The sequence below is a fragment of the Engystomops pustulosus genome, chromosome 2, assembly GCF_040894005.1.
Source record: "Engystomops pustulosus chromosome 2, aEngPut4.maternal, whole genome shotgun sequence".
Taxonomy (NCBI): Eukaryota; Metazoa; Chordata; class Amphibia; order Anura; family Leptodactylidae; genus Engystomops; species Engystomops pustulosus.
In genome coordinates, this window is record NC_092412.1 from 81,773,499 (window position 1) to 81,845,587 (window position 72,089).

The following is a 72,089-nucleotide window of genomic DNA, read 5'->3' on the forward strand; positions in this document are numbered from 1 at the left end:
CATAGGAATTCACAGCGCATGGCACTGTATTCTGTCGAAAGATAGGACATGTCCTATCTTTCTATGGGCTACAGAGCGGTACGGTGCTGCAGGGCCGGGAACCCATAGAAGTGTATGGGGGACATATATACGTCGGCCATATATATGTCCCCCATACGTTCATGTGAAAGTAGCCTAAAGTGTTTAGGAAGGATTTTTTTTAACTTCATGGTAAGTTGGGTCTCTGTCAATAACTGTCACACCCTTCCTGTAGATCAACTTGGGTTCATGAGTAAAAACTGTGTATTGTTATGGTCTTTTAACTAATTATTGATTGAATTCTTCAATTCTAGGTTAATAAACAGCTATTGGGGCCTATTCATATCGGTACAGAGAAGGGGTTTTGATGCTAAGGTGAATGGGAGATGCTACATTTCAACCACTGGTGCATATGACCCATTGTGTAATGTAGATGTGATATTTAGACATGTTTCTTATTATTGTGCTATATAACAGGGCTCCTCAAGGTTGGACCCTTTAAATTAGAAAAAAAATCTACATTTATTTATTCTAAAACCATATATATAGTATTAAAATAGTAATATTTTCCAAACACAATCTAACTTATAGTCAATCAGAGGAGAAAATACGACTGGCACCACCTGGGACACAGTTTTGGGATCACAGTCCACGTCCGACAGACCCAGCCACACGTCGGGACCGGCAAAGAGAGTCCTGCTGCGGGGTGCACATCCAAGCTTCACAGAAGACACAGAATCAGTATCCACAGGAGGTAAAAAAGAGTGGCACTCACCGATCTCAAGCAGAGGAAACTTTATTTCAGGAAGAAATCAGGGCAGGGGTGATGCACGCCACGGCAGGCGACGGGCCGTTACGCGCTAGGAAGCGCTTTCTCAAGCCTCGGACATCGCAAGATCTCGGGGCGCAGGTAATATACCCGCCCCGAGCACGCGTAGTCCTGGCAACGAGACACACACAGGGAAGTGCACAGTATCATGCGTGCAGGTACAGGTAAAATGTAAATGCGTGGGAATACAAAATAGAAAACATGATACATTGTTAAAAACAGCGCCGCATAAGCAGCGACTTAAATTGTACAACGTTAATCAAAACAGATGCTCAGAGATGTAAACTAAAATTGGCTATCCACTCATAAAAAGATGAAAAAAGATATAAAAAGGGGAGGAGGTAGAATGGAAGTAAGCAAAGCATAATACACAGTATAAGACAGGGGGAAATAGCCCAATAAGTACAATGCGCAGCCAGAAATGTATGAAAGATGTAATACATCGAAGGTACATTATGGGTGTATATGGTATTAGTGAGGTACATAATTTATAGGAAGATACTCAGGTCGTTCCTATCGTTTAGACCCATTGGTCCTAACGCATTGTATTTTATTATGAGTCTGGCTTCTAAGCGGAGTAGAGCTTTAGGACGATCGCCCCCTTGGGGGTCTATGTCAACTTTCTCCAGACCTGCAAATTTTGGGGTCTCAAGATTCCCCCCATGACTGTCTTTTATGTGACTAATGAAACGGGGACATCCTTTACCTGTCTGGATGGAGTGACAATGTTCACGGAATCTGATAAACAGGTTCCGGATGGTCTTGCCAATATAAAAGAGGCCACAAGAACACAATACTACGTACACTACAAAGGTGGACCGACAATTAATAAAGGAATTGACAGTATGCAGCTTATCACCCAACCTCACCATCTTGGTTTGTAAGTTAAAGCGGCAGTAATTGCAGGACCCGCACTTGAAATTACTACTAGGGATGCAATTCGTTAACCAATTGGGGTTAGACGTGGAAAAGTAACTAGAGACCAAATGATTTCTAATGGACGGGCTGCGTCTAAACGTTACCAGAGGTTTTTTAGATGTGACCTCGGCTAATTGGTCATCTCTTTCTAGGATCTTCCAATTTTTATTAATGGCTGTGCGTATCGCCCGTTCATGTGGACTGTAGCTAAACGAGAAGGCCATGCGTCCCTTCCCCTTGTCCTTGTGTCTTGTGGTCTTATCCAGGGGGTGGGGGGGAATGTCACCATGGACATTACGTGCCTTAGCCAAGGCTTTATCCAGGATGGAAGTGGGGTACCCTCGCTCAATCAAACGTTGTCTTAACTCAAGGGCTTGTGCTTCAAAGCGATCAGGATCACTATTGAGCCTCTTATGTGTAACATCTCTACTTAGTATTCACGTTAGAGACAGCTGAAGTTAATCAGTAAAATGCATATTTAAAAGTCTTGATTTAATTTTCATTCTTGCAACTTCATTACTAAAGTCTTTGGCAAAGCAAATTCACAGGCATACAACAGCTGCATATAATAGAGTTCAGTCACTATGACAATATAAGACAAATTAGCTGGATTGTGCCTCAAAAGTAATAACACATTGAATCCAACAGGGCTTTTCAGGTGGTCATACATTGAATTGAAACAGCATGCAAGTTCACCACAAATAAAAGGATACATCATATTTCAGGCAAGTAATGATTTTTTCAAGCTAAAACGCACTCATCGATATTACATCCTGATGAGTATTTGTATTTTCTATAGAATAAAGTGTGTACTCATCTTGCAGAGTGAATTCATTTGTAAGAATTGATGGATTTTTATCAGTCTTTTAAAATAATACAATAATTTGACAAATAAAGTGAAATACACATTTTTATAATAAGTAAAGACTGGAAAATATGCTTGGATCGTACCCAAAAGGTAGTTTCGAGCAGGTTCGGTGCTTAAACAAAACTATTCTCAATGGACAGAAACAATTCAAAATCTTCAGGTTTATTATGGTTTAAAAAGCAACGCGTTTAGGCTCAGTACGTGAGCCTGCATCAGGCATAATAATACATGTATACAGCACATATAAATACACTGGACAATCAAGGAAAAGCCCGGAAATGATTGGGCTGTGTTTCGTCACAAGGAGAATGCTCACAGAATAAAATGCAGTGAAAAATATTAAAAACATCAATATACGTTAATAAAAATTGACTATTGGCTTATGAAGGATGTATGTGTTATTGATTAAAGGGGTATTCCAGAAATCAGCATAATTTATATACAAATGGGTCCTAAAAATATTAGCTAATATGTAATTAGTTGTTATTTAAAATTTTACTCCCGTTAGCAGAAAATTGCTGATGACATAGACTGTAATGAAGAATTAAAATGCTACTGGCCCTTTAATAAGTCCGTTAATTTCCTCTGCGCGGTCTTTTGCAGAGCATACACAGGACAGAAGATGGCCGCTGGTCACATGTCCACATCACATGTCCTACACCTGCCTGGGCAGGTCATGTGATCACCACTACATTTGGCTGTAGTCGGTTGGCTGCATCCAGTATGGCCAGTGTTGTGGTGATGGCAGTTATACATCATTACTATGGTAACAGAGCAAGAAAACCTGTTAGATCATCAGTGGGAGCAGAGCATAAGAGGTAGGAGGAGTTACTGAGAACTAAAGGATCTTGGGACTTGTAGTTTCTAATAGCGGCCTTCTTGGTGATAACTTTAGAGAGGCCAAAAAATTTTGTGAATCATAAAGTCATTTATTTACAGCATTATGGATCTTTGTATCAGACGTTCATATTCCCGGAATACCCCTTTAAATATAATTCTATGAATTGGTGCGTGGTAGCTAGGCAACCATAAGAAGAACGAGGCTCATTTTGTGCCGTGGTTCCGGTTCCTCGCAGTGTAACTATTTGGGAAGGGGGGCACGTCCAGCAGTGGAGTGGGCGCAGCTGGTGGGGTAGTAGGCCGTCTCAGGGTGTTCCTGTCACCTCACCGGCGCACTAGGTCTAGATGGCAACTTTTCATACAACTTTGGCTTTCTTTTGTATACTCCATTCATCTTTGTCTATAGATCAGATCCAAATCTGCAGCAGAAATAAAATATAAAGATATATTTTAAAGACTGAAAAAGTAGCAGTGGTTTAATATTGAATTAATAATATCAGACTATTAACTACCTTTCACTTACCCACAGTATATGCACAACCTTGTAGGTTATGTAGACATTTCAGCAGGGTCTATCCAGTACACTCAGCAATCCATCTGCTTTAGGCCTTTAAACTTTTAACTGCAATGTAGTCAGTAGTAGTATTTATGCATCGTGATCTATGCATAGTGATTATAGGTAGCCACTCGACTTACTGATGACGCCAAGTTACAAAAAGACTTCTCTGGATATAGGTAGTTTACTGAACCATAGTCCAATGCTCCAATGACCAACTGTAAAGTGGCTGCAATTAATCTTTATTGTTAATCCTTTTTCCCATGTCAACCAGAAAAAGTCCAAGTGTCACAAAGACCAAAAAATTATTTGTATGGAGTTACACTTACAAAATATACATGATCCAACTTGCATACATATTAAATAAAAGAACAAACCAATAGAACCTACACTGTATGTAACCTGGGGACAGCCAGTATATGAGAATTATTCCTTGGAATGTTGTGTCCCCATAAAAGCACAAAAACATCTCAGAAAATGAAACATAAATGTGACTTCTTTTATGAAACCAACCTGGTTGAGTAGGCTTCTTGGAGAAGTTATTTGGACTCCAGTAACTTATAGAAATTAAGTTTAACCCTTCAGGACCCGCCCTTTACAGTTTAAAATTTTTGTTTTTGTACTTCCTGTATTCCAAAAGCCATTTCATTTTTATTTTTACATTTAAATAGCCGTATGAGAGCTTGTTATCTGAAGGACACATTGTACCTCCTAGCTGCATCATTTCATATTCTGGGAAGCTGGAAAAAAATTCCTAATGTTGTGGAATTTACAAAAAAAATGTGCTAGCAATTTTTTTCTTTTATGTCTTTTGCTGTGCAGTCCATATGACACATCTTTATTCTTTAGGTCAGTTTGATTCTTATGCCCATCTCTTTTTTATACTTTGATTTGAAGAGCTGAAGCTTCTATTGATACCATTTTGAGAACTGTACAATCTTTTGATCACTAAAATGACATTTTTTGTGGGTGGTATAATTCTGGAAAAAGCTGCGATTTTATCCATTACTGATTTCCCATATGGGATACTAATTTTTATATTTTGATGGACAGGACATTTTAGAATGCAGAAATATCTAACATTTTAATTATTATGTTTATTTATTTGTTTATTTATAAATGCCTTTTAGTAAAAGGAGTAGAGTTTATAGTTTTTTCGAGTTTAACACTGTGTAATCTGTGTGTGGTTAATAAAAATGAGACTTATTATTAATTTATAATATATTATATATAAACTGCATTGCTAATGTAGTGTAAAGTGCCAAATGACAGCCATAGGACTCTCTGAAAGGGAACTGATTGAAAAACCTCTATGACGTCACAGTGGCAATATGGCATGTAGATGCCATGATCAGCTTTGACTGGGTACCTAAAAGGTTAGCTGCTGCAATCGGTGCTGGCAGTTACTGGCTTATCCTATTGGTGAGGTACAAGTACTATGTTCCTTGCCAAGAGGTTAAAAATACTGAAAACAAGACAACAGATCTAGAGGGGTTATGCTGCTCATGTTATGGGTCTGATACTTGAGGTGGACATCAAATATATTAATGGAACATCGTTAAGGTGTGAGGGTAAATAAAGCACATGCTTACCCCACTTCAGTTCCTGGTTACCATGTTACTAATGTAGTTCTGGTATCCGGCCAGAAACTTCTGGAGATCACTTGATTCAATGAGACTCTGCGGACATGGAAGTAACTTCTGTTCCACTTTTCAGGGGACTTCCCTTCTTGTGTTACCCTTGAGGTAGGCAGTCATTGGATGAAGCAGGTCCTGTGATCCCCCTTCTCCCCTGGAACTTCTGGATAGGCAGTGAACATCTGAGCAATGGGTCAGAGCAGGGTAACTATGTGTTTTGTTTTTTATAACTATGTCTGACCCCCTGGGAAAGCCCTTTTACATTGAGCCATGGTAATTCAACCATGTGCAGCATGGTCCTATTAGTTATAAGTAAAATGCAATAGTGTGCCATGTGGCAGTACTTATTTAGAAAATGAGGAAAATGGTCCATGCCAATGAAGAGGTATCCCAGGACACACTCAACTGCAGTAACAAGGAAATGCTGGCTTGAGGCCTCCTGAGCCTTACCATTCTTACCTGAATGGAGACCTGCATTTGCATTGGTAGACCATTTACTCAATATCTATGGGCTATTTTATCTGCATATGGTGGTACTTTCTTAGTTATTAGTTTGTATATAATATAATATGTTTAAGGAGAATCTGTCACTAGAAATGCTCCCACAAACAACAAACAGTAGCCTTTACATGTCTTTAAACATGATCTGCTAATGCCTTCATCCATAGGGCCATAACTCTATTAAAAAATACTTTTTATTGATGTCCTCTGTTCCAGTCAAGTCTGGGAGTTGCAGTATACAGTCAAGGTAACCCACCCTCCTCACTGACACTGATAACCAAGCTGAAGAGAATTACCACGAGAGGGGTTAAGGGAGGTGTTAAGGAGAGTAAGGGTTATTTCTCTTCACTCAGCCAGTGTCTCTCTCAATCCCCACCCTTTTTGAGTGAGTGGTTAATGATGTAGCAGAATTGAGTCACACTAAGTCACTCTTTCTCTCTCAAGTTTCCCACAAGGCATTATGTAGCATTTACTACCCCTGATAACCAGGGCCGGATTAAGGTTAGCGTACATACACATCCTCCTGCTTCCTTTACACTATCCCAGCAGTAACACAGCTACATACAGCCGCCTCATCCCCAGTAACACCGCTACATACAGCCGCCTCACCCCCAGTAACACAGCTACATACAGCCGCCTCACCCCCAGTAACACAGCTACATACAGCCGCCTCACCCCCAGTAACACAGCTACATACAGCCGCCTCATCCCCAGTAACACAGCTACATACAGCCGCCTCATCCCCAGTAACACAGCTACATACAGCCGCCTCATCCCCAGTAACACAGCTACCTACAGCGGCCACAGCATGACACAGTGAGTACTCGTGGTGCTCACAGTACCGAGCCTAGGCGCTATAGACACCTTTGAGTGAAGGGGCGGGGCGCGGTCGGCCGAGCGGGGGGCGCGGACGGATGGGAGTGGGCCGGCGCGGGGCGTTACTGCTGCCGGCGACTTTTCATACGTGAAAAGTCGTCGGCTGCGTTTTTTTCTACGCCAGGCCCTGCCAAGTGTAGGATAAACGCTGCACTACTGGCAGCCCGATACATCAAGAGGCAGACGATTTTTGCAGCGGCGGGGCGCCAGCATATGATAAATATCCCCCATTCAGTATATACAGCATTTACACACACACATACGGGAAATACACACACACATTCAGTATATAGAGCATATACATACATTCCATATACACAGTATATACAAAAACCACATCATTCATATATATATATATAAATGTACACACATATATGCTTATATAAATATATGCATGTATAAACACAGTATATGCATCTATACACAGTATATACATATATACACATATACACAGTATATACATATATACACATATACACAATATATACACATATAAACAGTAGATGAATATATATACAGTATATACACATATACACTGTATATACATATATACACATATACACTGTATATACATATATACACATATACACTGTATATACACATATACACATATACACTGTATATACATATATACACATATACACTGTATATACATATATACACATATACACTGTATATACATATATACACATATACACTGTATATACACATATACACTGTAAATACATATATACACACAGAAAAACACATATGTATATACTTACCTGTTAGGGTTGACCGGGTGCCTGTTCGGGCGGGTGGCGGGGTCTTGACGGTGCTTGTTCAGGGAGTGGGGGGGAGTCGGTCGGTTCCTTATTCGGCCGGGTAAGGTAGGGGCGGGGGGGGGGGGGGTTGAGCAGGGAGCGGGGGGAGCCGGAGGCGGTGTTGAGCGGCTAGCGGGGAGCGAGTGGAGCGGGGGGGGGGCTACGATTAGCCGGTGTTGAGCGGGGAGCGAGCGGAGCCTGGGGGGGTAGGGGCTTGGTGGGCAGCCCCGGGGGCGGGCAGCCAGTGTTGAGCACAGATCGGGGAGCGAGTGGAGCGTGGGGGGGGCTGCGGTTAGCCGATGTTGAGCGGGGAGCGAGCGGAGCCGGGGGGGGGGGGCGTGCAGCCAGTGTTGAGCGCAGATCGGGGAGCCAGTGGAGAGCGAGGAGCAAGTGGAGAGCGGGGAGCGAGTGGAGAGCGGGGAGCGTGTGGAGAGCGGGGGGTGGGGGGTGAATGCTCCGAGCCGGTGTTGAGCGGGGAGCGAGCGGAGTGGGGAGCCGGAGGGAGGGAAGGAGCGAGTGAGCGGAGCGGGGGGCGAGCGAGCGGAGCGGGGGGCGAGCGGGGTTGCTTGTTTAGGCGGACCTGGAAGCAGTCACCTGTGCCGGAGGGGGGGCGGAGTGACTCCCCATGCAGCAGGATGAGTGGGCGTGCAGTTTATGCAGGGGCTGGATCGTCGTGGAGGCGCTCACCAATGCCCGGAGGCGGCATTCAGCTCATGAGGGGGGGCACGGGAGGTGCGGTCTGGTGGGGGCCCCTAGGGGGGGCCAGATGGTGGGGGCCCCGCGGCTCGAGCCCTGGGAGCCCTGCCTATAATCCGGCCCTGCTGATAACAGCCCCTAGGAGAGTAATGGGAGCTGCATATGTCTTTAGTTGCATATTTGCCGAGGGTCCTTAGTTATTAGTTCCATAGCAGCAGCATGGTGGTAGCACTGAGACCTGTCAATCAGATATAGGGAGGCAATGTAGGGAATGAATATACAGAACTTTGTATTGATTTATATAAATTATCTATTAACCCCTTAACACTCTGCGCCGTAGCTCTACGGCGCAGAGCTATAAGGAGTGTATGAAGAGGGCTCACGGGCTGAGTCCTCTTCATACAAAGGTGGGGGTTTTTGCATTTTGCAGAAAACCCCCACCAATAATAACCGCGGTTGGTGCTTGCACCGATCGCGGCTATTAACCCTGTCATCGCCGCCGGCAAAGTCGCCGGCGGCATTTAAAAGACGGCGGCGTGCGGGCGCCGCCATCTTTTTTACGATCGCCACGCCCCCAAACATCATCGGGGGCGGCGATCGGTTGCCATGGTAGCCTCGGGTCTTCTTTTGACACGAGGCTACATGGCTTCTGGAGATTCGTTACAATGAGCCAGTGGCTCATTGTAATGAATGACCTGCAAAAATGCCATATATTGCAATATAGAAGTATTGCAGTATATGGTAGGAGCGATCTGACCATCTACAGTTAATGTACCCTAGATGGTCTAAGAAATAGTGGGAAAAAAAAGAAAAAAGTCTAAAAAATAAAAAAAATTAATAAAATATTAAAAATTCAAATCACCCCCCTTTCCCTAGAACTGATATAAACAGGGCCGGATTAAAGGAGGGGCTCCCAGGGCTCTAGCCCCGGGGCCCCCACCACTTTCACTTTTTTAAGGGGCCCCCACCAGTTTCCGACAGTCAGCAACTCAGCTTTTGTGGCCATTTTGTACAGGGGACTGGCAGCTAAATTCTACAAGGGCCTGGGGGCTGTATACTACAGAGGGCTGGTGGCTGTATTCCACAGGGGGCTGGTGGCTGTATACTACAGGGTGCTGCAGGCTATATACTACAGGGGCCTGGCAGGCTATATACCGCCAAAAACATTGTTGGAAGGGCCCCCACCAGTTTGCGCCCAGGGGCCCCCACCATCCTTAATCCAGCCCTGGATATAAAACATAATAAACAGTCAAAATCACAAACATATTAGGTATTGCCGCGTCCCAAAATGCCCAATCTATCAAAATATAAAAACAGTTACGGCCGGCGGTGACCTCCGAGGCGGGAAATGGCGCCCAAATGTCCGAAATGCGACTTTTACACCTTTTTACATCACATAAAAAATGAAATAAAAAATGATCAAAATGTCGCACAGACCTCAAAATGGTAGCAATTAGAGATGAGCGAGCACTAAAATGCTCGAGTGCTCGTTATTCGAGACGAACTTTTCCAGATGCTCGAGTGCTCATCTCGAATAACGAGCCCCATTGAAGTCAATGGGAGACTCGAGCATTTTTCAAAGGGACCATGGTTCGGGAATAAAATGTGTTAATTAATTGAAAAAGAATGTCTTCTGATAAGTTAGCAGATGTATGCAAACATCTGCAATCTATTCTTCACTGTTCCGCGCGTATATTATCTCCCGACAAGTTAGCAGATGTGAAGAACAGTGAAGAATAGAATAAAAACAATGAACACAGGATCATTTAAGTGAAAAACACAGTGAAGAATAGATTGCAGATGTTCGGCACATCTGCTTACTTGTCGGGAGATACGCTGTCCCGGGATCCGCTGCTCTTCTTCCACTGAAGTCTCCCCGATGTCTCCGTGCCGCTCCCCGATGTCTCCGTGCCGCTCCCCGATGTCTCCGTGCCCCGATGTCTCCGTGCCCCGATGTCTCCGTGCCGCTCCCCGATGTCTCCGTGCCCCGATGTCTCCGTGCCGCTCCCCGATGTCTCCGTGCTGCTCCGTGCCGCTGCCCGATGTCTCTATGCTGCCGCTGCCCCATGTCTCCGTGCTGCCGCTGCCCCATGTCTCCGTGCTGCCGCTGCCCCATGTCTCCGTGCTGCTGCCGCTGCCCCATGTCTCCGTGCTGCTGCCGCTGCCCCATGTCTCCGTGCTGCCGCTGCCCCATGTCTCCGTGCTGCCGCTGCCCCATGTCTCCGTGCTGCTGCTGCCCCATGTCTCCGTGCTGCCGCTGCCCCATGTCTCCATGCTGCTCCCCGGTGTCTCTGTGCTGCTCCCCGGTGTCTCTGTGCTGCTCCCCGGTGTCTCTGTCCTGCTCACCATGTTCTTCAATGTGTTCTTCACATACTATTTTGTTCGCACCATTCCGCGCGTATCTTCCGACAAGTAAGCAGATGTGCAGAACATCTGTAATCTATTCATCACTGTGTTTTTCACTGTGTTTTTCACTTAAATGATCCTGTGTTCACTGTGTTCACTGTTTTTATTCTATTCTTCATTGTTCTTCACTGTGTTTTTTTAATTAAATGATCGATCTCGAGCAGGGGAAATACTCGTCCGAGCAACGAGCCATTTCGAGTACCTTAATACTCGAACGAGCATCAAGCTCGGACGAGTATACTCGCTCATCTCTAGTAGCAATGAAAACATCGCCTCATTTTGCAAAAAATGACACCTCACACATCTCCGTACACCAAAGTATGAAAAAGTTATTAGCGTCAGAAGATGGCAAAAAAATTTTTTTCTTTTTTGTACACATTCGTTTAATTTTTGAAAATGTATTAAAACACAATAAAACCTATATAAATTTGGTATCACCGCGACCGCACCGAACCAAAGAATAAAGCTGAGGTGTTATTTTGAGTGCACAGTCAAAGTCGAAAAAACTGAGTCACAAGAACATGCGCTTTTTTTTCCAATTTTTCCCCATTTGGAATTTTTTTTCAGCTTCGCAGTACACGGCATGTTAAAATAAATAACATTACGGGAAAGTAAAATTTGTTACGCACAAAATAAGCCCTCACACAGTTCTGTACACGTAAAAATGAAAAAGTTATGGATTTTTGAAGTTGGAGAGCGAGAAATGAGCGGAAAAACCCTGCGTCCTTAAGGGGTTAAACTTCATTGTGCGACTTGAAGGTGGAGAGGTAAAAACAGAAAGATTTGTAATGGTTTAGATTCCAATGGGTTAATGGCCAGTTGTGAAAATGATCCGTCATTATAAGATCGCACAGTATGACATGAGTGAGTTTGATCTGACAATCTTGGTGGGTATACCTGTTGGTTTTACCGGACTGAATGCAAAGTAACTGAACCAACCTCTGTATGTCAGCTCAGTATGGCTTATGAAGAAATCATTGAGGGAGTTTCTCGGATCACATTAGCTTGTTTGTAGCTTGTTTTTGTCTTAACAGCTATCATATTTTGCTATAAGAACAGTCAAGCTGCGACATATGAATATTATGAAATGCACATTGGATGCATTGTAAATGTTTCAGATACCAATAGAAAATGTGTTCAATGCAAAAAATTCAATTTGTATCCAGTCTGAAGGACACTGTGGGTTAGGATGTCTTTTTCAATTTTTTTCTTTAGGGCAAATTATACAATGCCCTGTTTTAGATTTTATTCTAGTTCAGCTTTTTTCCAATTTCTTTTATACATATTTGTCTATTTTCAATGGTGCTTTGGTTATCTTTTATATACAGACAGTCAGAAGATAGAGTTAGATGTTTAATATTAATAACAATTACAATTATTATTAAACTGTTCAAACCTTAAAATGTCTAGAAAAGGTCTGCTTTAATGAAGTGATGTATGTGGTGTGTCTTAAAATAATTTTCTTTTTTCCTTCTTGAAAGGGCTTAAAGGTGAGCTATTCTGTGAGAACTATATTAAGAAATGTTAAGGGAAAAAAGCACCAGAGAAAAGAAAAAAAAATCCTATATCCTGCAGAATTTTCCAAAATCCCAAGTACTCATTTTTCTTCCTAAATGATAAAGGAATGCATTATCATAATTGTAATTCTCCTATTTCTTGAGTGTTGCTTCCTAGTTTGGAGCATATAATTTCAAGTCTCTCCCAGAGCATGTTAAAAGCTGGAGGATGGAGCTGAATGCTAATGATGTTATGACTGTACTGCAGGTCTATGAAAAAAGGTCATGAAGACAGCAGCAGAACCAGCTCCCTATTGTGCAGTGTGTGGAAGTCATACCTTGGAATCTCACGGATTCTGTATATTTCTACAAGTCAGATATCTGGAATAACAGATCAGCAGTACTTCTTTATTTTTGTACATTACTTGTAATTACATGTTAGAATAAAAGATTTGCTATTTTAATAAAAGCACCGTTTAGTTTTAATAATCCAAATTGTAATAATGTTCCCATCTTTCCATCTGAATAGAAACTATTAATGCTGTTGACAGGTTGTAGCATGCAAAATAGTATTTAATAGCGCAAAAAGATGTCTGGAGATTTAAAAGGAGTCTTTTCAGATTTTAGTAGCTTGTGCTGTAACACATCAATATTACAATAATGTTTCAAAATGATTTTTATGATTTTGAAAATATATTTTAAAAGAACAAATCATTTAAAGGGTTGTTCCTATTTCAGCAAATTATTGATATTGTTTGTGTAAAGAAAAGTTTTCCAATTTATTTTCTATATTGATTCCTCATGGTTTCTAGATCTCTGCTCGCTGTCCTTCTATAGAAAGCTTCATTGTTTATTTCCAGTGGATAGAAATCTGACTATGGCCAATTCGCCACACTACTCCCCCCAGCAAGTCAATATTTGGGTATTTTCAGCATATAGCAGTGCTCTCATGTCTGATTCCAGGCTATTTTAGCCTTTAGATTGTATTGGATTAATATATTATGTTTGCACTGGTCATCAAATGTGGTTTTGTCTATATATGAATTATTTACTTGCTACTAGAGATGAGCGAACATACTCGTCCGAGCTTGACGTGGTACCCTTACACGTCGATAGCAGTGGTTGGCTGGCCAGATCAGGTGACCCTGGGATAGACTAGCCGCTGCCCGCGCTGCTCGGATCATTCTGTGTCTGGATGCCGCTAGGGAGAGAGCTGCTGCTGGTCAGGGAAAGCGTTAGGGTGTTCTATTAGAATAGTGTTAGGCAGGAGTGATTCAACAAGAACCCAACAGCCCTTCTTAGGGCTACAATAACGTTATACTTTTTTTTTTTTTTTTTGTTTGCTTGTGGCTGGGCTTGCTGGCACTAGTAGTGCAGCTAGTACCATATTGTGAGGAATTTGCAGGGGGACTTGCTACCGTTGTGTTTAGCTCTTAGTGACACACATATCCACCAAAGTGGGAAAATTTATTAGGGATTTGATTTCAATTAGGCACAATCTGGCAGTTTCTTTTTATTTTACGTTTATTTTTTCATAATTCAGCGTCATCTCATCAGTGTGCTTTCATACTTGGCTAGAAAATAGCCAAAGGAGAATCCAAACAGCTTACTTACGCCTACAATAGCGTTATATATATTTTATTTCTGGTTGATCTGCTGGTGGCTGTCCTTGCTGCAGTGCATATACTAGCCAATTGTCAGGAATTTGGAGTGAGACTTGCGACCGCTGTGTTTAGCACTTAGTGACGCACATATCCATCGCAAAGACCGAAGTGGGAAAATTTATTAGGGGTTGGATTTCAATTAGGCACAGTCTGGCAGTTTCTTTTTATTTTACGTTTATTTTTTCATAACTCAGCGTCATCTCATCAGTGTGCTTTCATACTTGGCTAGAAAATAGCCAAAGGAGAATCCAAACGGCTTACTTACGCCTACAATAGCGTTATATATATTTTATTTCTGGTTGATCTGCTGGTGGCTGTCCTTGCTGCAGTGCATATACTAGCCAATTGTCAGGAATTTGGAGTGAGACTTGCGACCGCTGTGTTTAGCGCTTAGTGACGCACATATCCATCGCAAAGACCGAAGTGGGAAAATTTATTAGGGGTTTGATTTCAATTAGGCACAGTCTGGCAGTTTCTTTTTATTTTACGTTTATTTTTCATAATTCAGCGTCATCTCATCAGTGTGCTTTCATACTTGGCTAGAAAATAGCCAAAGGAGAATCCAAACGGCTTACTTACGCCTACAATAGCGTTATATATATTTTATTTCTGGTTGATCTGCTGGTGGCTATCCTTGCTGCAGTGCATATACTAGCCAATTGTCAGGAATTTGGAGTGAGACTTGCGACCGCTGTGTTTAGCGCTTAGTGACGCACATATCCATCGCAAAGACTGAAGTGGGAAAATTTATTAGGGGTTTGATTTCAATTAGGCACAGTCTGGCAGTTTCTTTTTATTTTACATTTATTTTTTCATAATTCAGCGTCATCTCATCAGTGTGCTTTCATACTTGGCTAGAAAATAGCCAAAGGAGAATCCAAACGGCTTACTTACGCCTACAATAGCGTTATATATATTTTATTTCTGGTTGATCTGCTGGTGGCTGTCCTTGCTGCAGTGCATATACAAGCCAATTGTCAGGAATTTGGAGTGAGACTTGCGACCGCTGTGTTTAGCGCTTAGTGACGCACATATCCATCGCAAAGACCGAAGTGGGAAAATTTATTAGGGGTTTGATTTCAATTAGGCACAGTCTGGCAGTTTCTTTTTATTTTACGTTTATTTTTTCATAATTCAGCGTCATCTCATCAGTGTGCTTTCATACTTGGCTAGAAAATAGCCAAAGGAGAATCCAAACGGCTTACTTACGCCTACAATAGCGTTATATATATTTTATTTCTGGTTGATCTGCTGGTGGCTGTCCTTGCTGCAGTGCATATACTAGCCAATTGTCAGGAATTTGGAGTGAGACTTGCGACCGCTGTGTTTAGCGCTTAGTGACGCACATATCCATCGCAAAGACCGAAGTGGGAAAATTTATTAGGGGTTGGATTTCAATTAGGCACAGTCTGCCATTTCCTTTTTATTTTACGTTTATTTTCTCATAACTCAGCGTCATCTCATCTGGCATAGCAGTGTGCTTTCATACTTGGCTAGAAAATAGCCATAGCAATAGGATAGCATTGTTTGGTTTTAAAAACTAAAAAACACAAAAAAAAACTAAAAAACACAAAAAAACACAAAAAAAAGTTTTAAAAAAATTAAAGTTATTACTTTCATTTTCAAAGTGTTTAACCCAAGGGCTAGGGGTAGAGGACGAGGGCGGGGACGTGGGTGTCCAACTACTGCAGGGGTCAGAAGCCGTGGTCCTGGGCGGGGTGAGACACCACCTGCTGATGAGGGAGCAGGGGAACGCCGCAGAGCTACACTCCCTAGGTTCATGTCTGAAGTTACTGGGACTCGTGGTAGAGCACTGTTGAGGCCAGAACAGTGCGAACAGGTGATGTCGTGGATTGCCGACAATGCTTCGAGCAATTTGTCCACCAGTCAGTCTTCCACGCAGTCCACCCATGTCACCGAAATCGGCACTCCTCCAGCTCCTGCACCTCAGCCTCCTCCCCCCCAGTCTGCCCTCTCCCAGGAACATTTGGCATTTGAACTGGCATACTCTGAGGAACTGTTTTCTGGACCCTTCCCACAGTCACAAACCACTTGTCCGGTTGCTGCTGAGCAATTTTCCGATGCCCAGGTTTTCCACCAGTCGCAGTCTGTGGGTGATGATGACCTTCTTGACGTAGTGGAAGAAGTGTGTAAAGAGGTGTCCGACGATGAGGAGATACGGTTGTCAGACAGTGGTGAAGTTGTTGTCAGGGCAGGAAGTCCGAGGGGGGAGCAGACTGAGGGATCGGAGGATGATGAGGTGACAGACCCAAGCTGGGTTGAGAGGCCGGGTGAACACAGTGCTTCTGAGACGGAGGAGAGTCCTCGACCAGAACAGGTTGGAAGAGGCAGTGGTGGGGCCAGACGGAGAGGCAGGGCCAGAGCAGGTGCATCAGCGCCAAATGTGTCACGTAGTGAAGCTCCCGTGGCGAGGGCTCCCGGGGCGAGGGCTAGATTTTCAGAAGTCTGGAGGTTCTTTAAGGAAACACCGGATGACCGACGGACTGTGGTGTGCAACCTTTGCCAAACCAGGATCAGCAGGGGTTCCACCACTACTAGCTTAACTACCACCAGTATGCGCAGGCATATGAATGCTAAACACCCCACTCAGTGGCACCAAGCCCGTTCACCTCCGGCCGTGCACACCACTGCTCCTTCCCCTGTTTCAGCTGATAGTCAGCCCCCTGCCCAGGACCCTGGCACAAAAACCCCATCGTCGCCTCCACGATCCTCCACAGCATCCACCAGCGTTCAGCTCTCCATACCCCAGACGCTGGAGCGGAAACGGAAATATAGTGCAACCCACCCGCACGCCCAAGCCCTTAATGTCCACATCTCCAGATTGCTTAGCCTGGAGATGCTGCCCTATAGGCTAGTAGAGACCGAGGCCTTTCGCAACCTCATGGCGGCGGCCGCCCCTCGGTATTCGGTCCCCAGCTGCCACTACTTTTCCCGATGTGCCGTCCCAGCCCTGCACCAGCACGTGTCAGACAACATCATCCGTGCCCTGACCAACGCCGTTTCTGACAAGGTCCACCTGACCACGGACACGTGGACGAGTGCTGCCGGGCAGGGCCACTATATATCGCTGACGGCACATTGGGTTAACTTGGTGGAGGCTGGGACCGAGTCTGACCCTGCGGCTGGTCATATACTGCCGACGCCGAGGATTGCGGGGCCTACCTCGGTCCAGGTCTTTCAGGCCTACTATGCCTCCTCCTCCTCCCACCCCTCCTCCACCTCCTCCTCCGAACTACCATCCGTGGGCATGCCGCCATCAGTCGGTAGCTCTAGGCACAGCAGCAGTGCCGTCGCTAAGCGACAGCAGACGGTGCTCAAACTGCTGAGCCTAGGCGATAAAAGGCACACCGCCCAAGAGCTATTACAGGGCATCACGGCGCAGACTGATCTGTGGCTGGCACCGCTGAACCTGAAGCCAAGCATGGTTGTGTGTGACAACGGCCGTAACCTGGTGGCAGCTCTGCAACTCGGCAGACTGACACATGTGCCATGCCTGGCCCATGTGTTAAATCTGATAGTTCAGCGTTTCCTCAAGACATACCCCAATCTGTCTGATTTGCTCACGAAGGTGCGCCGCATCTGTGCGCATTTCAGGAAGTCCAGCACAGATGCTGCCACTCTCAGGGCAGCGCAGCGCCGCCTCCAACTGCCCGCTCACCGACTGTTGTGCGACGTGCCCACGAGGTGGAATTCAACATTAACCATGTTATCCAGAGTTTACCAGCAGCGCAGAGCGATTGTAGACTGCCAGATGTCAACTTCCACCAGAACTGGTAGTCAGGTCAGTCAGCTTCCTCAAGTCTACAATGAGGAGTGGACGTGGATGTCTGATATCTGTCAGGTGCTGAGTAACTTCGAGGAGTCAACACAGATGGTCAGTGGCGATGCCGCCATCATCAGCCTCACCATCCCGCTGCTTGGCCTGTTGAAAAACTCTCTGATCAGCATGAAGTCGGAAGCTCGTCACAAGAGACGGGGGAAGAAGATTCCCTTGTTGATAGCCAAAGCACCCTTAGGTCTGTTTCTCAGCACATATCGGAGGAGGTGGAGGTGGAGGAGGATGAGGAGGAAGAGGAGGAGAATGTTGGCGAGACACAAGAGGGGACCATTGTTGAGTCCTTCACTGTTCAGCGTGTATGGGCAGAAGAAGAGGAGTTGGAGGAGGAGGAAATGGACAGTCAGGCCAGTGAGGGGAGTGAATTCTTACGCGTTGGTACTCTGGCGCATATGGCAGATTTCATGCTAGGCTGCCTATCCCGTGACCCTCGCGTTCAAAGAATTTATTCCAGCACCGATTACTGGGTATTCACTCTCCTGGACCCACGGTACAAGCAAAATCTTTCCACTCTCATCCCTGGAGAGGAAAGGAGTGTGAGAATGCATGAATACCAGCAGGCCCTGGTGCACAAGCTGAAACACTATTTCCCTTCTGACAGCGCTAGCGGCAGAGTGCGTAGTTCTGCGGGACAAGTAGCGAGGGAGAGTAGGCGAGCAGGCAGCTTGTCCAGCACTGGCAAGGGTACGCTTTACAAGGCTTTTGCCAGCTTTATGTCACCCCAGCAAGACACTGTCACCTGTCCCCAGTCTCGGCAGAGTAGGGCTGATCTTTACAGAAAGATGGTGAGGGAGTACGTAGCTGACCATACCATCGTCCTAAATGATCACACAGCTCCCTACAACTACTGGGTTTCAAAGCTGGACATGTGGCACGAACTGGCGCTGTACGCCTTGGAGGTTCTTGCCTGCCCTGCCGCTAGCGTCTTGTCCGAGCGGGTTTTCAGTGCAGCTGGTGGCATCATCACCGATAAGCGTACACGCCTGTCGACTGACAGCGCTGACAGGCTGACGCTTATTAAGATGAATAAAGCCTGGATTTCTCATAATTTCAAATCTCCACCAGGTGAAGGAAGCTCAACCTGAATAATTTATCCACTCCTCCTCCTCCTCATTTTCCTCCTTCTCCTCCTTTTTGTACACTAAAGCAGAGGAAACTGGCTATTTTTTGACAGGGCCCACTGGCTCTAGCTATAGTACTTTATGCATTAAATTTTTCTGGAGGGCCACCTACCCGGTCCTCTGTTTTAAACAATTTTTGGGAGTGCCACATACAGGCACTCAATCTATTCAATTTTTCTGGAGGGCCACCTACCTGCTCCTCTGGTTTGAAAACTTTTTTGGACTGCCACATACAGGCACTCAATCTATTTCATTTTTCTGGAGGGCCACCTACCTGCTCCTCTGGTTTGAAAACTTTTTTGGACTGCCACATACAGGCACTCAATCTATTTCATTTTTCTGGAGGGCCACCTACCTGCTCCTCTGGTTTGAAAACTTTTTTGGACTGCCACATACAGGCACTATCCAAATTAAATTGTCTCCATAGCAGCCTCCACACGTTGTCTCCATTGCTACCTCCAAAAGTCGTCCATATAGCTGCCTCCATACATCGTCCCCTTATCAAACGAGGTGTGTCAGGCAGAAATTTGGGTTGTTTTCATGGATTCCACATCAAAGTTGTTAACTTTGTCGCCACCCTGCTGTGTTATCCACAAAATATACTGGCAAACTTTTATCATTTACCAATATTATTTCAGCGCTTCTTGCGCATCTGTTTACATTCCCCTCACCCGCCATATCCTAAACTTATAAGAACGCTACTACACTTGATCTTATACAAAAGGTTCTCTTAGAAGTGCTGTTTGGGGAGTAGCCTAGAGACAGGGGCTTGGATTGGCGAAAGCTCGCCTGGCAGCGGAGCGCCAGCTCCATGCGCATCATGCGCTTCTTGCGCATCTGTTTACATTCCCCTCACCCGCCATATCCCAAACTTATAAGAACGCTACTACACTTAACTTGGTGCAGGCTGGGACCGAGTCTGACCCTGGGGCTGGTCATATACTGCCGACGCAGAGGATTGCGGGGCCTACCTCGGTCCAGGTCTCAAAGGCCTACTATACCTCCTCCTCCTCCCACCCCTCCTCCACCTCCTCCTCCTCCGAATTACCATCCGTGGCCATGGCGCCATCAGTCGGTAGCTCTAGGCACAGCAGCAGTGACGTCGCTAAGCGACAGCAGGCGGTGCTCAAACTGCTGAGCCTAGGCAATAAAAGGCACACCGCCCAAGAGCTATTACAGGGCATTCCACATCAAACTTGTTAACTTTGTCGCCACCCTGCTGTGTAATCCACAAAATATACTGGCAAACTTTTAACATTTACTGATATTATTTCAGCGCTTCTTGCGCATCTGTTTACATTCCCCTCACCCGCCATATCCCAAACTTATAAGAACGCTACTACACTTGATCTTATACAAAAGGTTCTTAGAAGTGCTGTTTGGGGAGTAGCCTAGAGACAGGGGCTTGGATTGGTGAAAGCTCGCCTGGCAGCGGAGCGCCAGCTCCATGCCAAGATCAAACTAACATAGTTTTAACTGCAGCACCTTTAATCTACTACTAGTTCACTGCCTCCATACAAACGAGCTGTGTCAGGCAGAATTTTGGGTTGTTTTCATGGCTTCCATGTTAACTTTGTCGCCACGCTGCTGTGTAATCCACAAAATATACTGGCAAACTTTTATCATGTACCGATATTATTTGAGCGCTTCTTGCTCACCTCCTTTGGTTCCTCTCTGCCACCCATTGGTTTGAAGCCTGAGTCCATTTAGGGTATGTCGCCATGCCACTCTCTAGCCTGCCGCTGCTGCCGCTGCCTCTGCATGCCGTCCCCTATAGTGTCAGGGTCAATTATTGGATGTTTTAGATGCTATCTTGCTTCATTCTGTCACTCTGTCATGGCCATGCTGTTGCCCATAATTTTGGCATAATGGTGCATTTAAACAGCCTCTCAGGCATCCATGCATGCTGCCCCTGCTGTTTCCTGTCCATTTCCGTGGTGTTTCCATCCTTTTCTGAGGTTCCCAGGTGTTTGGCCAAGCTTCCCTGTGCAGAGCCTTGGTCCCCTTGAAAAATGCTCGAGTCTCCCATTGACTTCAATGGGGCTCGTTATTCGAGACGAGCACTCGAGCATCGGGAAAAGTTCGTCTCGAATAACGAGTACCCGAGCATTTTAGTTCTCGCTCATCTCTACTTGCTACACTATTTTTGTAGGGAGAGTGTGGAGGGGTCACATGCCTTGCTGTATTGTAACCAAACCCTGTATGTGCACGTTTATGGGCACATGCTTTCTAAGTGTTTTTATGGTGTTTTTGTTTAATAAAATTGATTATCTACTACCAAGTGTAGTTTCATATGTGAACCTTTTTACACACCACTCTGTTCTTTTGATATATTTAGAAATCTGACTATGGTCACAAAGGTGCACGGCTCTTTATACCACACGGCTCTGATTACTCTCGGTGAGACTAACTGTGCACCTATGTGACCATGGTCAGATTTGTGTCCACTGGAAGTAAACATAGAAGCTTTCTATAGCAGGACAGCAAGCAGAGATCTAGAAAACCATAAGGAATTGATACAGAAAATAAAGGTCGTTGCACAGGCTTGACTTGTCCACGGTGGCAGTCAAGGTTGAGGTACAGAATCAGCAGGCAATCTCTTAGTCGGGGACGGGCAGGTGTTCAAGGCAGGCGGCAATGGTGCAAGGTCAGGAACAGAGCAGGAGGTCAGGGCTGGCAGCGAAGGAGCAAAGTCGAGGACGAGTCCGGAGTCACAACAAGAGGTCAGAACACGGGTATCACTCACGGAAAGCTTTCTCAATGGCTTGTAGCTCAAAGATGCAGCGGGGAATGCTGGGAGAAGCCGGCTTTCTTTCTTTGTTCTTCTTTAACGCATAGACGCATCCATGTACTCTTCCGGCTGGCCAACGCATACTATGACGTCGCCAGTGGCCACATCATAGTATGCGCCTGCCAGCAGATTACATGGCCGTGTTTATGCTGCCTGTTAAAGAAGAATGAAGAAAGAAGAGGATCCGTGGGGAAGACAGAAGAGGAGCCGCGCCAACATCGGGGACATTGGGGAGCCGCACTGAGCATAGGGGCCGCCGGAGGGTGAGTATATAAGTTTATTATTTTTAAGTGCTAAGTGGGCTGGCTGTATACTACAGGGGGCAGGCTGGCTGTATACTACAGGGGGCAGGCTGGCTATATACTACTGGGGGCAGGCTGGCTGGTTGTATACTACAGGGGGCAAGATGGTTGTATACTACAGGGGACAGGATGGCTGTATACTACAGGGGACAGGCTGGCTGCATACTACAGGAGGCAGGCTGGCTGTATACTACAGGAGGCAGGCTGGCTGTATAATACAGGGGGCAGGCTGGCTTTATAATACAGGGGGCAGGCTGGCTGTATAATACAGGGGGCAGGCTGGCTGTATACTACAGGGGGCAGGCTGACTGTATACTACTGTGGGGCAGGCTGGCTGTATAGTACTAGGGGCTGGCTGGCTTTATACTACTGGGGGCTTGCTGGCTGTCTACTAAATGGGGCTGGCTGTATACTACTGGGGGTTGGCTGGCTGGCTGTATACTACATGGGGGCTGGCTGGCTGTATACTACAGGGGGCAGACTGACTATATACTACTAGGAGCCGGCTGTCTATATATTACTGGAAGATTGCTGGCTATATACTGGTGGGGGGGCTGTGACCAATGCATTTCCCACCCTCAGCTTATACTCAAGTCAATAGGTTTTCCCAGATTTTGTGGTAAAATTAAGAGGTCACGGCTTATACTCGGGTCGGCTTATACTCGAGTAAATTACGGTACCTCACACACTTCACACATCATAGCCAGCAGGCATTAGATCAATATTATCTATGATCAGCAAAGGATAGATGGGTTGACATACATCAAGTTTCCCTGGCTTCCTTTAGACATAGGGGCAACAAAAGTTAAAAAAAATGGTAAAAATGGTAAATGGTATGTTTTTACACATAAAGTGTAAATAGTATAGCGTTTTTATACAGATAGTAATTTGTGGCCACATTAGAAAATATATATATAAACAACATTTGAAAAGTCCAGCAGCACCAAGATTGCCAAGTAATTTTGTGGGTGCAAACCCCAATACCCTGGTCTTGACAGACCAGACAAATCTATATTATATATATATAATGTAGGTACAAAAGCTGAATAGACAAAAATAGAATAACTACTTAACGACATGTGGAGTTGTTATCAAAGGGTATCGATCAGCTGCCACGAAAGCTATAAATATATAATATTCTGCAATACAATATATATATATTGAAGGATTAAGGGTACAACGGGCCCTGGGATGTTTGAACATTGTGCGTCCACTTATGTCCCAGAATTGTGTGGGCCCACTTGTAAAATTGACTGCCACAATGGGGGGCATTTTTACGTTTTGGTGTAGAAAAGGCACAAAGTACCAATCCCTTTTGACCAGATTTACTAATGTGAATGCAGTTTTACAATGTGAAAGTGTACTACTCTGTTACCAAAGTCCATTGTAGCGAGGACATACGCCTAATAAATCACAAGTCCTTTCCTTTAGAAATGAGCGGACCCAATATGTAATTTCAGGTTTAGCATTCGGCACATTCCTCCCCATACATATTAACTAGAGATGAGCGAGCACTAAAATGCTCGAGTGCTCGTTATTCGAGACGAACTTTTCCCGATGCTCAAGAGCTCGTATCGAATAACGAACCCCATTGAAGTCAATGGGAGACTCGAGCATTTTTCACTGAAAGAACTCATTGAAAGAACACTGAAGAACACATTGCAGATGTTTGCAAATGTTTTCATTGAAAGAACACTTGAAAGAACACTGAAGAACACATTGAAGATGTTTCCGTACATCTGCTAACTTATCCGAAGACACGCATGCCGAACGGTGTTCTTCACAATAGTATGTGAAGAACAATATATGTGAAGAACACATTGCAGATGTTTTCATACATCTGCAATGTGTTCTTCACACATATTGTTTTTCACATACTATTGTGAAGAACACCGCTCGGCACACGTGTCTTTGGATAAGTTAGCAGCTGTACGGAACATCTGAAATGTGTTCTTCACTGTGTTCTTCACTGTATTCTTCACTTAAATGATATTGTGTTCACTGTTTTCATTGTATTCTTCACTGTTCTTCACTGTGTTGTCTTAAGTAAATGCTTGATCTCGAGCAGGGGAAATAATTGTCCGAGCAACGAGCCGTTTTGAGTACAGGGGGTTGCACAGTGCACACCTTGCATCCTGGTATGGTAACGATTTTTAGTACTTATTGAAGCTGCCTACTTCAAAGCTAAGTCTTATATTCAACTGTTCCTCATTTAAAGTCACTATGTTATGCATCTTACTTATTCAGCATGTGGCATGTGTGTTCACAATATACTACTACCTTTTTATGTAAGTTTGTTATTACTATTTTTTGCGAAAACTAATAAAATTTATTCAATATTCATAATTGCTTTGTGAATATAGTGTTCATTTATGTCATTTGGATCTGATATTATTGGAGCATAGGATTTAATAGTGGCATTCGAATTTGTTGCCCATATGCTCAGCTCCCTCACCAGTTGGATAATACTCGAATAAGCATCAAGATCGGACGAGTATACTCGCTCATCTCTAATACTAACTGATCGCCACCACCCATTGACCTTATGGTGGGGTGGTGGTGATGGTGGCATGCATGCTATCAAAATGATCTTATATTATTTTTATTATATGTTGTTATGCGTTTTTAGCAACAACAATAATCTATCTTTTGAGGGAAATGATTTTTTTTTATCTACACTTATTTACAATTATTTACAATGTTTATTTTTCTAAACATCTTAAAGATACAGAGTGAAATCCGCAACAAAATGTCATTTCCAATAGTTGAAGCATAAATTACAGTAAGAAAATAGGTTGGATTTTCAGGATAGATGGGCAGAAAGTGCTTATATTCTTCACTCTTGCTGCAGGATAGTACTTCAATGCAGAAAAGCAGTGCATTGCAGAGTCTCTCCAAAATAGCCTAATAAGTAGTCAAGCACAATAGTGACACACTAAAGTATAGCTAGCTGGTGGTAATAGGATATAAGTTAACAAGTTAAATTATCACAAACTTTTCAGTAGTAAACGTAAATTAAAGACACTTTTAATACATCTTAGCAGAGCACAGTGCTTACTTGTCCACTTTGGCTCTTACCTTTTCCTTCATTACTAATTAGTTTTTTTTTACAATACACACACAGTAAACAAGTAGATCACCAAAGTGTCAGATTACACAGGGGGGGGGGCTAATTAAGACTGGCATTTTAAAAACCAGTTTGATTGAAATCTACCATCAAAATCAAACCAGTGATGATTATCCTTCGGCGCTTTTGTGTCTGTCACACAGCCAGTACCGCGGTCCGGCAGCTCTCGGGAGTGAAAGGAGCGACGTTGACTCATGCAAAGGGCGTGCATAATTATGCTAATACCAGATCACGGTGCGTGCTGCGTGACAGACAGAGAAGCGCCAAAAGCTAATCAGCATGATATCGATTTCCAGACGAAAAGAGCGGTTTCTGGGACTATCTAAGCCATCTTCCTGCATCAGCTCAACCTGACCTGTGTAAAGTGTGGGGTTTGGGGGTAATTTAGCATCAAAGGTAGAAGCTTCTGGACCTCACAGGCGACTTTTGTGGTGCTGAGCGCCAAAAACAGTAACGTAGGAGCTTGTATCAATCCAAAAGAAAACAGCTTTATTCAGCTTTAAAACATTTACAGGAACAAAAATAACAAACAGCCTAGCCTCTACTTAGGGCACTACCTCACTTCTTGAACCCTAGCTCCCCTCTAGGTTCGAGGAACGCTGCTGGGGTTCCTCCTCATCGCTCTGGCTCTTGGTGATCTCAACCAAACAATGTCCTTACTGGATCCCAGTCTGTCTCCAACTGGTCCCAATTCCTCCTGCTGACTGCAGGACACACAGCACTGGCTTGCTGTGAGCGCTCCCACTGGAGTTGGCCAGGGATGGGAGTGGTCAAGGTCCTTTTCAACCCTGGTTGTGGGTCACTCTCCATTGCCCCCTAGGTTCACACTCTTACAAAAGGTATTTGTGGGTCAGAGTGTGCATTTTTAAATGGTAGGTTTCCTTTAATTTTACCTGGTATCTAGGCTTAAATAATACCTATACTGAGTTGAGATGGGCATGGCCTCCTCAGGCTGAATCCAGCAGCTCATCCGCATACTTTCTCAGCATGAAGCAGTAATGTAATGTGACCAAAGTTACATCATTGCAGGTCCTTTAGTTTCCTAACATTACCAAACTGTAGACCATGCACATATCTGAGTACACAAAATCACAGCAGCCTGCATGCAGAGGATAAGAAATGCATGCAGTGATTTTATGGGGTCAAATATGTACATATGCACAGTTTACTTGTTAGGGTTCAGGGTCAGTGAACATCCTGGACCACCATGGGCGATGGTACTAGCCGACACCTGGGACCGGAATCTAAGTGGCACCTGGTTTTCACCCGTGCCCACTGCAAAGAAGGATGGCCTTGCTGCGGCAGGGTGCCACCAGGTCATTCCACAGGTGCGATTAGCCTGCGTTGGCAGCCGAAGTTGCAGTATAGAAACGGAGTCCAGGCTCAAGGTCAGGAACAGGCACAGACTCAGGGCAGGCGGCAGATATGCAGAGGTCAGAGATCAGGTCCGAGGTCACAACAGGAATCCAGCCAGAACAGAACAGAGAATAACGCAGGGAACAGAAAGCTTTTACAATGGCAAAAGAGCTCAAAGATCCGGCAGGGAATCCTAGGAAAATACAGCCTTTAAGGAAACCCAGAATTGTCAGTGCCAATCAGTGGGACGCTGGTCCTTTAAATCTCAGAGTGCTGGCACACGCGACCTAGGGAGTGGGGAAGTGTGGGACCAGACTAGACAGAAGCAGGAGCGTTGGAGAGGTAAGAGTTGCTGCTGAGAGCCAGGGGGAAGCGGCATCGAGAGGGGCAGGGGTGTGCCCGCGATCTGAAACATGGATCACGGGGGCACCCGTGACATTACTGATCTTAGGAGGCTAAAGGACCTGAGATGATGTCACCCTGGTCACATGACATTAGGCCTCATTCCGTGACTCACTCTAGATACCCCTGGATACCAGTCATGTTTATAACTCTGATAGAGATGTGAAAGAGATGTGAAGGAAAGGTTTTTAGCTCAAAGTAGGGTGTCAGGTTCAATCAGAACCTGCCACTGGCTGTATCCTTTTGAAGGATATTTACCACCAGAATCAATGATTGGAAATCAAGAACACTTACATGTTGGTGTGTGCCCCTCTGACAGGATCCACTCTTTTTAAGCTCTTTATAAAAAAAAATGCAAATGAGCCTTAGGGGCTCCAGGCTCTATTAACAGCTATGGAGCCTGGTACCCTTTGGGCTGATTTGCATAATTTTTAAAGCCTTTTTTACATAAAATGACATAAGAAACCAAAAGACGATCAGAACCCGTCAGAGGGGGCACACGCATGCATGCCAACCTGCTTGGTTTACAATTGCTGATCCTGGTGGTAGATTTCCTTGTAAACCTTTATCTCATGTGGCGGAGCGCAAAGGTGTAACAATTTTGACTGTTGTGTATTAAGTGAGTGTATAAAAAAACAAAATGATTTTGTTACAGGGGTGGCGGAACAAGGGGTGTCTGATGTAAGTTCATTAAGGTAATTGAACTGGGTAAAGAGTCCAGATCTTAGCAAGAGAGCAATTGAAGTTAAACCAAGGAAAGTTAAGCCCTGTCCATGGGCTTAAGTTAGGGCCTAACTTGCTGATCAGTGCTAAGACCCCCAGAGATCACGAAAACGAGGGGTTTGTTAGAGATCGGCGAGTATAGCGCTCAACAATTTCTGTAATCTCCATGGATATGAATAGAGCAGAACGGTCATGCATGGCCGCCTGCTAAATTAATCTGATGGAGTGTCGAGGGGTCCGATTCAGGTACATGGGACCCCAATCAATCATTTTCTACATGTGTAATTCATTTTCCACATGCGCTGCTGCTGTTTAAAGGGTTAAAAATGAGGACACACAAAAGTTAACAGCAATTAACTTCCTTTCCTACCCTTGAAAAAAAAAAGGCCCCTTAGCATAATGAATTACCGCCACATATGATCAGTTTCAAATCTTTTTTTTTTAGAATTTTATATTATAAAACTTGTATGTAGTCAAGCGCTTCTTATAGACTGAATATTCGGAATAATCTGAATATTAATCATCTGAACATTTTAAGTCACAAGAAATTCATGCAGAAATTTTCGGATTAAATCCCACAGTCCCAATATAAAAATGCATCACAATGCCACCAAAGCAAGCTTAGCATAAGAAATGTAAGTAAATGCAGTCTTCACTGTGCTACACATTTGATTTGCTACAATGCTTTAAGGTCTGGTTGGATAATCTTTTTGACTATGGCTTCATATTTAATACAAAAATGTACTGGTTGAAAATTATCAATTTCAGTCATGTTGAAAATATGGCCTAGAAGTTTCACAGCTGAATATCTGACATTTTCTGCTTAAACAACCATTCAGAACAGATGTAAAGATGAGCAGGAAATGTAATTCTGTTCATTCCATTGACTTGAGGACTCGAATAAATGCATGAGTGTACTAAATAAAACGCCAAGCTAACAGTGCAAATGAATTTCTAATAACTCATCTAAGTGCATACAAAATGCGATTGTTGTATATCACACATTTCAAGGATGGATTGAAAATATGTGGCCAGAAAAATAATGAGCTAAAATGACAAAACAGCAGGCTCAGAGTCAAACCTTTAATTTTCAAGTCTGCATTGAGCATTTAAAAATATCTCCAGCTCTCCAGGAAGTGTAGTCAATCTGAACGCATATTGGTATTTCTTCACTGTCTTTAACATCTACTATATGCAGGACTTTCTGAGGATAGTAGAGCTTATTTCATAGCCTCCTTTCAGTACAAATCTTATTACAACAAAATGTAATACTTCTGTCTTACCCTTTCATCCTTTAGGGAGTATTCGGCTCATAAATGAAAATTACTAAGAAATGTTGCCTTTATCATATCTATCACTAGTTGTGATCAAACCACCATTCAACATACATTTCTATGACTGCAACTCAACCTTTTTACCAGTGTTCTCATAAAAAGTGTTTTTTTTAGGTAACCTGTTCTCCTATGCCTTTTTTTTTGGGCATAGTTAGCTAGAACGAGGAGGGATGAACAGGACTATAATCTAACTTAAATAGTACACCCTTGAGCTGTCTTCTTTGCATCTATTGATGTTGCACACATTAAAATTGAATAACTAATAGTTTTACTGAGGGGCATTTATTATCGCCTTTCAAGCAGCAAGATTTGTTGTCCCTTCCTCCGCCTTTTGCGCCTCATTAATGAAGTGTCTCCACCACAATTTTGGTGGTTTTTGACACTCACAACTTGTTCTTTTTTTGAGTGCAAAATTGTGGTGCTCACTTTTTCTGACTCGTTTTCTGGCACAGTTTTAGACCAGTCTAGGGTGTTCTATTTCACCTTCTTGAATGTGGAGTCACCTTTTGGTTTGTGCACTGAATCATTAATCCCTTGCATAACAAACTTACATCCCACCCTGCACCCAAATTGATAACTTCCCCCCACTGGGTCAATAGCAGTTGATTGCAGAGGTACTCAATAGCTTTAGTAAGAATCAATCTATTATAACCTGTAGGCCTGTCAGACATCCTTTTTCAATATTAAGCTTTACCTATAACTCCATTAAAGTTCATTATTGAATAGAGAGCAAGAATTAGTGCTTACCCCCGTCCCATACGATACACTTTTTAGAAAGTGGCGTGAGATACACAAGCTTTGTTGAAACAATTTGCAACTTATATAATGCATTTTATTTTAACAATACAATTTTACAGTTTTAGGCAATACAGGCGGTCCCATACTTAAGAACACTCAACTTACATACGACCCCTAGTTACAAACGGACCTCTGGATATTGGTAATTTATTGTAGTTTAGTCCTAGGCTACAATAATCAGCTGTAACAGTTATCACAGGTGTCTGCAATGAAGCTTTATTATTAATCCTGGTTCTTTTGACAACCCAACATTTTTAAAATCCAATTGTCACAGAGACCAAAAAAATTCTGGCTGGGATTACAATGATAAAATATACAGTTCCGACTTACAGACAAACTCAAGTTAAGAACAAACCTACAGACCCTATCTTGTATGTAACCTGGGGACTGCCTGTATACTACATTATATATTAAAAAGTGAATTAAAGATTATTTTACAAGTTAATTAATAAATTACAGTGCAATATTTTGTATGTGCACCATATATTAAAACATCAATTTGTTTAACCCCTTAATGACTAGGACATTTTGCACCTTCCTGACACAGCCCATTTTTTGGAACTTTGGAATACTTTTACATATCTAGATGATTTTGAGATTGTTTTCTCATGACATATTGCACTTCATGTTTGTTGAAAAATTTGGGTGATATGTTTTACATTCATTTATGAAAAATGGATATGTGTTGAAAATTTGGAAAAATTCTCAATTTTCTAAATTTTCTACTTTTCTGGCATATAGTTATAACACCATAATAACGTGCATTACGTTGACTATTTTCTTTAACACCATAAAAAATGGAAATAAAAAGTAACAGTTATGTGTGTGTGAAAATAAAGAATGGAAACACAAAAATGAAAAAAATCTGTGTTGTTTAGGTCATTGCTAAAAACACAGAAATTATTCTGTATGATATGTTGCTGGCTTAGTTTTCTTTCTTTTGATGTAACATTTATGTACACTTTTCATAAATAAACCTTTTTCAGTCTCCAGGCAGCTTATTATTTTGCCATTGTTGATCAATGGTGTCGGTATGTTTTTGTTAATAATAAGAAACTATTTTTCAAATTCATTAGTATCCACTGAAAATATCTAAAACAAATGTACACACTAATAGAATAGCCAAATGAAAAACACATTCCCTTCTTTGATACTTCAAAAGATTCTGATGAAAGAGTTCTGAATTAAATAAGGTTTCTTTCAGTTTGCTTCTGGAACACAGAGAAGTCTAAGAAAAAAGAACAGGAAGTGGTAAGTGTGGTTTCGAATAAAATATTTCAAATGATTAATGGTTCATAATTACTGTATTTTCACTTGGACACAAAAGACAATTCAGTCTCTCAAGGGAAACAAGGGAGCTCTCCACTCGTGTGTGTCCTATATGTTTGGTCTAGACAACATAAATAATGGTAAAATAAGTATTCACTAAAATATAAAATGTGGTAAACTGTGGCAGAGGTTTAAGGACCTCTACAGCATTATTAGGAGTTTCTGGGGGTCCTCAGCATTATTAGGTGGGTCTTGGGATCTCCATTTTTAACATTGTCTGCTCTAGGGTATCTGGGGTGTTTTGCACCCCCCAAGCCCAGAAGAGTCCAATGAGCACTGCCATCACTGTTGACTTATTTTGGCTCTCTGGGGGGGAATGTAACATTATAAGAGGTTTCTGGGGTGGTCTGTAGAACTGAGAGGTCCTTGGTTTTTTTCCCAGTATTATTAGGAGTTCTGGTATAATAAGGTGCTCTGTTGCAAGCATTAATAGGGATCTCTGAGGGTCCCTGTATTAGATGGCTTCAGGCTGGGGGGTTTTCATCATTATTAGTTGGCTTTGGGGGTCTCCAGCATTATTAGTGTGCTCAATGGGGGGGGGGGGTTCTAGCATTATTAGGGCTCTGGTGAAAAGATTTAAACACTTTTAGAGGGCTTTGGAAAATATCATTCATTATTGTGTGGGTATGGGGGATCTCCAGCATCATTAAGCTGGTCTGGGGGTCTCCAATATTATTTTGGGGTTCAGGGAATCTCTCAATTCTGGGGTCCGTTTTATTATTATTTTTTGCCTGGTCTGCATTAGTTTTTGTCTGAATGCTGTTTTGGTTTCTAGAGTTTACATTTATTACTGTGCTGTGGTATTTTGTGGCTTTTGCACTGTATTTTCGTAATATTATTGTCAGTGAACTACATAATGGAAAAAAAACACCTAAATGTCCAACTCGAAATTTTAAGATATCTTAAAATTTAATCTTAAGATATCTTAAAAGATAATCTTAATAAATGGTCATCAAGAGGTCATAGAAAGGTCCCCAAAATTGTAGCAGTTAAAACTTCATCTCATTTCTCAAAAGGTGACACCTTACACGGCTCCATACATTGACATATGGAATATGATAAAGTGAAAAAATAAAACAAACTATTTTAAGTTTTTAAAATGTATTAAAACATTATAAAAACCTATTTAATATAATATATTTGATATCTGCTTGATCATACCGACCCCAAAAGGAGCCCAGAAAAAGCTGTAAAAACAGAACCCACTCACTTTATATACTGATAAGGCCTCTGATAGAGTCGTCTGGTTATTTATGGAAGGAAATCTTCACCAAATCAGCCTGTGAGAGCATATGATACATCATATTTGCACCCTTTATAATTCACCAACAAGCCCGGCATAGATGTAAATGGTACCCTTTCTCCTCTCAATTACCATCAGCACCAGACAGTGCCGCCATCTAAGTCGGTACCTACTATGTTTAACGCTCAGCTTTTGGAGACAATGCTCAGCTATATGCAGTTTGCCTGTGGAGTGTGCAGAGTGTGCCAGATTCATCAAAAGTGTAGCAGTGTTATCATCAATATGGTCCAATCTGCGTGTGACACATGTGCACTTGTTGTATATATCAACTCAGAATGTCTAGGAGCACTTTGCTGCTTTCCACTTTAGCTTCTGATGCCAGTGCTGAATTTCTGGCATATTTACAGATCCATTTTCCCCAGGGGTATGAGGAAGCACTGGCTAACACCTTGGTTGTGCCTTCCGCCAGCTGATCAGTACCCCCACACCCCATGTTTTGGTGAAATATGAGTCAGCAGACTCTGAAGATGATTATGAAGATGATGATGGGCTTCAACTAAAGAAGCAAACTGTTTTACAACAAGGAAACAGAGATTTTAGTGGAGGATGTACATTTACCTTACTCTTGTTGTTCTCTATTTTTCCACTAATTCCAACTACTCAAACACAGTTGCATAGTGCGTTTAGTGGGTTATTGCTTAACAGACAACTACTTGAACACAGTTGCATAGTGCTTTTAGGGGGTTGTTGCTAAAAAGACAACTACTTAAATAGTACGATTACAGGCAAGACTTAAAAGCAATCTGGCCAAAGAAAAGCGGGTGGCGAGGAAGACTGTTGGTAGGGATTGGGAATTTTCATGTTCCTCAGTTTGAAGGACGTACCTTATATACTCGAGTACAAGCCTAGTTTTTCAGCACAAAATTTGTGCTCAAAAACCCTAACTCGGCTTATACTCGAGTCAACTAAAAACAAAGACAAAACTCACCTTTCTGACGTCACCCATAGGTCCTCTTCTGTCTGAGACAGTCTGAGACAGTCGAGGACCTATGGGGGATGTCGGAAAGATGAGTACAGTGTTATTTTTTTTCCTTCTACAGGGGCTGGCAGACTATATACTGGGTGGCTGTAACCAATGCATTTCCCACCCTCGGCTTATACTCGAGTCAATAGGTTTTCCCAGTTTTTTGTGTTGAAATTAGGGGTCTCGGCTTATACTCGGGTCGGCTTATACTCGAGTATATACGGTATGTTATTTTTGGTCATTTGCCTCTAAATGTGCGCATATTTTGCTTGTTTTATCCAAAATAATTTAAAGAGAATGTTAGAAAACATTTGCATTGATTAATGTGAAGCAAACTACTTATGCATGTCTAAACTGTGCCTGATGGATGTTTCAATACAAATTTTCTAATCAAAATTTCAATGGCTATCTTAAGGACAATATGACAGTCAAATTATAAGGGACTAAATCAATTTCAGCCACCTCTACCTACTGAAAAACAGCCCATAAATGCCAATATTTTCCAGCAATACCTGGTGAGAAATGAGGCATTTATGTGCCAAATATCAGAGTCGCATAAATTGATGATTCAGACAAACTCTGTGGGGAAGAGCATTTGTGATGAAATTAACAATGCAGCCACTATTCTTTCCTACAACCTTCAAAAGGGAAATAAGCCTCAAGATGACATTGTAAACAAGCCTTCATTCTCCCCACCCCAAGTTTCTAATGTCTGTGATCCAGTTCCACAGCCCAAGCATAACCATGAGTCTTGTAAAGATTCCCTTCATTCAGAGGATTGCTATATTTTGGATTTGTTCAGAAAACCCACTCAAATTAGCAGTCCTTTCCATGGAGAGAATCCAATTAGTAACTTTCGTGACTCGGTGTGCACTTCAGAGGCAGTTGTGGAAAGTGCATTTGATCTAACAACAGTGAATGAGGGCACTTCAAATGCATCCAATTCCCTCCTCAACATATAGCAATAAATGAGTGCCTCAAGGTAGAGAAGTTGCACAGTGTTCTGCCCAGACCTGACAAGTCAAAACCAGAAATGGGCCAGTCCTCCACCCCTATCGGAACCAAAAACAATATATATATATATACACATACATACATACATATATATATATATATATATATATATATATATATATATATATATATATATATTAGTGAGTCATTTTCATTCTGCTGCAGTTTTAAAGGTACCTTAATTATCTTTTCGGGTTACATTTGTTATCTAATTGCTTTATATGGTGACATGAAGCCGAATGTCCACCTTATTGATTGTTTACAGCTATGTAATTATGTTCCATCCATCAACATTTTTTTGTATTAAAATGAACAAATGTTGAGCACAATTTTAATTTAGAATCCGCCATTCACATCCACTTTAAAAAACAAGACTAGGAACATACAATTCAATGTAAGTGAACATTGCCTCACAAATCATGCACACAAACCATTAGCATACATCTGATTGAATTTTCATAGTATCATAGTATATAAGGCTGGAAAAAGACGCAAGTCCATCAAGTCCAACCTTTAAGAATTAAATAAATGTTTTATTCCCATAACCCGTGATATTTTTGCTCTCCAGAAAGTCATCCAGGCCTCTCTTGAACATATACATAGAGTCCGCCATAACAACCTCCTGCGGCAGAGATTTCCATAGTCTCACTGCTCGTACAGTAAAGAACCTTTGTCTATGTTGATGGTAAAATCGCCTCTCCTCTAGGCGTAGAGGATGCCTCTTTGTCTTGGTCACAGGCCTAGGTATAAAAAGATCTTTGGAGAGATCCTTGTACTGTCCATTCAGGTACTTGTACATTGTAATGAGGTCTCCCCTCAGTCGTCTTTTCTCTAAACTGAATAATCCCAAATTTTGTAATCTGTCATTGTATTCTAATCCCCCCATTCCCCTAATAATCCTGGTTGCTCTCCTTTGCACCCGTTCCAGCTCTACTATATCCTTTTAATACACTGGTGCCCAAAACTGTACACAATATTCCATGTGTGGTCTGACCAGCGATTTGTATAAGGGCAAAACTACGTCTTTATCATGAGAATCTATTCCTCTCTTGATACATCCCATAATTTTATTTGCTTTGGCAGCAGCTGCCTGGCTCTGGTCACTAAAATTTAGTTTACCATCCACCAATACCTCCAAGTCCTTTTCAGCTCCAGTTTTACCAAGTAATTGACCTTTTAGAACATAATTATACTTTTTGTTTCCATGGCCCAAGTGCATAACTTTACATTTATCTACATTAAATCTCATCAACCATTTCTCTGCCCACTCCTCAAGCTTCCACAAATCCCTCTGTAATGCTAAACTATTGACCTCAGTATTTATTACTTTACACAGCTTAGTATCATCTGCAAATATTGAAACTTGACTGTGTAAACCCACTACAAGGTCATTAATAAAGATATTAAAAAGAAGTGGCCCCAATACTGACCCCTGTGGCACTCCACTAGTAACCTCAACCCAATCTGAGAATGTGCCATTAATGACGACCCACTGTTTTCTATCACTAAGCCAATCACTTTCCCAAATACACAGATTTTCTCCTATTCCCAGCAGTCTCATTTTATATACCACCAGATTAGTCTGACAGGATGCTGGGTTATAAGGTTGTGCACAGTGAGATACTCCAGGATAGCATCTCTAACAAACCCCTCAAATATTTTCCCCATCACAGCAGTTAGGCTCACGGGTCTGTAGTTTCCAGGATCGCTATTTGATCCTTTTTTGTATATTGGTACCACATTTGCTATGCGCCAGTCCTGTGGAACATAACCAGTCCTCAGTGAATCTTCAAATATTAAAAATAACGGTCTGTCTATCACGGTACATAATTCATGCAGAACCTGGGGGTGTATGCCATCTGGCCCCGGTGATTTATCTATCTTAGTGCTTGCGAGGCGGCGCCGTACCTCTTCCTGGGTTAAACTGTTGACATTCCAAAAAGAATTTACATTATTCCTCATTGTGTCTTCCACCAGGGGATTTTCCTGGGTAAAGACAGTTGAGAAGGCGACATTCAGTAGACTGGCCCTTTCCTCATCTCCTTCCACCATGACCCCCATTTTACAGATGACAGCTAGGGTGGCAGTCAACAAAGGTCCCTTCCATTTGAGCGTGCAGAGCTTATAGACATGATCACCTTTGTCGAATGAGCAGGGCTATGAGTTGCTCATTGATGCCGGTAGTTATACGGCATGGAGCAGCTGTCAGCCCATCTGCACAACGAGTATGAAAAGACGTTCCTGAGAAATGTCAGATGGATGAACTGCAGGGCCAAAGGTGAGGCATTAAAAAAGAGTGTAGACATGTGTAAGAAAAAATTAATGTTTTTGTTTTTTCTCCTAGCTGGACAATAAATGGAAGTGGCCTCTAGCCTCTGATGCTGTGGTGAAAGTGGAGTATATGGCCCACCTGGAGCCGCCTGACCAGGAGTAAACCAAGAAATTCAAAATGTTAATTAAACACTGAATATGACTAATTTACATAGGTTATTTGGTGCCAACCAACTTGGGCAGGGGGGGGGGGGCTCGCTCCATCCTGTCGTTGGATGCCGCAAAGGCGTTTGACAGGGTGGAGTGGGCCTTCCTTTGGGAAGCAATGGAAAGATTTAACCTGGGAAGAAAATTCATTGAGTGCGTAAAGTTATTTTATGTAAAACCCAGGGCTAAAGTAAAGGTCAATGGGGGCCTGTCCTGGGAATTGACTCTGACTAGGGGCACTCGCCAGGTTTGCCCACTTTCACCCCTCCTATACGCCTTGTTTATTGAGCCCTTGGCAGTTGCCATTAGGAAGGAAGATGGTATCAGGGGGTGTGGATGTGGGGGCCGTGGAGACAAAATCCTGCTTTATGCAGATGATCCTGCTGTGCTTGGGGGATTCCCTGGAGTCTGTGCCAAAAGCAACGAATTTAATAGAACAGTTCTCGAAAGTCTCGGGGTTGCAAATAAATTGGAAAAAATCTACCGTATGTAAAATTGACGACTTCCCAGGGACGATTGCTGAGAAGCTTGCCCCAATAGACATTAGTGGTACCTTTGAATATCTGGGTATCAAAGTCAACACAAAGGTCACGGATTTCCCCAAATTGAATATAGCCCCTTTGGTTAAGAAATTAGGAGATAGAGTTTGTATATGGAGTAAACTACCTCTGAGCAAAGGAGACAGGATTGGACTGGCTAAAATGGCTATCCTCCTACAAGTCTTGTATGTTATAACGAACTGTCCCTGTTGGATTGAGGACAAATGGTTCAGAGCACTGAGAGCAATTCTAAATAAACTTTTATGGGGGAGGTCAAGAGTGCGTATTAAGCAAGAGTTCTTATGGAAAAGCACTACGCGTGGAGGAGTATTCCTCCCATCCTTTTTTCATTATTATATCGCCTCTCAAATCCTGTTTATTGGGGAAAATAGGAACTCGTATATTTTTGAAAGGGTATTAGATCAATTCGGGGGAGCACATGAGAATATTTTCTCAGCCCTGGAGTCGGGCACACTGAATACAAAAAGGAAAAAACCTTCACAGTTTAGTCCAATAGTAGTAATGTTGCACCGGGTGTGGCAGAAATACAAGGTGTTATTAGGGGTGGGTGGAGCAATAGAATGGACCCCGGTATGGGGTAATCTGTATCTGGGAGAATTTTTCAAATTTGAAGGGGCGGATTTTTGGCAGAAAAAAGGGCTTAGGTATGTTGCACAGTTATTTCAGGGAGGACAAATGAAAGATTTGGTGAACTGAAACACACATTTTCTCTTACAGATTTAGACTTTTTTAGGTACCTACAACTAAAACACGTTGCACATGCAGAAAGTAATAAAAAATTATTCACGATTACGACACATTCTAAAATCTCTAAACTATATGTTATGAACTATGGAAAAAAAATCTATTGGGGATATACAAGGGAATTTTGGAGGAAATCAATAAGGGGATTACTCACGTAAGTCAAGGGAAATGGGGAAAGTGTATAAGTGGATTAAGTAACAAACACTAGGATAAAATATACAAGGAAGTAAAAAGGGTATCAATTAACCATAATTTCGAGTTTATTCAGCTAAATATTTTTTATAGAGTTTACTATTCACCCCATATGCTATTTAAAGCCGGTTTGAAATCAGATTCTAAATGTCATCGATGCAAGCAGGATTCTGCTTATATTTCACACATCATGTGGTTTTGTCCACGTATTATAGATTTTTGGCAGGAAATCTTTGATGAAATCAGGAAAATTATGGGTCTGGCTTTGTACTGTGAACCCTTACTGGGCATCTTAGGTTACACTACGGAGATAGCAACGTCAAAAAGTAGAAAAAGATTAGTGGCCAAATTACTATTTTTGGGTCGACTGATTCTGATTAAGGATTGGAAAGGGGCAAAAAAAACCTGACATTGGGAATTGGCGGAACCTAGTTGAAAAAGTCAAAAGATATAAGTCCAGCATAAAAATTGACGGTCCGGAGGCAAAAATATGGAAGGAATGGAATAATGGAGAGAACTAGAACTAAATGATCGTGCCCTCTCTCTGTGACCTGTTTTCTCTTTTCTTTTTTGCAGCATCCCCAGTTTGGGGGAGGGGGGGAGGGTAGGGAAGGAGGGGGATAGGGGGAAAAAGGAAAAAATAATGAGTAGATGAGTAGAAGTATTTATATGTAAGCATATCTAAATGAATAAGATGCACTTTTGTAACCTCTTTTATTGTGGTTGTTTAATGTTATGATCAATAAAAAATGTAATTAAAAAAAAAAAACACTGTATATGTAATATATATATATAAGCAAAGTAAAAAGATGTTAATTATATCAACAGATTATTACTTGGTCGAAGGAAAGCAGCTCAGTGATCAGCAGCTTATATTATATGAGTTAAAGTTGTTGTCTTTCAAGCAATAATGTCAAAAAAAGAAACAACTCTGTTCAAGTAGCCACCTGTCAAGCATTAAAGAAAAAATGCCATTTATTCTATATTTGTATTTTTTTTTGGTTTGTTCAAAAAATGGCAATTCTTACTTAAAAAGGTTAAAAAAATGCAGATCACAAAAAGATCATAAAAATAAGGTTAAAAACCCATCGCCATTGGGATCATACTGAGCTATAACATTTTAGAATATTAAAAAAAATATTTTGTCTTACATCATTCTCTAACTGATGTTGATATATCTCTCATCCGACACCAGTCATCACCATGTAATAAAATCTTTTCTTAGATGCACAGCAGAGTGATATGCTGCCCTCAATGCATAATTATGCAAAGTACTTGGACTTGTGTCACAGCTTTCCAATGCCTTGCAAGGCACAAGAGGCCAACAACTAAATCCTAACCATCTACTACAGGGCTCTGTCTTACACACTTTGTACACTGATGTCTGTGATACATTCTGGAGATTTGGACAAGCTTGGAATCTATTCACCATACATGATGGAACTGCCCATTTCCATCACCTTTCTAGTCCATCGTAATGTAGATTATGAGTTTGAAAGGCTTAACATCTTAACTACAGGCGCCGTAATAGTACAGCGTGTGTCGGGTACGGGTACATGGAGAGGGCTTACGGGCTGAGCCCACTCCATAGCCGGTAAGTCTGAGCATGAGTGCTGCCATCTTGGTGACAATCGTCGTTCCCCAAGACGTCATCGGGGAGCGGCTATTGGTCGCCATGACAGCCTCAGGTCTTCCAAAAACTCATTTTAACCCATTCATTACAATGTGCGATTTGCTAATTTTAATGTCAATCAGACAACCTAGGGTTAAAGTACCATGGGGGGGTCTGAAAAATAGTGAAATTAAAAAAAGTTTAAAAAAAAATAATAATAATAAAAATTAAAAACAACTTCGATTTCCCTAGAACAGATATAAATACAAATAAACAGTAAAAATCAGAAACACATTAGGTATCGCCGCATTCAAAAATGCCCAGTCAAAATATAAGAATGTTTTTTCACTGCGTTTAACCCATAATGGAAAATGGCGCCCAAAGTTGAAAAGGGCACTTTTTTGCCATCTTGAAAAATATTACAAATTCAATAAAAAGTGACCAAAGGACATACAGTCCTAAAAATGGTAGCATTAAAAAAGTCATCAAAAGTCACACAAAATGAAAACCCCCACAGCTCCATGTGCTGAAGTATGAAAAAGTTATTAGCGCCAGAAGATGTCAGAATCCCCCAAAAATGTTTTGTACAAGAGGTTTTAATTTTTGTAAATTGATGAAAGCAATATAAAACCTATACAAATTTGGTATCCCTATGATTGCAGTGACCCAAAGAATAAATTAGACATGTCATTTGGGGCGCACAGGGAAAGCTGTACAATTCAAGCCCACAGGAAAACGGAGCAAATGCGGTTTTTCACCATTTTCACTGAATTTGTAATTTCTTACCCCGCTTCCCAGTACACAGCATGGAATATTAAATACTGTCACTATGAAGTGCAATAGGTTATGCAGAAAACAAGCCATCTCAGAGCTCTTTACGTGTAAAAATAAAAAAAGTTATAGATTTTTGAAGGTGGGAGTGAATAATGGAAATGAAAAAACAAAATCAAACTCCTTTTGAAGTCTGACAAAGCTAAACAAAATATTACAGAGAAACAAACAATTGAAATTGGGAGGAATTTAAACGTACAAATGTGGCCAAATAAATCAGAACACAGCAAATAGTTTGATAAAAGTTGTACGTTTGACAGAAGTAGAAAGTCATTTAACCAAATGGAATTCATACTAATTGCAATTGTTAAATCATGATGATCACAAAAATAAAATGAAGAAGGATAAAATCAAGCTCAGATAAATATTGCATGTACTAGATTATTACAGATCTGCTATCTATAAGATGACTGTCAGGCATGGACACTAATGGACCATTTAGTCAGACTTTCCCTTTAAAAGAACATATAAATTAATTCCTGGAATGTCATTAACTGGCAAAGCAGAATAAATTACTTTTGAGAACAACATTTTTTTTTTCATCTGTCTTTATAGTTAGGCCTACATTGAAGGTGACTTGTATTTTAACTTAATTGCATGCATTGTTGAAAAGAACAAACTAATTATGGAGAAATGAAAACACGGACAACTTGTCCTAGGACACAACATCTCACCCAAGGGACACAATAGGCCAAGTGCCCAGGATTTGTCAGAGCATAGGTGTAAACTGCCTACAAGGAAAGTTCACTGATGAGATGGATTTTAAATTGATTGTTTTGTCTCATGTACTATCAATTAATATCAAGGAAGCCAATTTACTACAGTTGTTCAATTGTACCTGATTATATTCTAAGGAATATAACAAAGCACTAGGCAAGGTTCTTTGAGGAGAAAACTATAAAGGAGTAAAATGCCATTCTAAGCTTCAACCTTACAGTGTAAATTTACTGCGAATTGTTTCAGAGGCGCAGATGTCTGTTTACATTGGATATATTTACTCAAACTATTTGTTTATTGGATGCATTAACTAAACCATTGGGAACTGTTGCCTGTTTATATTGGACATACCAAGTAAAACTATCTGCCTATACTGGATGCATTGGATAAATCATTGGGAATTTTTATGATACCTGAGAGAAGAAACAAGCACATTATGAAGGGCATTAAAGGAAAGCAATCCATTTTACCCTACTGAAGATGTGGAATATGCAAAATGTATGTTTCTATCATTGTTTATTTATTATTGTCTGAGTATTTATGATTTGTTCTCGTATTAAATATATATGTAGCCAATAAAGGATTTTTTTATAAACATGTTTTGCCTTAAATCCATTTGAAATGCAGAATATTTATATTATAAATTAGGGGTTGTAGTTTCAGTGTTTTTATTGAACTAGGACTGGTGAAGGCAGTATTATTTTTGAGTCTGTAGTTTAAAAGAATTAAAAAAAATAGTTTACAGAAAAAATAACTAGTCAGTTCTGGCACTGATCACGGGTACAACAGTTTAAAGCCAGGAAAGACAGCATTTTCCCAGGGATCATCACTCCGTTTGACATCATCAAGGAGCAATTCCAGATTAAATGCTGCAGGAAGGAGGTAAGACGAACCCAAATTTCTGGATGAAGTCCTGATTCCGGTTCCGGGACCCAAACTTACAATGATCGACATGGACTCAAACACTGTGGTTAAGGTCTGTTCATCACCAGTTACAATCTAAAGTAATAATCAGATTAAATGAATGTTAGTAGCCAGCACAACTTTCGCAAATGTTGACCACATTTCATCCTTTGTAATTCAAAAATGAAACTTGCAGCAAAAATGAATCTGCATTGCACAGCACAAGATCAGTGAATATTCACAGCAAAAATTTTACATGCTTCCAATTTAACCAGACATATCAATTTTAAATGTCAAATACTTGCTGCTACTGTACTATATAATTTTCAACTTGAATATTCAAATGCCTTATGCCCTGCATAAACAATATGGTCATATCCTTAAAGATGTATATTTTCAGATGAACAAGAATGTACATCCTCTGAATTCAATGTTTTTGCCTCTCAGGACACTAGGGTAAAGTCTAATGTGAGAGATATATAACTGTACAGATTCCATATAAACTATGTGGGTAAATATCAGCTAGGCACAAGCCATCAAATGATCTTGATTATGCGATCATTAGCAAGTGTGACCACCCCTATAATGGCAGTGGTTATGGCTAGGGTCTTCCCACGAAAGAAAATTCTCACATTTCAATCCCCTAGTAAAGTTTACACAATAAAGATCATTTTAATCCCTTACTTTACAATTTTACTCAATTTTGTTGCTGTTTTAACTCCTATCACTCCCTCGGGTGCTCAGTGCAAAATCCCAGGGTGTGGGCGGAGACACATTATGAAACCATGCATTCAAGAGGAAAGAAAGAGCTGGCACTCACTGCTGATAAAGTAAAATCAGTCTTTTATTCCATATCGCTTTAAAAACTTTGCTACAGGAGAGAGGATTAAAGCAGGAGCCCACAAGAGGCGACGACCCGTTTCGCGCTTCAGGCACCTTATGACCCATCTAGTTTTGTGAGGTGATTATGTGGTTACATTATCAGGGGACAGGTGTATATGCACTTTTATCTGACTTATGACATTATACTAATACACTGACACATAGAAAGAGATGGGACAGATCATAGGTGCATGAGATTACACAGAGGCTGACGGACAGAGGATGACAGACTTTTACACACGGTGAGCTATGCTACATCTCACAGATATGTGCCTGCCTCCCCCTTCCCCCGAATTACTTATCTCCTTGTAGTTTGTAGTTTGCAGCCTCTCTCTCCTCACTATCTCCTGGCAGGATGTAATCAGTGAGTGTCTCTGAGCTCTGTGCATGGGGCGTGGCTACAAACACACAGCAGAGAGAGACAGAAATCTCATCTACATGAGCTCACACACAAATCCAAGATGGCGGCCAGACCCTAAGTCAGAATTTAAAGGGTCGTGTTTAGGGACAACTGAAATTGTGTACACCAGGACTGGTTGGACTTATATCTGTGAAATGCTGCATTTTTGTTAGCAGTGAAATAGAGAATTTGTTATGTTTGTACACAGACAATGATGTCGGCAAGCAGCTGACATTATAGTCTGTGCAACACTGGCATGCACGGACCTATCACTGACGATCAGACCGCATCAATTAGCCGAGCTGCAGGGGAGTGTCGGAAAGGTGGGTACATGGTTTATTATTTTTAGGGGCTGTATAAGGGGAGTAGGCTGGCTATATGGTAGGGCAAGGGGCTGGCTGTATTCTGAGGGGGGTTGGCTGACTGTATACTGGGGGGACTTGCTGGCTATATACTAAGGGGACTGGCAGGTTATATACTGGGCTGGCTGGCTATATACAGGGGGGCTGGCTTCATACAGGCGGGGCTGGCTGTATACTAGAGAACAGGCTGGCTATATACAGGTGGAGCTGGCTGTATACTGCGGGACTGGCTGGCTATACACAGGGGGGCTAGCTGTATGTCAGAGCTCAGGGTAGTGATCCCCTTGGACAGCTGCGGGAGATGGTACAAGACGTCACCTGGGACCGGAATCTAAGTGGCACCTGGTCTTCACCAGAGCCTGCCGCAAAGCGTGATGGACTTTCTGTGGCAGGGTGCCACCAGGTCGTTCCACAGGTGTGACTAGCCCACGGTGGCAGCCAAGGTCGCAGTACAGAATTGTTATCCAGATTGTTATAGTGGTCAGAGAAGGCACATAGTCAGGGCTGGCGAGAGAGATGCAAGGTCACAGGTCAGGTCCATGGTCACAACAGGAATTCAAATGAAGGAGACACAGAAACACTGGGAACTCACAAGGAAGCTTTCTCTAATGCTGGTAGCTCAAAGATCCGGCGGGGAGTGAAGAGAGCCCGGAAGTGCCAGCACCAATTAGCAGTGTGCTGGCCTTTAAATCTTCAAGTGCCGGCGCACACGCCCTAAGGAGCGGGGATGCGCGCAGCCTAGCCAAGATGGGAGCAAGAGCGTGGAGAGGTGAGTGCAGTTCAGGGGACGGGGCAGTGCCGCCATGGAGAGGGGCAAGGGTGTGCCTGCGATCCAAGGTAATGGATCGCAGGGACACCCGTGACACTGTATACTGGGGGCCGCCTTTCAAAATACTGGGGGCTGGATATATACTGGCGGTGCTAGCTGGCTATATACTGGGGGGCTTGTACATAGGGGTCAGTATTATAGTAGTTATACGTGTACATAGGGGGCATTATTACAGTAGTTAGATTCTTTTACATAGAGAACAGTATTATAGTAGTTCTATTCATGTACACAATGGGCAGTATTATAGCAGTTATGCAAAAAAGGGGGAAAAAGAAAAACAGCTCACCCAGATAAGTTCTCTTGTGGCCTGGAGACGGCAGGTTGCACGGAGTCCAAGGTCTCATCCGGTATTGGGGCCGCCAGAGGGCAAATGTTCAGAGGCAGAAAACACAGGTGCGGACTCCAGCAATGACGATATATACAGGCAAGTCTTTTTTGGATAAAAGTAGTCAAAAAAAGTTTATTCAATCTTCGTTAAAAAAGGAAAACTTGCATTGGCAAGAAAGGCAGGCATGGGTACACACAAAAGACATGACACAAAGACACGGGAAAGAAACGGAGCTTGCGGTAATGCGTTTCGGACTTTAAGCTGTATAGTCCTTACTCATACCTAACTCAAATGGCTCGTTGCAGGATTTAAATAGTACCTAGTGGTAGACCTGAACAAGTTTCCGGTGAGGTCATGGGGAGACACCCCTTCCACGGGCGTGGATATAGTAACATAGGAGACAATGGAAAAGGGGAGGGGGAAAAGAGCACAAAACAGACCCATGTGTATAGTAATAATTATAGTGCACGGTAAACATTAATAAAAATACATGAGATCTTGTTTGGAGTTTAACCCCTTCGGAGATCGAGTCTCCAGGTTTAGAATCCAAAAGGCTTCTCGAGAATACAGTAGTTTTTTCCAGTCTCCTCCTCTTGCAGGTTTACGGACCTGAGGATTGTTGCGAAGTTGTGTAATGACTTTTTGGACACCTCTAAAATCATCAACACTAAGAATCCCACCTTCTATCCAGTCAACGCCAGATGCGTAGAAATGGACATGTTCCAAGAAGCAGTCGAACTTGAACTTAAAACCTTACGAGACTCCTCTACGGCAAACTCATGTAATTGTAATCTCACTTCCAGGGAACGCAGAGCCATTACACAACTTCGCAACAATCCTAATATTTATATTAGACCATCTGACAAAGGCGGTTCCATTGTTGTCCTTGACAAAGAGTTATATAAGAGAGAAGTTGAGATCATGTTACATGACCCTCTGGTATATACCAAATTGTTGTCTGACCCCACTGAAACCATTTCGGACAATTTAAAACTCTTATTACATGAAGGCAACTATTTGGGCATTTTTGATAAACATATGGCCGAGTATCTCTTTCCACTTAACCCTGTCACCCCATCGTTTTATGCCCTACCAAAAACACACAAGGAGCGGTTCCCTCCACCCCTTAGACCCATTGTGTCTAACACTGACTCTCTCACCGAACAACTCAGCGCATGGCTTGACAAACTACTACAACCCTTGGTGTCCCGTCTCCCTGGGTTCCTCCAAGATTCTAAAACTGTTCTTAATGTTATGAATAACTTCTCTTGGCAATCATCCTACAGCTGGCTTACATGCGATGTCACCGCATTATACACCTCCATTCCACACAACACAGCACGTACAGCAGTCAAATACCACTTATGCAAATATAGCAATTATAACGAAACACTTCAGGATTACATCATCACAGTTCTTACCTTTTTACTGTTCAACAACTTCTTTACATTTAACAATGTCTTCTATCTCCAGAAACTCGGCTGTCCCATGGGGGCTATTTTTTCCCCCTCACTAGCCAACCTGTACATGGCATACTGGGAAGAACTCTACCTCTTTACCTTTGACAACCCATTTTTCACATCCATTACCTGGTACGGCCGGTGTATAGATGACTGTCTCCTGGTCTGGAATTCCGACCAGGAGGCAGTCCATAACTTTGTTACTTACCTTAATCAGAATCCGTTGAATTTACAATTTACGTTTTCCCATCACCCTGTAAACATGCCCTTTTTGGATATCATGTTAACAGGTGACAGCCAAACTCATTCTGTCACCACTAAATTGTTTCGCAAATCTACTGCTGGAAACACTCTATTACATGCAAACAGCTGTCATCCAACGCACACTGTCAAGAATCTCCCTATTGGAGAGTTCCTCAGGGCCAAACGTGCTTGCACATTACCTAGCGACTACACCAACGAAAGCCATAACATTGAGACAAGACTCACACAAAGAGGCTACACCCGCAAACTTTGTAGAAGAGCCAAAAACATAGTGGACAGTAAAAATCGTGATACTTACCTTGAATCTAAACACAAAAATAATGCACACAATCAGTCTCGCATCACCTTTACCACTCAATACAGTCTTCAGTTTCATCAGATAGTTGACATTATTCAGAAACACTTGCCCATTCTGAAACATGAAGTGACATTGAGACAAATACTACAAACTGGCGTATCTTTCTCATCTACCCGAGCTCGCACCCTAGGGAACATTTTGTCCCCCAATACCTTCTCCGACAAAATTCCCCAGAAACACTGGCTCCAAGTCAAAGTCAGTTACTGTTGCGGCGGCAGTCGCTGCAACCTGTGTAAATATATGTGTAAAACTACATCCTTTGTTTCAGCCAGCACAGGCATAAGTTATAATATCTCTTCATACATCAATTGTGAGACCACTCATGTTATTTACCTTGTACATTGCCCAATCTGTTCCCTCCAGTACGTGGGTTGTACCGCCCGCAAGCTGAAGGATCGTATCAGTGAGCATATAACAGGGGCCAACCCACGTACCATAGCTAGTACACGCAACCTCTCTGGCATATCCAAACACTACAAAGAAGTCCACTTGGGGTCCATGAGTGGCATGCGTGTTACAGCCATAGAACAGGTCCGTAAACCTGCAAGAGGAGGAGACTGGAAAAAACTACTGTATTCTCGAGAAGCCTTTTGGATTCTAAACCTGGAGACTCGATCTCCGAAGGGGTTAAACTCCAAACAAGATCTCATGTATTTTTATTAATGTTTACCATGCACTATAATTATTACTATACACATGGGTCTGTTTTGTGCTCTTTTCCCCCTCCCCTTTTCCATTGTCTCCTATGTTACTATATCCACGCCCGTGGAAGGGGTGTCTCCCCATGACCTCACCGGAAACTTGTTCAGGTCTACCACTAGGTACTATTTAAATCCTGCAACGAGCCATTTGAGTTAAGTATGAGTAAGGACTATACAGCTTAAAGTCCGAAACGCGTTACCGCAAGCTCCGTTTCTTTCCCGTGTCTTTGTGTCATGTCTTTTGTGTGTACCCATGCCTGCCTTTCTTGCCAATGCAAGTTTTCCTTTTTTAACGAAGATTGAATAAACTTTTTTTGACTACTTTTATCCAAAATAGACTTACCTGTATATATCGTCATTGCTGGAGTCCGCACCTGTGTTTTCTGCCTCTGAACATTATAGTAGTTATGTTCCTGTACACTGGGAGCAGTATTATTGTAGTTATATTCCTGCACACAGGGGGCAGTATTATAGTAGTTATATTCTTGTAAATAGGGAGCAGTATTACAGTAGTTATATTCTTGTATATAAGGGGCAGTATTGTAGTATTATTTTCTTGTACATAAAATGCAGTATAATATATTTTACTTAGGCGCAGTATTTTAGTAATATTCTTATTTATCGGAGAAGGTATTATAGTTTTTGTTTGTACATTTATGCAGTATTAAGTATTGTTCTTTTAAAAAATAAGCTTTATTTCTGTACAAGGGAGGCAGTAGGAGTCTCTTTCTCTGTGCTGTACCTGTTGATTTAGACCATTTACCAACACCCCTTGACGAAGGCAGCGCGCTGAAACGTGTGTCGGGGTGTCAGTCATCGGGAAGGATGTTGGAAATTCTGATTCCAGGAAATTAATAATATACTTACCAAGCACATTTAGTACTTATTGGTGGTCATTTACTAAGGGCCCGAATCGCGTTTTTCCGGCGGGTTACCCGAATTTTTCCGTTTTGCGCCGATTTTCCCTGAATTGCGCGACGGAAATCGGGGGCGTGGCCATATGAAAACCCAACGAATTTGGAAAAAGTGGCGTTTTTTTTTTTTTTTAAAGTGTCGCTTGAACGTACTTACCTGCACCCGGCCTGGCTTGGTGAACTTCAGTGCACTCCGACGAACTTCAGCGCAGCAGCGACACCTGGTAGACATCGGGCGCACTACCTTAGTGAATCGCCGGAAGACCTGAATCCTCCACACAACGCGCCGCTGGATCGTGAATGGACCAGGTAAGTAAATCTGCCCCATTATTTCCATGTTATACGTGTGGGCTAAGTAGACTGCCAGAATGTATAATGGGCTTATGACCTCAATATGCAGGAAGGTTCAATATGGGCATAAATAAATGGTAATAAGTCAATCAAAAGGTGTACTCTCTCTGCACAAGGTTTTCTATTGCCTGCAAACTCTTATTTATTATTATTTATTGTTTTTATCTTATTTATTTTTGGCAAGAAGTCTAATATAACTATCAGTGCTTGTTCACTACCCTGGTAATACCCACATCCCTCAGATATGCACAGGCTGACATTTCTTCAAACGTCTGTTCCTATATTGTTTCTATATGTGTTTCAATAAAATTATGAATTTGTAATTTTTTGTAAATCAATTGTGGAATTCTGCCTTTTTCATGTCAATTCATGCCAGTAATGTAAAACATATAGAGGATCTCTGAGATGTTATTCGATCTCCTCTAACATTTAGGTGTTCTACTATTGTTATTGATATCAACAGTTTGTATGGAGTTAAGTAACTCCACCCACATCACATGGTTAAGCCTACTTGTTTTGAACCCCATTCCCCCACACACAGAATGGGGCCACATTTACAGTTTTACAGTTTTTTTTCCAGGGTCACTTTAAATTCTCAGTCCGCCCCTGAAGTTAAGTATGGTGTGTCAAATGCAGGATCATCTATCCAATAGCTGAAGCTTAGTTAAACTTAGGTCATTCAATGGGATAATGATCTAAACCCCATCAGCTAGATTACAACAGAATGGATAAAAATAGAAGCTAGCTGTTTCTATGGCATATATTATTTACCTCATTAAGAACTCCTTATAGCCCTAATATATTCTATAAAGGCATAGAAATCAAAGATGGTGTACTTATCATATGACTATAAAAGACATAAAAGTAGTAACTAGAAAAGTTAAAATGAATAGGTATTTAACTTATATATAAAATTGCCTACAGAAAAAAAGATAATTTTTACCTACAGTAAAACAACCAATTATAAGAAATAGAAAACACAGGCTCTAATGCAATGTGCCCAAAATGCAGTTCTTACACTGGAGGAACAAGCGTGTTTGTGTATACACTGATGGACCAGTAATCTCAATGTGTAACGCTTCATTTCCTCTACAAAATGAGGACTTGCTAACGGCTTCTCCCAGTGATAACAGCTAATCGTCAAGGGACCTGTTCAGTACTAAGAGGTTATCCAAAATGGAATTCTGTTTTTAATAAATGGCAAAAAAAAGTGTGCATGACTGAGTTATTTCCCTAACAGGTCCTTGAGCAGAGCATGAGAACAGCAGCTCAGTTCATCAACATGTAGCTATAGTAAAGAAGTCACCTGTGTAAAGACTCCATTTGGTTTCTTACAGTAAAAAAAGCAGGTGGGTAGGGGCAATTTTATGAATTAAAAAAAAACAAAATGTTAGCATGAGTATCATAAATTAAGGCTTTGTGACTCCCCCACTGACCACTTTTTATCATTTGGTATTTCAGTTGTATGGCCTTCTATGCTATATGGTTTATGTTCTTGCACATTGTTATGTGATTGTATATAAAATTAGATGTCCATATTCTTCTTAAAGGCAGAAATCGGTTATGAGAACATGCATTCTGTCATTCCATACGCAGTGCTATGTCCAGAATGGATCAGCAGGATGCCTTTAAAGCCTTGTTCTGATAAACTTGCTTCCTGCACATGTAGGATATACCAGACCAAACCTAGAATCACTGAAAAAGTAGTTGGCATGTTAGTTGAGTTTTGGTTTGGTCCAGAGCGAGTTTGTCAAAACAATTGAATTGTGAGCAAAGGACTCCAGAGTAAGGTGTCCCCTTGTCCAATCATAGCCATGGCTAGCAGCTAGGGGAGTCAATTTGTCAGATTAGCTGTTCAGGCACCAATCGTCATAATTCCTTGGTGTGGTTGTATTTAGCGTAGCTTAACGTTTGCTCGTGTCATGAAGATCATACGGGCACAGAAGAATAGCCTGAGAAATCCTCTCAGGAGGCTGGCTGCATGAGATAGCCAAGCCTTTGCACGACAGTCTGGATTTCCATAGTTGCTGACCTGGCTGTTTAACCCTTTAGATGCCGCAATTAAACATGACCACAGCATCTAAAGGGCTTACTCACCTCTCCCCTCACAAGTTTGGAACCCCCAAGCTAGAAACAGGGGTGCTGATCATCTGCACTGTAGCCCTGGAGTTTAATAAAGGACCCCAAGACTGCCAAGTCTGGCTGCTGGGGCCTATGCATGTAAATAGGCTGACTGATATAATACACTACTGTCACAGTCTATGGGAATAGTCAGTGGACTCCCTGGCCCACCGCAGGGATAACAATACTAGCCGCAACCCAGGAGCGGAGTCTAAGTGAACTCCTGGTCTTCGCCAGAGGGGAGTCACCAGGTCGCTCCACGGGTGCGACTAGGCCCGCGGTGGCAGCCAAGGTAGGGACATGGGGACCAGGGAAGGCAGGACCACGGCAAGGCAGGACCTCAGGAAGGCAGGAGCACTTATGGCTGGCAGGACCTCGGATGGCTGGCAGGACCTCGGATGGCTGGCAGGACCTCAGATGGGTGGCAGGACCTCGGAAAGCTACTGGATTACCGGACCACCGCAGGATACCAGGACCGCCACAGGATAATAGGACCGCCACAGGATACCAGGACCGCCACAGGATACCAGGATCGCCACAGGATACCAGGATCGCCAGAAGACACCAGGACCGACACAGGACACAGGAACACGGGAACACCATGGAACACAGGAACACCGCGGAACATGGGAACACCACGGAACACAGGAACACCATGGAACACGGGAATCACAGAATAAATGGAGGTGTCTGGAAACGCTGAGGAACTCGGAGGGCTTTCTCTTCCGTAACAGGACATGAAGATCCGACAGGGAATGCTAGGAGTCGTCAGGCTATATAGCAGAGCCAGGATACCAGGGCCAATAAGGAGAGTCCTTCGCGTGCGCCCTAGCAGCTGGGACGCGCGCAGGCTCGTCAGACAGCAGGGCACGCTGGACGAGCCGGAGCCAGGAGCCGGGACATGTAAGTATCGAGGTGGAGGAGCGGGGCAGTGGCAGGCACAAAGCGGAGCACGGGTGCACCCGCAATCCAAAACATGGATCGTGGGGTCACCCGTGACAACTACCATATATCAGTGGCAGTATATTCATTTGATCGCGGGGACATGGATCGCGGGGACAACCGTGCCGATACAGCAGACCGGGGCCGGGCAGCGCATGGGTGCACCTGCGATCCGAAACATGGATCGCGGGGTCACCCGTGACAACTACCATATATCAGTGGCAGTGTATTCATTTGAACAAGTGATCAGATGATCACTTGTTCAAGTCCCAGAGGTGGAAAAAAAAGTGTAAAAAAGTAATTAAAAAAAGTGAAAATCACCACAGAAACCACACATTTTAGGTATGGCCACATCCATAACAATCTATACAATAGAATGAAAGCATTTCTGGACCCATATTGTAAACGCCTTAAAAAATATTGAAAAACACGAAATTATGATTTTTGCACATTTAACCAAACAAAAAACAAGTCAAACATAAAAAAAGCTATAGAAATGGGATATTGTCTTAATCATACTTTTTTGCATCCTTCCCCATAAAAAGCTTAAAGGTTAAACAAGGATGTATTGCACCTCCAAATAAAGTGTTACTGTAATCCTTGTGGGGTCTATTATATAAAATGGGTTCACTCTTTGGAGGCTTTTAGTGTCCTACTATCTTAGGTAGAAGCAAAGTTTATATATTAAAATTAGAGGACTTGAAAAGAAATACTCCATCCACTAGTGTGAGATTAAAACTATCAGCAAGTAATGACCGCAGCCACAATATAAGGGTAGGATATAATCAGAGCCACCAATGTACTGTAATGAGTGCTAAGGATCCCCTTCATAAAGTGTATCCCTGTCAATTTCCCTACTCGCTGAGCTCAGCGTGCTAAGGGGAGGAGGGGGAAGGGGGAAGGGAGGATTCCTGTTAAGCTGCCTCATACACTATCCCTGTTATAAATACTGCAAACTGTCTCCGAACATAGGTGCACTTAATCCTATCTTGATTCCCTATTAGATGGCTACTTTATACTGCTGCACTAAAATCAATGCCAAGTTAGCCAGGGATCCTTAGCACTCATTACAGTACATTGGTGGCTCTGATTATATCCTACCCTTATATTGTGGCTGCGGTCATTACTTGCTGATAGTTTTAATCTCACACTAGTGGATGGAGTATTTCTTTTCAAGTCCTCTAATTTTAATATGAATTAATAAAAGTTACATTTTAGTGACCAATGGGTATAGCTGTCCTTAGTGGACATCACTCCCTTTTCTTGCAAACACTACTATCTTAGGGGCTCAGCAAATGTGACATAGTACCTGAAATCTGTTCCAGCAAAATCCTGCCTCTAAAAGCCAATAGCCTCTTTAACCCTTTCTAAAATTAAAAATTAAGGGGTCAAAGCAAGGGTTTTTGGAAAAAGGTTTTCACCTTCCTACAACCTTGATAATTTCTCAAGGATGTAGTTGTATAGTATCCAAAATAGGATCATCATGTAATGGATCCTTTGAATGGAATGGATCATACATAATGGAACCTAAAAAACAATGGGGCTCATTTACTTACCTGGTCCAGAGGATTTGGGTTCTGCCGGGATTCACTAAGGTCGTGCATACGTGAGTTCTGCATGGGTTTGCGATAGGTTGGACTCAAATGGAACACTGAACTATAATATTAAATTACATGTATTTTCTTTAATGCATACTTGAAAATTTTCACACATGAAAAATACCCAATGCAAGTTTATGGGGAGGTATCAAAAATATTTTTTGCTAAACTATAGTTATGGAAAACAGATCACAAACATTAGTTTTTTCATGCGCTTGAAAAATGCAGCAAAAAATTCATCAAAAACATAAATCCCCTGCAGTCAGCACTTATGGGCTCTCTTACCTTGGCATCCTCCAGCAATCAGACTCTTATCAATGACTTCCTTTCTCTACTAAATCACAATGGTTCCTCTTTAAATTTATACAAACCTCATTTTAGCTAAAAAAAAAAAGGATTTTTAAAAAATGCATTTTATGTTAAGTGCTGCTTCAATTGTGAACCTAGCTAGTGATATTCTTAATAACTGCAATTACCAACAGTAAATACAAAAGAACATCCTTAAGAACTGTGTAAAATGTGATATAAATATAGATTTTGTTCCACTAACAGCAGATTCCCAACCTCTTTTGTTGTAAGAATGTGTACAGATGAAGAGTCTAAAAACCAAGAGTACAAGAAAAAGAAATATCGATTGAATAATGAGCAGCATTCTGGCTTCAGCATATAACTCTACCTTTTGTGTGAACCATTGACACTTGTAACCGGCCACACATACCTGCAAGGACTACTCATTGTTATGGCATTTCATTTCAATGGAAATACATTTTCATTATCATTTTTGTAAAGGATTTTTATCCGTGTGTTAGGTGTAGCTAGACAAATAGGCTACTTCATTTTTCAACTGTTTGCTTAAGACATCCAGCAAGCTCCAAAAACCTCTACTGGCTATGCACATCCATTATTAGATTTCAAACTGCAAACCCTTCCCTCCAGCATAGAGTTCCCTTTTAACAATAACCCTTTATTTTGTGTTTTTGTATGCAGTGAATTATGTCTTGACTTACTATGAGGTTCTTGTAACTGTATTCCAACCTAGGAGACCTTTCCAAGGGCTGCCACATTCCTACCCTCCACAGAATCTACATCCTTGATATCTGTGCCTTATTACACCAGCTACTCAAGTAGTAGCTTGCACTTTATATCCATTTAATATATCATCATAGTACAGAACGTGAAGAAGAAACTTTTGAAGATGCTTAGTTTTCTTAACAGGAAGACTGTATACAAGGCCCTGTTCACAGTGTTACTACCAGCAGCACCTAATATATTTATACTCCTCACAACACAACTGACCATGCTATATCTCATCTATAAAACATGCACTATACTCTCCCAGAATAAATCATTATATGGTACCCCCACCAAATTCATAAATATACAGTGGGCACAGAAAGTATTCAGACCCCTATAAAATGTTCACTTTTTTTTCATTGCACCCAATCAGTAGAATTGAAAAAGTTCTTTTTTGCTCATAAATGTACACTCTGCACCCCATCTTTACAGAAAAAACTGTAATGTAGATATTTTTGTTAATATATGAAACAAGAAAAACTGAAATTGTCATAAATATTCAGACTCTTTGCTGTGACACTTTTTACTTGAATGCTGTCTACTTCCTTCTGATCCTCCTTGGGAAGGTTCTTTGCCTTCATTCCAGCTGTGTTTAAATAACTGATTGGACTTGATTAGGAAAAGCATACACCTGTCTATACAAAATGTCACAGCTAACAGTGCATGTCAGAGCACATGAGAATCCTGAGATCTAACAAACTGCCCAAGGATCTCAGAGACAGAATTGTGACAAGGTACAGATCTGGTCAAAGTTACAAAATAACTTGTGCAGGTTCTTAAGAGCACAAAGGTCTCCATTATCCTTAAATGGAAGAAGTTTGGAGTGACCACAACTCTTCCACAACCTGGACCACCAGCAATCCTCGGGGGAAGAGCCCTGGTGAGAGAGGTAAAGAAGAACCCTAAGATCACTGTGACTAAACTACAGAGGTGCAGTAGGGAGATGAGAGAAAGTGCCACAAAGTCAACTATTACTGCAGCTCTTTATGTCAGAGTGTGCCGAGGGAAGCGTTTCCTCAGTGCAATACATATGAAAGCCTGCACACAGTTTGCAAAAAAACACAAAAAGAACTTCCAGACTACAAGAAATAAGATTCTGTGGTCTGATGAGATATAGCTGAAACTTTTTAGTGTTAATTCTAAGTGGTATGTGTGGAAAAAAACAGGCACTGCTCATAACCTGCCAAATACAACAGTGAAACATGGTGGTGGCAGAATCATTCTATGGGGGCAGGGACTGGACGACTGGTTGCAATTGAAGGAAAGATAACTGCGGCCAAGTACAGCGATATCCTGGATGAAAATGTCTTCCAGATTGCTTAGACTGGGCCATAGGTTGACATTCCATTGAAACAAAGACCCTAAGCACACAGCTAAAACAATAAATCAGTAGCTTCAGAACAACTCTGTGACCATTCTTGACCGGCTAAGCCAGAACCCTGACTTAAACCCAATTGAGCAGAGTTTCTGTTAAGATGGGGTGCAGAGTGTACATTAATGAGTAACTTTTTTGGTCTTACCAACTAGCTGCAATGAAACAAAGAATGAAACATTTAAAAGGGTCTGAATACTATTCATACCCAGGGTATATTGCATGATAAATTAATTATTCTACATTTATTATATACACCAGACCCCCTAAATTAACCACATACAGCACCCTGATTAATTGAGTCCCCCATGTATACAACCTACATGTAGTTGATTTACAGAGGTACTTTCATCTTGGTATTTACATTTAATGTCATTTAAACCCTTTTCATTCTATTTATTTGAAGCCTACTCCACAGCTCTCCATATACAATCCCACAGTTTCCTTATATATGTACACTGCGCACTCTTATACAGATTCCCATTCTAGTTTCATTAAACACAGTCCCCCATATAGAGATCCCCATTTCATTATATTCAGCCCTGCATATGCAGATCCTCGCCGGTATTATCATAAACAGCCCCCCATATATAATCCCATAGTTTTATTATATACTGTACACCCTTATACAGATTCCACCTCCAGTTGCATTATACACCAATATCCGCGCCAGATTCATTATACACAGCTCTCCATATACAATCCCATTGTTTTATTATATACTGTGCACCCTTATACAGATTCCACCTCCAGTTGCATTATACACCAATATTCATTATTACTAGAAATGGGCGAATTTGTTAAAATTCGTTTTGTCCCGATTTGCCAAATTTTTCGAAAAAATTTGATTCGACCCAAATTGAATCAAAACTAATCACGTTAAAAAACAGGCATTTCCTGGCTGCAGAGAGCCTGTAGAGTGTTGTAGAACATTGTGCCATGCTTAAATATGCATAGGGAGCATGGTTTGGTCTTCAAACCATGCTGTGTTTTAGTATGACACGCACATGACAGCCGCAGATCTTAGAATCGCTTCACTCTTTACTTCCAAGTGCACTTAAATAGGCCAACTTCCCAAATAAGCGAAGCAGGAACGCAGCCTGACAAGGTAACGTCTGTGCCAGCTTGAAAGGACCGAGCTGAGGGCCAAGATCCCACTATAACATCAAAGAGTGCACTCTTTTTACTCTGACATCAGATGATTCCATAGATTACGACAGAACCTGTTCTGTTAAATGTGGATACATGTGGAAAGCCCCCCAAAAGAGTGCAGAGGATGTCGGCAGTAATTTTGCATTGACGTCACTGATCATTTTGCCCTTCTTTTCACGTGTCAGTGTCCTCTTTCAATCGGTTAATAATCCATCAGTATTGCTAAAGCCAAAAACAAACAGGAGTTGATCCAGAATAGAGATGAAGGGGAAAACCAAACATAGTGGCAACGTCATAGAGGGATGGAGGGTGAAAACAGCATTATGGAAATCACAGGGTGTTCCAGGGAGACAGCGGTCAGTTGGCAGCAGCATGAGTAGGCTGCAGAGTGGCACAATGACAAATTATGGAGGTGGCGGAAACATGGTAGGCCACAAAGTGGCACAATGATAAGAGTGTGGAGGTGGCGGCAGCAGAAGCAGGAGCCCACAGATGGCAGCAACATGGTGGCAGCAACAGGGATAGCCACGGAGTGATGTGGGATCCCCCTTATTAATATAATTAATTTAATTATTATATTGGCAAAAAAAAATGGCGTGGGGTACCCCCTATTGTCTGAATCAGCCTGATACAAAAAAAACAGCAGCAGCCTGCCATTACTGGGCTTGGATAGCCCACTGTTAGGGGGCTATTCCAGTGCAACAATAACAGCCTGCAGCCGCCCCACTACATGACCATCTATAGACGGTCAGGTACTGGTTTGCACCCGGCTCTTCCCGGCACCCCTGGTGGCGGTGGGTACCGAGGTAATAGTATTGGCGTTAGTGTAAATTTGTCCAAAAAAAGGGCAAACACTAAGGCCAGCCCTTAGTAATGAGCACCGTCAACTAAACATCATATATATGAGAACGGATCATTTGGTATCCAGCTACCCCTGAGGAAGCCGCAGGAGCGCGGCGATACGCGTGGGGACGTTTTCTCCTCCTTACACACATGGACTTGGGTGATATTTATCTATAATATTCACATTTCCATTCAGCTAGTATGTTTATCTTCCATTGTTGTATTATTGACCTGTACTATCTGCACTTTGTCCATGTGTTTGCCAGACATTCAGGCATTAGTGAGGAGGATTACTCTGTCTTATTTTCACAGAGTTAGGATGGCACATTTTGGGAGTGCCTTTTAGGTGTTTTTAGAGTATACCAATAAATATTTCTATGTTTTATCTTTATTAGTGATTGGTTTTTGGTACATGACACTGACCTAGTAGTTTGTTCAACCGTCAACTAAACAGCCGCACTACTATGGCACACTATACGAAGTGACACAAAAAACCCACACATTTTTAACCCCTTCCCGACGCCAGGCTTGCGGGCCGAGCCCTCTCCATAGCCGGTGAGTCTTTTCTGCATATTGCAGCAAAGGCTTACCGGTAACACCCGCGATCGGTGCTAGCACCGGTCGCGGGTGCTTTCACTACGATCGCCGCCGGCAATGCTGCCGGAGGCTTCAGAAAGATGGTGCCGCATGGGCGCCGCCATCTTGCCGCGGATCATCGCTCCCCGATGACGTCACGGGGAGCGGTGATCCATTGCCATGACAGCTTCGGGCCTCTCGTTTCAACCCATTCATTACAATGTGCTATCAGCACATTGTAATGAATGAGGAGTAAAATCCCCATATACTGCCATATTGGATCGATCAGACAACCTAGGGTTAAAGTACCCTAGGGAGTCTGAAAAATAGTAAAAGTAAAAGTAAAAAAAAGTAAAAAAAAAAATTAGAATAAAAAAACCTAAAAATTCAAATCACCCCCCTTTCCCTAGAACTGATATTAATATTAATAAACAGTAAAAATCATAAACACATTAGGTATTGCCGCGTCCGAAAATGTCCGATTTATCAAAATATAATAACGTTTTTTTGCTGCATTTAACCCCGTAACAGAAAATAGCGTCCAAAGTCAAAAGAAATTTTTTTGCCATTTTGGAAAATATAAAAAAATTTATAAAAAGTGATCAAAAGGTCGCACAGTACAAAAAAGGATAGCAATGAAAACGCCATCAAAAGTCGCAAAAAATGACACCACCCACAAGTATGAAAAAGTATGAAAAAGTAAGAAGACGGCAAAATCAAAAAAAAAATTTTTGTACAGGAGGTTTTAATTTTTTTAAATGTATGAAAACATTATAAAACCTATACAAATTTGGTATCCACATAATCATAGCAACCCAAAGAATAAAGTAGACATGTCATTTGGGGCACACAGTGAAAGCTGTAAAATCCAAGCCCACAAGAAAACGTCGCAAATGTGTTTTTTCACCATTTTCACTGCATTTGGAATTTTTTTCCTGCTTCCCAGTACGCACCATGGAATATTAAATACCGTCACTACGCAGAAAATAAGCCATAAAAAAGCTCTTTATGTGGAAAAATAAAAAAGTTATAGATTTTTGAAGGGGAGTGAAAAATGGAAGTGAAAAAAACAAAAAAGGCCAAGTCGTTAAGGGGTTAATAACAAAAAGAAAGTTTTATTGAAAAAAAAAGCACACACACCCTCGTTGACCATTTTACTTGTAAAAAAAACATGCTGGTCATCGACGTAATCCTTCGAATCCGAAGTAGTCCACTGCATGCATGGTCATGGAAGACAAAAAAACAAACACATACACAAAAAAAGGACTCATTGCCAAGGGGAGTGAGGTACATGCTCGTTGCCAAGGGGAGTGAGGTACATGCTCGTTGCCAAGGGGCGTGAGGTACATGCTCATTGCCAAGGGGAGTGAGGTGCATGCTCGTTGCCAAGGGGAGTGAGGTGCATGCTCGTTGCCAAGGGGAGTGAGGTGCATGCTCATTGCCAAGGGGTGTGAGGTGCATGCTCGTTGCCAAGGGGAGTGAGGGGCATGCTCATTGCCAAGGGGAGTGAGGGGCATGCTCATTTCCAAGGGGAGTGAGGTGCATGCTCGTTGCCATGTGGGGTGAGGTACATGCTCGTTGCCAAGGTGGACACATGCTCGTTGCCAAGGTGGACTAAAATACTGTGGCATGATATCACACACATATATATATATTCCCCCTATGTACAAGAATATAACTACTTTATATTACCAGCCAGCCCTCCCCAGTAAACAGCCAGCTACCCAATATATAGCCAGAAAGCCCCCTCCCCCCCCCCCCGCAGTATATGGCCACCCAGCCAGCCCCCCCTATAGTCAACTAGTCCCCCAGTATACAGCCAGCCCCCCTGTGTATAACCAGCCAGCCGTCCCCCGTGTATAGCCATCCTCCCTCCCCCCGTGTATAGCCAGCCAGCTGCCCCAGTATACAGCCAACTAGACCCCACAGTATACAGCCAGCCAGCCCCACCAGTATACAGCCAGCACCCCTGTATATAGCCAAACAGCCCCCTCCCCCCGAAGTATGTGGCCATCCAGTCCCCCAGTTTCTGGCCAGTCAGTCCCCAGCAAATAGCCAGCTTGCGCTCCCCCCAGTATACAGCCTGCCCCCCCCAGATATATACCCAGAAAGCCGCCTCAGTATACAGCCAGCCCCCCTGTATCTAGCCAAACATCCCCCCAGTATACAGCCTGTCCCCCTGTATCTAGCCAAACATAGCCCCAGTATACAGCCTGTCCCCCTGTATATAGCCAAACAGCCCCCCAGTATACGGCCTGCCCCCTGTATATATCCATAAAGCCCTCTCTTCCCGCAGTATGTAGCCAGCCCCTCCCCAGCAAATAGCCAGCTTGCGCTCAACTCCAGTATACAGCCTGCCAGCCCCCCTCACTATATACAGCTAGCCAGCCCCCATGTAGTATACAGCCAGCCAGCCCCCATGTAGTACACAGTCAGCCCCCATGTAGTATACAGCCAGCCAGCCCCCATGTAGTATACAGCGTAGCCAGCCCCCGTGTATACAGCCTAGCCAGCCCCCGTGTATGCAGCCTGCCCAGCCCCCGTGTATACAGCCTGCCCAGCCCCCGAGTATACAGCCTAGCCAGCCCCTGTGTATAGAGCCTGCCCAGCCCCCGTGTATATACAGCCTAGCCAGCCCCCGTGTATACAGCCTAGCCAGCCACCATGTATACAGCCTATCCAGCCCCCATGTATATGGCCTGCCCAGCCCCCATATATACAGTCTTCCCCCATGTATACAGCCAGCCCAGTCCCCTGTATACAGCCAGCCCAGCCCCCGTGTATACAGCCTGCCCAGCCCCCGTGTATACAGCCTGCCCAGCCCCCGTGTATACAGCCTAGCCAGCCCCCGTGTATACAGCCTGCCGAGCCCCCGGAAAAAAACAAACCATGAACTCACCTTTCCTGGCGTTCCCCCGAAGCTCCGGTGCTTCATCCACTCCGTCCCGCGGTGACAGCTCAATGAGCGCTGGCAGCTCACAGACTGTGATGTCAGAGCAGCGTCACGGTCTGTGCGATGCCGGCACACACGGAGCTGTCATCGCGGGATGGAGTGGATGAAGCACCGGAGCTTCAGGGGAACGCCAGGAAAGGTGAGTTCATGGTTTGTTTTTTTCCGACCGGCCCCTCCAGCCCCGGACCGGCCCGCACCGGCCCCAGACTGAGCGGCCCACCACTCCGCCCCTGCATGAGGGGAATAAAAACAACTTCATTCCCGCGAATCAGCATAAACTTCGGCTTTGTGACAAATCGAATTTTTCCTGAAATTCTAACCGAAGTTAGAATCATTAGAATCGATTCGCCCATCTCTAATTATTACAAAGCCCCCATATACAAGTCTCCTATTCCATTTAAGAGACCCATATTTCCAGATTCCCTCTCTCATGAGATTTACAGGATATGGATACAAATGAATGGTAAAATGATTAATATCATTAAACAAGTCTTTTATTAAAATTCGATGCATACAAAAAGTTTCGGTCATGTATCTTAGACCTTCTTCAGACACGGTTTGCAAATGTGAAGTTTATGACCGCATATAGCGGCGAAATGTGCTGTGTGTAATGGCAGCAATTGCCATTGCTTTTAAGAGTGCGGGACCTCTCTAATTTGCTCAAAAATAGGGAATGAAGAAAGTGTCATTCAAAGAGAACATCTGTCTTGCAAAGATACATAAGGAACACAACAACAGGCACATATACTGGCAAACTTCTTAACACACTAGCATGACTAGAAAAATGATGCGCATATACGTATTACCAAAAAGATGCTTAAGAGAAAAAAACAAGCCAATACAATGCTACATACTGTATCCCCTTTGTCTTGGAGTGCTTTTTCCTTTTCATAGCTTTTAACCCCCTTACCGACGTGTGACATATCCGACGTTGGCTGCCAGTGTATGGAAAGTACTCATGGGCTGAGCCCTCTCCATACAAGGTGTTTGCTGCATATTGCTATGACTACGTTAACCCTCTTATTGCCAACTGTGGCAGTTAAAAGCCTGAGACGGGCATGCGCCGCATCTTGGCTTAGTTTGTCGCTCCTAGTGACGTCATTCTAAGAGTTTGTGGTGCTCCATGGTGATTACTTTTTCCTCCATCATAAACACCAACCCCTGTCAAAACCATTATCAATTGTCTTGCAGCTTACATTCAATTTTTCATCTACCCCGCATGCACAATCCCTTTGCAATACTGTAAATAAATATTATACAAATAATTTTGGCAAATGTTTTGATATTATAAGTGAGATGCTTCACAATAGTGTAGAATAAAAAGGGTAAAAATCAAGGATTATACTGTACATAATTACACTAGCTCAGGATTAAATTAAACTCCACCAGCTATTTTTAACACTGAATTAAAACCATGAATCAGTCATAAAATCATTTTTTTCTGGAAATCTGTAATTAAATGCATTCAAGAAACTGATTGCACAGGTGTCTGATACTATAGAACAATTATTATATTTTCCTTTCCCTTTATCCTTTAAACAACACATCCTGCCATACAGTACTTCAAAGTAAAGAAAATTGAAACAGAAATAAATTGAACATTGTATTCATATTATGCTATTTATGGGGATAATTCTCTCATAGAGTATACAGAATGCAAGACAGAACATCAGGAGTCAGAACACTATGGACTATATGAACTAGTGTCTCTTTTTACCCTTATCCACTGTGAAAATCTGAAATCATATATCATTGGCATTACATCAGCATATTACAGAATCCACTGTGAAAATACTGTTCCTAGACTATATCCTTGGTCCCCAAAATTACTCCCTTTTCATTCCTGGTCCTCATAATCCACACTTTTCCTGTTCATTCCTGCCCCCCAACATGGCTCACCCCCTCATTCTTAGGATGGTTTCTATTTCTTTACTGGTCAACAAGCAGGAACACAATTTTCTTCCCTTGCCCTTACATAGTTTATACGGTTGAAAAAAGACACATGTCCATCAAGTTGATCCAAGGAAGGGAAGGGATTGGATGAGAAAGGGATTTACGGGAAACAATTCTATATAACATACCCGTCAATGTTATTTGGATGTAAAAGGGATCTAGACCCTTCTTGAAGCTCTCTGCTGTTCCTACTGTAACAGCGCCTGAGGAAGGCTATTCCACAGATTCACAGTTCTCATAGTAAAAAAGTCCTGTCACCTCTGGTCCTTAGCATTGTCATTGTAACCATATCCCCCTACCACCATACTAATCTTAACACCTCAGTGAAAGTCTTTGAGCAGTCTTATATAATATGCACACAGTTGCATTAGGACTGCAATCGAGGTACTTAAGGCTTCTGCTGTACCTGTTTGCTTATGATACTGTTAGAGTGGACTTCAATGAGTTCAGGAGTTATACTGAGGTATCCCAATTGGAGGGCTCAAGCAATTGGAAAACACGCTACTACCCGACTACCCTCCTACTCAACCAATCCTAATTATCCTAATAAAAGACAGGATAGCCAGTCACTCTACCCTTTACGTGCAGTAGTGTCTAAGACTTGCAGGAACTTTTTAGTCTTCCGTCTTTCTTTGTCTAGATGTTTGAATAGTCACAAAATTTTAAAATTGATCAGTCATTTTAGTTAGCCAATAAAAGGTATTAACAACAGGACTCTTCTTTCTCTGTTTTCTTCTAACTTTCTAACTCTTTCTCTCCTATTACACAAGTTGATGCACATTCATCTTTAGGCTACATTCACACCACGTACCACGGCGGGCACACGTCTGCGCCACCCCTCTCCATAGTGATATATGGGCACAGCAATGTATTCCGGGGAAAGATACTATATGTACTATCTTTCTTCAGCCTACGGAACAGTACCGCTCCCATACAGCACATACGGCCGTGTGAATATATGCCTAAATCTGTTGTGTCCCTCCAATGGACCATTCCTATCACTAAAAACGAATAGAAAGAAGCTACAGTAGTGTCCTCGGCTCGTACATAGCATCTGATCGGTCATATTTTCTTTTGTATGTTTCATTCTATTGTTTTCATGTTCCCTCTTAGTTTACTTGCTTCTAATCTGCCTGCTTCTCACATTGAACCTGCCTTAAATTAATTAATTGTGGGCTTTAGCATGTGTGTATCCACTGTGTTCTAACTGGTTTAACTTTGACCTCTCCAAAGAATGTTATCTAAGTGATCTCAGATACAGGAAATTCTGAAAGTCAGAAAACAAGTTGAGGGTCATATTTAAGAACACAGATCTACAACCAATGGAAAACACCTTCTAAGAATCTATGAAGCTAGAAAACTTTGATCAGGCACATTCCTGTATAAGAAGCTGCATTAAAGGAAATCTACCATCATAATCAAACATAATAAACAAGGGACGCTTATAGATCCAGGCAGTGTGACTGAAGTAATCTTTCTATATTAATTATACATGGCCTCCTCCCTTCTAAAATCAACTTTTAAAATTATGCTGATATGCCTGAATGGCTCGGGGGGGGGGGGGGGCATTACTAGAGCCCCTTACTGCTGTAGCTTCAGAGTCTGTTACAAAAAGCAGAACATGTCTCAAGCATAAAATGGGGTTAGGAAACCAAGAAAAAGGCTGGCACAGCGCTATTATGGAGAGAGTCTTCTGGTAAGTTTAAATTGTTTATTCCAAAAATAAACAACCCTTCTTCAATTACTATTGGAGATAGCTAATCGTTTTGCGCTGGATCCATGCAGTGCTGGAGCGCCTAGGTACATGACATGTGGGGTGAGTGAACACCCTGTGTATAAAAGCTCAACTGGCGGAAGTGTCGGAGGATGAGCCGGAAGTTTGAATCTCTCGCTACAGCAACAGGTTGCTTAGGAAACCCGAGATAACTGGAGAAGTTAAACGGGATGGCATCATTTTAAAAGTTGATTGAAGGAAAGAAGCCATGGATAAGAAATATAAGATTACCACAGTCAAGGTGCCTGGATCTATGAGTAAGTGCCCTGGTTCTTAAAGGGGTATTCCAGGAATCAGCATAATTCATATACAAATCCTTAAATATACGAGTCCTTAAAATATAAACTAATATGTAATTAGTTGTTATTTAAAATTTTGCTCCCCTTAGCAGAAAAATGCCGTGGACATAGACTGTAATGGAGAATTAAAATGCTACTGGCCCTTTAATCAGTCTATTGATTTCCTCCACGCGGAGCAGACACAGGACAGAAAATGGTCACTGGTCACATGTCCACATCACATGTCCTGCATCTGCCTGGGTAGGTCATGTGATCATCACTATGTTTGGCTGTAGTCGGTTGGTTGCAGTGCATCCAGTATGGCCAGTGTTGTGGTGAGACACCATCTCAGTGAGATAATGTGCAGTAATGGCACCATTACTATGGTAACAGAGCAAGACAGTATGTTACATCATCACTGGGAGCAGAGCATAAGAGGTAGGAGGAGTTACTAAGAACTAGAGGATCATGAACTTGTATTTTCCAGTGGCTGACATCTTGGAGATAACTCTGCATACTTTAGAGAGGCCATAAAATTTTGTGAATCATAAAATCAATCTATTTAAGCTCCATTTTGTGATTTAGTGATATTGAGATTTGTTATATTCACTTATTTATAGCATTATGGGTTTTTGTATCAGACATTAACATTCCCAGAATACCCCTTTAATGCTTAATAGCCTACAGATTGGCTCCTGAAGAGGATGTGAGCAGATTACAAGGTTTAGAGTTTGTTAAAAGGTCAGCGGGCACCAAAGCCAAAGACAAAAACACAGCACTCACAGCTAGGTCAGGTGGCCCTAAAAAGCTGTTACTAATTTTAGGTAATTGAGGTTGTAGCAGCATAAAATAACCATGAAATACATTGGTGAATATTATATTTTTTTATTGACTTTTCCTACATATGTTACTTTATACCCTTCATACCTAGATCTACACAAATGTTATATAAAGGGTAAAAACAGCTGATTTTTGTTTTCCGGTAAAGGTCTGGAAAACTGCCACTGTTGCATGAGTATTATACCACAACAGGCCAAGACAGGAAAAGCTAATGATCTTTAATTGATGTAGGAGAGTTTTGGCCGATTCTGTATACCACACATCTGTGTGTAGCAGATGTCTCTTTGTGCTCATAAGTAAATTGTTACATCCGTCTTTTTAGAGCACTCTTCTATTTTTTTACTCCCAAAAGAAATAGCCGTTTTTTTCATAAAATAAAGTATATGTGCAGTATATATGATTACACAGTACTGATAATTTCTTAATTGGGAACATAAAGACACAATCTATTTAGAAAAAAAGAGCAATTGAGAGTAAAGACTAAATCAGTATATACGATTGATATTGTAAATATAATAAAATCCTATTCACATAGTACAGAATTTTACATTGTAGAGAACTAATAGCAACTTTATCAATGCTCTTTTACACTGCAGGGATCTGCTAACAGGTCTGTAAAAAGAAACAGTTCCAAACACCAACCATTAACCATGAGATTCCATTGTCAGATAAAACCACAGCATCCGAGGAGTTACGATAGTTTCAATTTCTGTTTTTGAAGGAAGATCGTGGGAACTATATTGCTGTGCTATTATGGTTTCAGAATGCATATAATTTTTTAAGGTATTAAAGCATAACTAAACCATATACATTTAGTATCTACATGTCAGTAGGGACCAAAAGAACAAAGGTGATCTGTCATTTGGACCACACAATGAAAGCTCTAAAATCCAAGCTCATAACAAAATGGTACAGCTGTGCTTTTTCATTTCACCATATTTGGAATTATTTTACAGCTTCCCAGAGCACAGTACAAAATATTCAACCCCATAAGGGCCAAGGGACTTTTAGGGGTCTGAATAATAGTAAAACCCGATAAATTACCCCCTTATAGAAACCATCAATGTATGAAAAACCAACTTTAAGAGGTTTGTTAACGGTTTAGGTGTTCCTCAAGGGTTAAAGGACATCTACCGCAAGGATGTAGGATTGTAAACCAGACACACAAACATGCTGGTGTGTGCCCCCTCTGGCAGGATCTGCTCTTTTAGTTTCTTATGTCTCAGTTTTTCTTTTTTTATTGGGCTTTACAATTATGCAAATGAGCTTGAAGGGCTAAAGGCTCCAGAGGTGTCAATGGAGCCTGAAGCCCCTCAAGCTCATTGGCATAACTTTAAAGCCTTTTTTTCTTAAAAAACAGGGCATATAAGAAGATTCACCCCTTAACGACTTCGCCTTTTTTAGTTTTTTCACTTCCATTTTTCACTCACCACCTTCAAAAATCTATAACTTTTTTATTTTTACACGTAAAGAGCTGTGCGATGGCTTGTTTTCTGCGTAACAAATTGCACTTCATAGTGAATTAATTGAATATTCCTTGCCGTGTACTGGGAAGCGGGAAAAAAATTCCAAATGCAGTGAAAATGGTGAAAAGACACATTTGCGACATTTTCTTGTGGGCTTGGATTTTACAGCTTTCACTGTGCGCCCCAAATGACATGTTGTCATACATTTACAAAAATTAACCCCTAGGCGCACCAGGACGTTATAGTACGTCCCCGGGGCTAGATGCTTAGCGCACGGGGACGTTCTATAACGTCCTGCTTCTGGCACCGGCTCACGAACGGAGCCGGTACCAGAAGCAGCGGCTGTCAGCTGTCTAGTACAGCTGACAGCCTGCGCTAACACCCGCGATCGGAGCCGGCTCCGATCGCGGGTGTTAACCCCTTACACGCCGCGGTCAAACATGACCGCGGCGTGTAAGGGTGTTTGCGCTGTGGATCGGATCCCCCGTGCCGCTTACCGGGGGATCCGATCCACTTCTGGGCAGCTCCGAGGACTGGCATGTGCCCCGGAGCTGCCCGGTCTCCATGGCAGCCAGACCCCTTCCGGGTCTGGCTGTAAACTGTCTGAGCATGCGCAAGCTTGCTCAGACAGTTTACACTGCTCTACAATAAAATAGTATTGTAGAGCAGTGTATTGAACTTAAACCAGTGATCAGAGCATCACTGGTTTAATTTCAAGTATGTATAAGTAAAAATATGCAAAAACACTTAACACTACACATTATAATAAATAAAAAATAAATACATAAAAATATAAGCCCCTAAAATGTCACTTTCCCATAAAAACACTTAATAAAGTATAAAAAACACAAAAACACAAAAAACCCCGCATATTTGGTATTGCCGCGTCCGTAACAATCTGTATAATAAAACAGAATCATTACTGGACCCGCACGGTACACGCCGTAGAAAAAAAACCGCAAAAACGTTCCGAAAAAAGATAATTTTTAATTATACCCTATCAACAAATGCTCTAAAAAGTAATTTAAAAAATGTTATGCACTCCAAAATAAGCCCACTAAAAAGAACAACTCTTCTCGCAAAAAATAAGCCCCTAACCAGATTTGTCAGCCGAAAAATAAAAAAGTTATGCATATGAAAAGATGGTGATGCTAAAATGAACAAGATTTTCTCCAAATTGGTTTTTATTCAGTACAATTGAATAAAATACACAAAACCCCCACATATTTGGTATCCCTGCGTCCGTAACAATCTGCATAATAAAAAAGAATCGTTATTAGATCCGCAAAGTGAACCCCGTAAAAAACAAAACAAAAAAAAGCTCCAGAAAAAAGATCATTTTCAATTAATACCCTATAAAAATGCTCTAAAAAGGGATTTAAAAAATGTTATGCACTCTAAAATAAGACCACTAAAAAGAACAATCCTTCTCGCAAAAATAAGCCCTTAAACAGATTTGTGAGGCAAAAAATAAAAAAGTTATGCATATGAAAGACGGTGATGCTAAAATTAACAACATTTTTGCCAAATTACTTTTTATGCAGTAGAAATGGGAAAAAAATAAAAAATCTATATAAATGAGGTCTTTTTGTAATCGTGGCGACCCATAGAATAAAAATAATATACTATTTTTATGGTATGGTAAACGGGCAAAAAAAAAAACCCATAAAAATCTTCCTGAAAAGTGATGATTTTCATTTCCTCCACCAACAAAGAGTTAATAAAATCTCACCAATTAGCCTATAGATTCCCCCAAATTACGTACCAGAAAAGTGCATCTCATGTGGCAAAAGAAATAAGTTCCTATAGGTCCACATTAAAAAAAAAGAAAAAAATTATAGCCTGTACAATGTGACATAGAAAATCTGCTCTGGATGGCGCCTCCTTCCCTTCTATGCCCGGCCGTGCGCCCATACAGCAGGTTACCACCACATATAGAGTATCGGTGTACTCGGGAGGAATTGGGTATCAAACTTTGTGGAGCCTTTTTTCATTTAATCCATTGTAAATGTTTAATTTTCCACCCAAAATGGGTGTATTGTGAAAAAATATTACAATTTGCAGACTGCACCTCCATTTTGTTTTAACCCCTATAAAACACGTAAAGCGTTAACAAACTTCTTAAAAGTGGTTTTTCATACGTTGAGGTGTGTAGTTTCCACAATGGGGTAATTTATGAGTCTCGCTATTATTTAGGCCTCTCAGTGTCAATTAGAAGTTGAGCAGGTCCATCTAAATGCGGGTTTTGGTGATTTTACAAAAAATGTGAAAAATGATACCTAAATTCTGAGCCTCATAACATTCTAGTAAAATATGTGGAATCTTAAAAAACCATGCCAACATAAAGCAGACATTTGGGAAATGTAAGTTATGAATTTATTTGGGAGCTATGACTATCTGCATCAAAAGTAGAGAATTTAGAACGTTGAAAATAAAGAATTTTTCCAAATTTTTTCCAAATTTTGTTTTTTTTCATAACTAAACACAAAAGATATCATCCAAATTTTTAAACTAATTTGAAGTACAATGTGTCACGAGAAAACAATCTAAAAATCCCCTGGATATCTCATAGCGTTCCAAAGCTATAACCACTTATAGTGACACAGGTCAGATTTGAAGAATGGGGCCGCGTCCTTAAGGCCAAAATAGGCTGTGTCCCCTAGGGGTTAAATTAAAACCTCCTGCACAAATTATTTTTTTGGGATTTTGTCATCTTCTGGCGCCAATAACTTTTTCATGGTGTACAGAGCTGTGGATGGTGTCATTTTTTGCGACTTTAGATGGCGTTTTCATTGCTATAAATTTTAGGACTGTGCGACCTTTTGATCAGTTTTTATTAATTTTTTTATATTTTTCAAAATCGCAAAAAAGTGGCATTTTCGACTTTGGGCGCTATTTTTTCGTTACAACGTTAAACGCAGTGAAAAAACGTTATTATATTTTGATAGATCGGGCATTTTCAGACGCGGTACCTAAAGTGTTTATGATTTTTACTTTTAATTAATATTTATATCAGTTCTAGGGAAAGGGGGTGATTTTAATTTTTAGGGTTTTTTTTAAACTTTTTTTTACTTTTACCATTTTTCAGACTCCCTAGGGTAATTTAACCCTAGGTTGTCTGATCAATCCTATCATATACTATCATATACTGCCATACTGCAGTACTTTGAACTAATCAGTCGGGCACCATAAAAATACTAATACAAATGAGATATCTTTGATATCTTTTGATATCAGACCATTTTTTTCCTGGTCTTTTCTGCATCAAAAATTGCGCCTAAAAAAGCTGACAAACTCAACATAAATGTGGTGGATGATGTAGAAAATAAAGGCCACGCCCACTTGCGCCACAAATACATTATAAATGATCCGCAACACTTTTGAACCTAAAAAACGCGAGTTTACAAGACTATTTTGGCGCATATATACGATAATACACCCCTGTTTGTGACATGGATAGCACACGTCTAATAACCTTATGTAAGAAATAGCATACTCAGTGTTATTTCAATATACATTCTAGCTTGTATTTCTGTAACTAGATATTGATTTTATGGGGTTATTATGACATACTTCACATTTACTTTATAAAATGACAGTTTTGAAAACTATAAGATAAATTGTCCTGCATTGCTTGCACTCTGTACACATGGCATTTCAAGATCAACATAAAAGAGAATTGTCATTAAGATTGGTAAGGTGTACCTTGATAGATTGAAGCAATCACAAAGTA

The 72,089-nt window shown here is 41.8% G+C and overlaps 1 long non-coding RNA gene across 2 annotated transcripts; it reads left to right on the forward strand.

Annotated features, from left to right (window-relative positions):
• Window positions 1-3,373: 3,373 nt before the first annotated feature.
• On the forward strand, window positions 3,374-39,387 carry LOC140116547 (uncharacterized). 2 transcript variants are annotated; one of them, XR_011852806.1, is made up of 5 exons: window positions 3,374-3,451; window positions 5,746-5,870; window positions 31,123-31,169; window positions 36,873-36,958; window positions 39,331-39,387. It is a non-coding gene; the product is annotated as an uncharacterized lncRNA (long non-coding RNA). The 2 variants fall into 2 exon arrangements; XR_011852805.1 differs by lacking the exons at window positions 31,123-31,169; window positions 36,873-36,958; window positions 39,331-39,387 and adding an exon at window positions 12,430-12,908.
• The last annotated feature ends 32,702 nt before the right edge of the window (window positions 39,388-72,089 follow it).